Raw genomic sequence first — 71464 nt, forward strand, 5'->3', positions numbered from 1 at the left:
TGAGGCAGTTTAAAGAAGCTCTGGAAGGATTCAGCATGGTCAGAAATTCATCATTTGTTATCTAGAGATAACTTTTAAATGTCTGAAGGTACCAAGAATCTTTGGCGTGCAAATATCCAGAGTCATTATTAATAATTTTCATCATTTCACACTTTGGATGGATCAGAATATTTGATTATGAGACGATGATGGTTCCAACCAAACTTAACCATACTTCCTTTTTGTTGCAATTGTCTATAAAACTTTTCCTTTGCTGCATTTTCTAAAAATAGCGGTGTTTTATCCCCAACAAACTCTGCTAAATCAATCACAATTTTCCCCTCAGATTTATTTCTTCACTTTCTTTGAGAGAAAAAGACAGAAGAGCGTCTAAATTTCGAAAGGTCAGCTAATTTACCGTCTTGGTCTTTTGGGCTGGGACATTCTATGAGATGTCACCCCAGAAAATAGCCCAATCCATCAAATATGGAAGTTTATTTTATTCCATGTAGTATGTCATAGTGAAAGACAATCTTGTTTTAGGATATAAGACTAGTCCTCTGCTAATTCATCAATATCTAACCTTTCAGTAGACGTGCCGCTCCCTGAAGTCTGAAGTCACTCCTGCAGGTCATGAAGTTCAGCGTTCGTCTCTCTGCAAAGTCGTGCTGAAGTGATCTAACAGACACCACTTCCACCTGATATTAACATGCAGTCTGTATCCTCTTACATTATCTGAATAATGACATCTGATTTGCAGTTACACCTCCTCATTGTGATTCTGCACACATCATGACCGGAACTCAATTTGCAAATTAGGAACGCAGAGCTGGCGGAGTTGTCAACAAACGTCAGTGGAAGTGATGCAGGATACTCTGTAGGGAGCGCTACGATATGCACGGCGAGGGTAATGTGACCGCTGAAGGCATTCCAATGCCACCACATGAACTTAATGTAACATCAGAAGGTTATCAATGCAACTGGAGAAGAGTACCACCGAGCTAGGTTACATTTTTGTCTCTAAGTTTTGCTTGAGAAGTCTAGACGAGGCGCAGTAAGGTTATCTTCAGATGTCATCTACACCTGGCTGGAATCCACCTGCTGATGTGCATTAGCATGCATGTTTCAATCCAGATAAGATCCAGATTCTGTTTGCATGTTAACCTTCTGAACCCCAACAAACTGTTTCAGTGTTTTTGCCCTTTTTACATTTTACTCACTGTGGCCTTTGTTCTTCACTGCAATATGAGTCCTGCAGCTTTTTGGAATCAGCACAATCATGGCTAGAAGTGCAAATAACTCGATGTTTTTTGTTCAGACTAACACAGTTATAATGACAGAAATCCTAAAAAAAAAAAAAAAAAAAAATGCAAGTTGAATTTCTCTGATGGAAAATTTCAATTTTCCAAGTGTCAGTGTCAGGAATACTGGAAAAGAAAAAATATTAGGTCTCTCCTGTCCTCTCCTCTCTGCTCTGTGTAAACAGCCTCTCCTGTCCTCTCCTCTCTGCTCTGTGTAAACAGATTTTCAGTGAATATTTGTCACGTGACCGTTGGTCTCAGCAGAATCAATCATATCTTCACAGTGGCCCTCATTTATCAAAGAAGCATACGTCCTCTAAGTCTGTGCTCCAAATGTAAAATATTCAGTGAACTTGTTTGAGTTTATAACTATAAGTACTTTTATTTCATAAACCTCGTATTTCTGTAATATGTCTATTTCGCTCCTGTTGTTATTTGTAACGGTGCATGTGGCTAATAAAGTTGACTTTCGGGGGGGGGGTCCTCTTTTTGGCTGTATTGTGCCCTTTGGTGTCTTAAACTCTGGAGGCGAGCCTTCTGAATCGGGTATATATTAGGGCATGGTATTTAAATGACGCTTGTTTTGAGCCGCCACATTTATCAACAGCTGATCATTCTCACGCTGTGATTAGAGAGATACGATCGATATTTTTAACATGATCTGGTTAGTGCTAGACAGCTTAAAATTTTTTCCCCGGCAAAGAAAAGCTTTTTCTAATCAAACGTTTGTAACCTATGATCTATTTAAGGACTGTCGGAACATTTGAATTCCATTGATAATGCATGTTTTTAAAGTTATTTCAAACAGTGTATTTTTGGTGATTTTCTTTTAAGAGAAACATTTTTGCAGGAGGGTTGGTGGGGTTCAGAGGGTTAATCAGGTGTAAGTGGAGTCATAGTGACAATCTGGAAAGATATAAATGTTGTGTTGTCTGATCCTGGTATTAATTGAACATTTATATGCAAAGAGTGAATCAGAGGTAAATCTTTTAAAACCTGTACAGCTCTTGTTGCCTGTTTGAAATGGCATTTTCTTTTCAGTGCTGCTTAAAGCTCTGTGTCTTCTTGTCTTTCTGTCTTTGTGTTGTGAAGCTCGTTACTTGCCACTCTTTCCAATCAATGTCTGAGCTGTATCAAAGCAGAGCAGAAATCTTCTTTAACCCATCTCCGTCTTTCTTCTCTCCTGGACGGCTGGAGTGGATTTAACCTCTGAAATCAATGTGGGATCAGTGGGATTCCCCCGGTCAGTGTGTTTCACCAGGAGAGCAGGTGTCCTTTTTGTGTTTTCTGTTCTCTGCGTTTAAAGCCGACTTTTATCTGCTCTGCAGCTTTAACGCCTCATCAAATGGGACCCTCTCTGTCTTAATGTTTCTGGGGGTTTTCCTGTGTTGCAGAGCAGATCACAGAGCAGATCCTTTGTAGAAAACCTGCTGCACAGATATAGTTTGACTGATTGATTGTCAGGAGTTGTGTCATGCAGCAACCAATCAGTATTCAGCTCTGGATCTGACCTGTCAGCACACGCTCAGTTGATCCGCCTACATGAACGCTCGGAGATACTGAGGCGTGTTGGGTGGATTTGGGATCCTCCTGTGTGTGCATATGTGTGTGTTTTTGTTGTGTGTGTGGGAGTATGGAGTAAGTGCACTGTTGTGCTTCTTACAATGGGTCATAAATTCAGGAGACACCCCCTCAGGCCTCGCTCTCACCCACACTTATTATACGCACATACACATGCATGCACGTGTCCAAATGCATGCACACACACACACACACACACACACACACGCACGCACGCACCGGATGACCTTCGAAAGAAAGGGTTCAGGCTGCAGATGTCTGCTTGTTGGAGGTGGTGAATATGTGTTTGTGTGTTGACCCCAGCACACATACTGCAAACACACACACTTTCACCTCCCGTAACCCCAACTAACCTTGCTGACACACACTCGCACAAAAGCCGCCCACCCCACAAAGCTGCCGGGGCTCCGTGCTCTTTTCTGCTTCCTGATTGGGTCAGTAGATCCCAACAGGATTCTGGTTGAAGGATCAACTCTTTTGTTTGGATCTCACATCTATGACTTTGAGTCGTTTATTTTTTAGACCTCATTTGCCAGTCGCTTAATTGAGCCGGTACGCTCCACCGCCTCATTTTTATACGGTCAAACTGAAGCCGTCACCGTGAGTTTAATTGCTAAAATTTCAATCAAAATAAATGTCCAAACCATTGACCTTATGAATGAATATATAGATTTATAATAAAGTTGCAACAATTGATTTCTTTGTCATTTTGGTTGAGATGAAACATATAAACTATTGGATGTATCAACGCTCAAATATTGTTCTCCTCAGAATGAATTGCAGTAACTTCATTGGTCCCGAGCACCAACATCAGATCAACACTTCAACAAGTCTAATAATTTAGTTGATGACCAAATTTCTGCAAAACTAACAACATTCCCATCAGCCTCAGCTGTACATTGTGTTTAGTTCTGAATAGCAAGTGTTAGCATGCTAACACGCGAAACTAAGATGATGAAACATGATAAAAGAAAAGTTTCTTTCGAACATATTGACATTAAATTTCAGTTTAAAGCCTGCTGTAGCAAAGTGAAGCCTCGCAGATCTACTGGCTTCACTGTAGATCATAAAAGATCTGACAATAGAAAAAAGGGACACAGAAATATAGATTTGATGGATTATTGTTTTGAACATAAAACAAACTACTTAAAGTGGTATTTTCTCAGCTGAAAAAATATATTTTCCAATGCAACATTTCAGAAATACAGAGACAATCTCTTTTTCCTTTTCCATACCATACATACATGCATACATACAGTACATCTATACGAATGCATGCGATTTTTCCCTTTCTTTTCTTTCTCATTATTCTTTCTCTCCCTCATACAAAGACACTTACACACACACACACACATACACGTGTGAAGAGATACTCATCTCTCACATAAGAGCACTCATAAATACTACATCAGAGATACCCACGTACACGTGTTGCCTATAAATATGCAGAGCATTGCTGCAGGGGGAATACGCCAGGTCACAGTGCAAGTGATAGTGTGGGATAGATATCAGTGTGTGTGTGTGTGTGTGTGTACTGATACCCATTGGTGAACTATTATCTCGTGTTATTGCCACAAGGCAAACAATCTCTGCCACTATCAATAAACACAACATGTACTGTACAAACTGTAGTTCAGAATCATTAATGTTTTATTTCATAAAACCAGAAAAGAAAAAGAAAAAGGCGTGCCGATCAATCTACCACTTCCTGTTAGTGACACTTCAAATTATCATTCATTTGTAAGTGTCAAAAACATATGGTTCACATATATAATGTATATTTTTGGCTCCTTTTTTTTTTTTAGATTATAGAGTGTTGCTGCTAGAACAGTATTTATTCTTATCTTCTTTGAGGTGGAATAATGCGACACATACCAAATAGTTTGATCCTCTGTTTTTCAGATGATCCTCTGTTAAGTTTCAATGTGCATTTTTTTCACAATACATTTTGTTCATACTAACAGATTAACTTAAAATATGCAGTTTAGTTTGAAAAGTAACAGTTAGAACCACTGCAGGTAAAAGATTAATTTAATTCTAACCATTTCTTGACGTAGCACATCATACCCAGATGTGCCGACCCGATTCCAAAAAGTGCGTGCAGAATACATCTAATTTACAAAGAGTATATCTTTGCAATTCACAAAAGCTTCCCAGTTTGAGCATTAGCTATCTTGTGTATATTAAAATTCCATTCTGTTTCATTACAATTTCACATTATCCCAACTTCTTTTGGAATAATGGCCTCAACCTTATGTACCCAGGACCTCTAAGGCACTGAGGAAGCAAAATATTTTCAGTCTGATTTGGTCTGTCAGGGTCTTGTAGTTGCAGATTGAGAGTTTTAAATAAAAATGAGTGTGCAGCTGCTTGTTAAATGGTGGCGTGCTGTGCTGTTGTTGTTCTCTCTTCATTATAGGGTCTCTAGATAAGATCTGATTACCCTCCAGTCTTTTTGAATTGGGTCCTCTGTTCTTCTTTCTCTGTATCAAGACAAACTTCAGTATTTTGTTGCAGCAGTTGTGTAGTAGCGTTAATGTGGCCTGGATTATACATACAAAAATCCCAATCACAAAATTCCAAGGTGTTCTTTCAGCGACAAAAGGAACAGATTTTGGTGAGAATATCTTGGAAACACCAGGATCTTAATTCCTGGTATGCGTTCCCAAGTAAACCTTAATCCTCAAACGTGTAGTTATTAAAACTCAGATTGAAACTCTTATTGCAAAAACCCCCAAAACTTTACTAAATACCAACAAGCCTGATATCTGAGCCCTGTAATTGTCAAACATTGCACCAGCGCAGTGTTCATTAGTGCTGCTGCATATTTCCACACACTTTGGACAACCAGTGTGAGCTGCAGTGGGTGATTATGCGGCTGTGTTTTGAACCGGCGGCAGGTTTGCCTTTGTTAGCCGTCAGTCCTCCGGGGGTTAATGACCTAGAATCCGTCATCTTCTTATCCTCGCCGAGATGAAAAGAGACATTGTTTACATACATCTGCCTTCAAAGGGGAAGGCGCCCAAATTAGAAGCAGCAAGTCAAACAGTATGCAGATGAGGCAGCTGAATGGGGTGAATAGACGACTCCCGACTGGAGGCACGCACGCCTTCAGCCTCCTCGCCAGTCGTGTCCTGTGGGTGAGGATGGAGGGTGGGGGAGGGGGGGGGGGGAGCTGAGGCAGGTGCTGTCCCCCCCCTGCAGAGCTCCTCTATTGTGGTTCCTCTCTAAAAAAAGGACAGCTGTTGTGTCTCGCACCCCCTCCAGTGTTGGCTGTCATGTGTGTGCTGGCATGTGTGTGTCTGGATGATTATCAGAGTGTGTGTTTTATAAAGTTCATGTTTGGTTTCAACAGGCTGTTAAAGAACGGAGCGGCAATCGTTTTCGCTCTCAGCTGTTTGGTGTTCAGGATCTCTCGTCTGGAATGATTGATAAGAGTTTTAGGCCTCACTTTGTCTCTTCACTGAATACTTTCATCTGTTTCCACTCAACTACCCCATTTATTTCCTTGAACTTAATGAATTTTTGGCCTGTCGTCACCGCTGTTCAGCTGTCTTTTTTTTACTTAATTGTAAATTCAGTTTATTTCAGAGGAGCTACGGAGCAATTAGTAATGTCAATGCATCGGTTAAACTGCAGCGTTAGACTGAAACCAATGATAACCACGAGTTATCAAGGCAATCTAATGAAGGGGAGGCTGTGGCTCAGTTGGTAGAGCGGACGTCCAATGTTCGGAGGGTCGGTGGTTCGATCCCTGACCATGGCAGTCTACATGTCGAAGTATCCTTGAGCAAGATACTGAACCCCAAATTGCCGATGCTGCGTTCATCTGTGTATGAATGAATTCCCAATGGTGGCAGGTGGCACCGTTTAGGGTAGCCTCTGCCACCAGTATGAATGTGTGTGTGAATGTGCGCAGTCTGTAGTGTAAATCACTTTGAGTGGTCGCAAAGCGAATAGAAAAGCTCTATATAAGTGCAGGTCCATTTACCAAGCTTGACTCTATTGATGTGAGTTTATCCTGTATAAACTAAACACAGTACTTACTTAACCTTCACTCCTTCAGCTTTGTTAGGATTATATTACTACAGACAGCTTTACTAACATCCCAACATCAAGCAAGTGCAATAACACAAGTCATAGCAAGCTAGCTAATATTACTAATTAGTCCAAGAAGTCCAGCTCAGTGTCTGTATTTCAGCTTTTTAAGTTTATGTTTTATAACTATGTAGCTGCGCTGCTAATTACATAGTTTGAAAGCTGAACAGACTACAGGGCACGGAGTAGGAAAAAGAGGCAACATTCTCCCTATAACAAGTCAGTGTAGCATCAAAATAATTTGGAGGCTTTTCATTATTTTAAGGTAATATATTTGCATAATGTTGCTTTAATTGTGCATTATTTTTGGTGTGTTGTACTTTTAAATCTCCAACTAATTTCATAATCGAAAACTTCCCAGAAAGATAGATTAATGTCCAAAGATACATCTTTTTGACTTCTCAGCTGCTACGAGAGCTGTTTCACTACTTTGGTTAGCTACTCCACTTCTGGTTCATGTTGCATTTTGTAACTATCAACAGTCAGAAATCAAGTGATTCTATGCTTTGCAAAGAGTTTACAGTATATACAGCAGACTCTGAGCCACATTTGCTTTGGATTTGGAATCCACCTGATGAATCTAAGTCCAAATTCACTTTTCTTTTTTCTCTGTTTTAGTGTCCACCAACTCCTGAGGAAAAATATTTTGACATAAAACACAACCTATGAGCTAAAAGAGGCTAAAAAGCTTACTAATGCTGCAGAGTTGAGGCAAATTATCTGTGGGGTTGTCACAATAATCAAAGCCTTTCACATTACACATTCATTTGATCCATTGCCTTTATGAAAACATTGATTAGTGTTGCTTAAGTAGTCATTGACTTTGCCCAATCTGTCTCTTCCGTCTCAACCTGCTCCCCCCCCCCAAAACCTCATTATACCTTCCTCTGTTACTTTATCTCATCTCTCCCTCTCTCTCTCCCTTCACCCAGCTCCTCTTTAAAAAGCTTTGGGGGTAACAAGCGTGTCCGGGGTTAAGATGAGCCCCCAGTGGGCCGACAGTCTGCCCCTTTGTCTCCTCCCAGAGCCCAGATGCCTCCGTTCGCCCCTCCGGTTTGTCGGAATGACCACATCGGCATCAGTGGAATGGCACCAGGAATTCTTTTGTGCTCGCCCTGTTTAGCCTCCCCCATGCTGGCAGCCACCGTCCCCACCCCTCCACCCTGCTAATTTAATCAGCTCAGAGTAGAAAAACACACAGCCTCGGTAAGAACGTCATTGTTTGTCCTGAATGTGGACAGGCAGCTGATGGGGTAATGGTTACATGTCTGTGGGAATGTGTCTGTGCTGTGACACTCTTATTTGGTATGAGTGAAAAAAAACTTTTAGACATTTTAGACATGCTCAGTTACAAACCATGACCACATGAATTCACTCATAACTTTTTACTTATTGCTATTTCCGTTCAGGTGAATGTCAGTTTAAAGCCCAAACACGCCAAAAGTGATTCTTTTTGTGATTTGTAAGGCCTATATGAGATAAAGTTTGTTAGTTATTGTTAGCTTTAGCTACTGGCTGAGTAGCTGACTTGCTATTTAGCTTTTGTACCAACGACCTCAGAGATTTTCCATCATTCCTTGTCTTTCTTGTCCTTATTTCTAACTATCTAGTTTCTCTCACTATCTCATGTTTGGATATGATTTGGCTCCAACATTCTCATTCCTAACTCATCAGATACTTGGTTAGCTCCCCTTGGTGTTCGATATGGACGATCTATGTTCCCTTCTACTGTTAGTGTTAGACGTGTCAGGGAAGTCAGTTTCTACTCCTTATATGCATAGTGGCTTTACTAAGATGGTGTTTAAGCAACTAAACTACTTGATTAAGGTTGGGAAGACAGAACAAGACCGGCGTTAAAGGCAAATACTCCTGTACTGAACCACTGAACGCATTGAAGTTGGAGATGTAGTTGAAATAGAACGTGAAAACAACCTGAAACAACATTTTCTCCCACATAACGGCAATGATAGTAGGTTCAATTCAAAAGCATACATTAGATGCCTTCGATCAAGAAGATTTTTGGATATTTCACTGGGTAAGTGAAAGCTTTGATCCTGGTTGGAGCATCAGGAGAGTTATTAGGATTCATGATAGTCTGTACAACATTTCAGGGCAATCTAGTCGTTGGTATATTAGAATGACTGATATAACCATTTGGTTATATCAGTCAGCATCAACAGAGCTATGATGCTAGCCCGGGTAAATAAAAAAAATAAATAAAAGACATAGAAATATCAGAGTTTAACAGTGGTTTTCCTGATTTTTAGGATTTCACTTTCCAGAATCGGCTCCTTCACCTCTGATTAAGTTGATTTTAAGCTGTATCACAATGAAAGATAGACTTTATTCTGTATGTGTTTACAGACAGCGCTACAACAACAGGGATTTGAAAGCCTTAGTCTCGGTACCAAGAGGGAATTTATTGCATTAATTTGATTAAGACAGTATTAAATGTCAATTGCCATTACCGTCATGGTTCATTACATTATTATGACTTTATTACATTAACAGCTGTAACAAAGCTTTACAGTCACTCTACATGAGAGTGCGAGCTAAAAGCCTGTAATATATCAGTACTCGGGCAATTATGATAGCATATTGTTATATAAAAATCCTTCACGTTTCCATCTCTAAATTACAACGTAAATCACCCTGGCAGTGCAGCGCCGTGTTGAACGTGCAGATGAAAGCTGTCATTTTCAGGACTTCAGCACTGACTTCATCTGTCACAACACCATCCGCCTTCCAGCCACACAGCCACGCCAGCCTCCATCCAGCGCCGTCCCTCATGATCGTCCCTGACAGCCTGATGGTTGATGTGTAAGCGAGCTTATATCTCAACAATAGCTTTTAAAAAGGCCTCACACGCAGCCAGACAACAGAACAAACTGACAAGTGTGTGTATCAGAGCAGGTTGCTCTTTTTTCTGATGAATTGATTTTGGCCAGACGTCAGCCTTCACCACGTGAAGTGATGAATGGGTGATTAATGTGGCCGGGATACGGAGCAAATCAATTTCTGGTGACCCGCCTTGTAGCGCTGACCCAGAAGGCAAGGCGCGTGGGAGTGTGTGTTAGCGGGGTGAAGGGGAGGGCAGGGGCCCACCGGGGGCCGCACCTGCATTATAGTGCCATTTACATTTTTATCGTTTATTGTTTTTATTGATTGAACGGGAGGTGCAGGGTCAGGGTCTGTTTAAGTCACAAAACCACAGAATGAACCGTAGAAACCTTTTTCATTTTCTCCTCCCACACTCTCTTTGGAGCGATCCTGACTCCACCACATATTAACATCCAGGCGTCTCTGCACCTGAAAACTGTGTGTGTGTGTGTGTGTGTGTGTGTGTGTGTGTGTGAGCCTGTGTGAATGCTCTCCTGATAAGAGGTCACAGTGGCTGGTTTGCTGTACAACATGTCCTTACTTTGTCACTTTTGTATTAAATATGCTCAATTTGCAACTTCATAAAGTTATCACATAAATGTACAGGAGAAAAAAAGTACACCATTTCCCTCTAAGATTCAGTGGAGAAAAGATATATATGTACAATTACCTCAAAATTGTAGTTTTGGTCTATTTTGGCTGTTTTTTAAGTCCTTTTCATTCTGCCTGTATATACCACTTAATAATATTTACCATGCCATGTTGGTATTGTTTTTTTCAGCAAAACAGCCTATATAACCTATGAAATTATTTTTTTCTTTTTTGTCTTACTGCATCATCATTTTGAACAAAAAAACAACAACAACACAAAAAACCCCATAAAATCTGATTTCGAAAATGATGGTTTTCTTTACTTTCAGAACACAATCAAAGAGGTAAAATAAGGAGAACATCTAGTTCTTTATTTTTATACTAAATATATTTGACCTTATCTCCGGTTTTACTTGGCTTATCATCATCAAACAAAAACTGGCGTGGAGTTTGAAACCAGAACTTTAGAGGGAATCTGGCAGCAGGAAACACGCTGCTGAAGCTTTTACGTCATGAAGAAGACATGTGATTAGATCATGCTGGCGTGAAGGGGATTTCAGTACTTTGGTACATGTACTTAGTTACATTCCACCACTGGCTATCAGACACAAGGCAGTGCATTGCCAGAAGACGATGCACTTTGCTGTGTTGAGCCAGGATTAACTTTTCACAACCCTGAGTTTACTCCTTTATTTACTTTATGTCTGACTCTCTTGACCTCTGTGTCAACATCCACTCTGCACCAGCACAGAGCTCTCTAACAAGGAGGCACTTTGTTGGCTCAGTCTGGTTTATATTGTTCATGTTATTCTACATTCAGCTTTCCTTTCATTCCTTTGATTTCTTCCATCATTGTTGTTGTTGTTGTTGGTAATGTGACATTCCTGCACAGCCTTTTTCAGTTAAATAGTAGGACTCAGACTGATATTTGTTTCTTATTATGTGTAGAACATTATGGACAATTTTTATTTGGCTGAAAATTTCAGGTTTTAGAAAGCAGATTTTAATGGTTCTGGTTGTCTGAAAATGCAGACTTGACTTCACTGAAGCTTTTACCTCCCCCCCTTTTATTAACTACCATCAAGGTGCCTTTGAGCAAGGTGCTTAACCCCCCACTGCCTCAGTGCATCTGCTCACTGGTCAACAGTACATGACTTTGGCTGCACTGGGCACGTCCCAGATGTAGGTGTTTGTGTATAAATGACTCTAATGAGCAACAACTTCACAGAAACCATCACAGCTGCAGGCTGAACATACTGAAGCCACTTTGTGTGTACTCTCAGTTTGACTCATGGGGAGTTATTACTTTTAAGTAAGTTATTAATGCACAGCGGTATGAACCCAAAAACAGATTTTGCTGTTATTTTATTGCAGAAAATGGATCAAAAGAACGCCGAAATACCTGCATTAGGATGCCAACGTGTAAAAAGTCAGAATTCGTGCTTTGCCAGGTCTCTCTGCAAGACAGAAAACTAACTATTTTTAAAATGCTTGTTTTTTGAATAGAGTTTGGTTTGATCAGAGCTGCATGGAGGAGGTTCTCAACACTTATAGGCTTTCACAACACAATTTCTCGCTTGAGTTGAAAAACAAAATGTTGCAGATGTTGTGCATTTGCATTGTACACATTTCAGCATTTATTTTGTATGTAATCACACTGTGAAACATTCACATCATTCCTGGCATGAACACACCAAAACATCTTTAGTCTCTGTCACCAACATCGACACATTGCACGAGTCATTTAGCTATTCCACTGTTGAAATGAATCATCAAATGTCTTTACAGTGCAGCCTATTTTTAGAAACTTCACTTGTTCCTTTGTTAGCCCTGGTAGCTGTATTACTCTGCCTGTCCTGTCAGGACTCAGATTCAAACACTTCCTCCGTGTGTCCTCTCTTTCCACTCTGCTGCTCCCGCTGACACAAACCAAGAGAAATCTGCGCCGTGGGAGACGATTAATGGGGTTCAGGTGCTGTTCACTGTCTCTTTGTCTCCCCTTTGACTCATGACCAGAACTCCGCCCCGCCTGTTCTCCACACGGGAACAATATGGACATGAACTGCTTCATCAGAATCACTTTTATTTTTCAAGGTCAGAAAATGTAAAATAATTCATCTCTGAATATTTCTCTGCAGCATGAATCTGTGCAGCCTGAGTTCAGCCCTGATAAATGATGAGGAGATTATCTCCTGTGAATCTGCAGGTGAGATTTAAATCACCCAGTCTACTGGAAAGAAGAAAATATGTAAAATTAGTATTCTGTCCATATCAGTTCATTTGTTACATTTCCAGGCTCTTCTCATTCACTGTTGTAGTCATACCCATCAAAAGTCATGCACTATAATTCATAGTGACAAAGAGTGACAAAGTCCGCGCAGGGAGAAGGTCGGGGTGGATGGACAGATGTGAAACCAACAGTCAAGTTGTCATATTACCTGACACAGATTTGTCTGCAGGAATATTTTGTCGCTTTTCTGGTCACCTTACGACAGACAGATTTTTGTTTGTTTTTTTGATGACAGGACATTAATCTAATATAGGTTTTGTGAACCCACATATGGAGCAGTATTGGTGGCCTTTTATAGCATCAGTGTTAATTTGGCAAACCAAACAAACTGGCATCTGCTCTTTCGCAAGTGGTGATAATTATTTCAAAACAAAATTAAAAATGTAAGCAGTTAAGCTGACTTGGAAGAAGCCTGTCTTGTGGGAAAAAATGTTATTAAATTGAAATTAAAGAGTTTTACAATAACAATGCAAAAATAATCTTGGATTAGGCCAATTTGCTGCCAGTCGGATCACTTGGACATAAAACTTTTCTGGTTGAATTATTTCATGTTATTTTGATGGTGAAAATATAAATCTATAACATTGTTACATTTTCCAGGAAAGTCCTGTGTTTCAGTGTTGAGGAACATCACAGTTTTTAAAACGATAAAAAATATTTCTGGAACCAGTGCCTACACCCTATTTTCCCAATATATCTTGAAATAAGATGCAGTTTGCTGAACTAGAGTCAATAAATTGTTTTAAGATCTTTTTAAATGGTTAATTTGTATTTAAAACAACTTGACTGGCAGATTTTATCACATGCTCCTAGTAAAAGTAAAAAAAAATGTACGAGTCAATAATGAACAAAACAAATTATGAAATGGATATTTTGGCAGCTCTCTATTTCTACTCCTTTTCTGTCCTCTCCTCTCCCACCTTCACCTCTACCTCTCTCCTGGAGTCTTGCTTTAATATCTCTCTATTCACCAACCAGTCCCTCTCCTTCTCCCTCTCTCTCTTTCTCCCGCTTCCTCTCCCGCTGTCCTCCATCATAAATTCAAGAAGATTAATATTTCATCTGCCACTTCACAGCGCTCTCCGGCAGGTTTGGGGGGAAGGAGGAGGAAGTAAGGGGGGGGTACCTCGTTGGTCACATGGTGTCATGTGCAGACCCAGTCATCACTCACATGTTTTATTATGCTAACAACATAAGAGAGGACATTCTGCTCTCTCATTATGCTTATACAAACTCTCACAGCCCTAAAGCATACTGTGAAAAATCATTAAATCCATGATTGAGCCTAATTAAATGAGTGGAAAACGTAACAAATGCAGATACTTCAAAGTGTAGTGCATGATACAATTAAGTACTTAATATCATTTTATGCTGTGTGATATATAAAATGCAAAGAGGACCCAGGTGTGAGCCCTGTTCAACTCCTGTGGGAGACTTTGACTGCATTTATCACAACTAAATTTCAGTCAGGAATCATTTAAGTGGCTTTACAAGTAGGCCGTTTTGATCCTTTTGTGATTTTATCCCATAGAGAGGAAAAGCTCAGGAAAAGGGATCCTTATACAACAGTTTGTATGATATCTTATTTAAAGTTAAAAAAAAGTTTTGCGGTTTGTCCTTCAATTGTCCAGCAACACATGCAATAACTGCGCTGCAGAAGTTCCTGCAGTCTAAAGCTTTTTAGCCAGCAAAACTAAAACAATTGGTTAAAATAAGCCAGTATGTAGCGTAACTCACATCCAAAGCAATAATTAAGTGTGCAACATACGTAACCAACTTAAGTTCAAATAAGGTAATGCCTTTTGTTTGATCTATGCTTCCACCCTGACCCGGACATTGTCTCCCTTAATACTACATTAGCTGATGTCCTCCTTACATGCAGCCCTGCATGTTTTGGCTCATGATTGCTTGGGTTATATATAAATTATAGTCCCATTACTTTTCATAGATATAAGTACAAACCGTGAGTGAGAACGCCTGCCTGGTATTGTGCACACTGACTCAGCAAGCAGGTTTCTATCCAAATTTAGCTCAAAATAAACAAAAAAGCACCATCCACTACTGTTGTGTCACAATAAACAGTTGGTGGTGCTAATTCTCTAGTTGGATTAACATGTTGGTACACTGGAATTAGGTATTAAAAGAGCTCTAGGCAAACAGTAAATAAAAGAAAATGATGCAGAGGAAATATGGTCTGTAATGCACTAAACACAAGACACATATTTATTTGCTATTACTTTCAATTGTAGCTGTTGTGCAAGTAATATAGATACATGAGAAAACCAAATGCTCTTCTGTTTGTGTTCGTAGCATCACCCGAGGTGCACACAGCTCGGTAAATTTCACTAGCTTCTCCAAGAACTGCATCTAGATGACTACCAGTACGGCGCTACTTCAGCCTTATAAACCCAAAATGAACAGATTTTTTTGCAATAAATGGATCAAAAGCATGCTGAAATAACTACATGGGGATGCAGATTACAGTCTTGTGCCAAAGCTATGAGCTAAATTAGCCTGAAAAGCTCCTTAGATCTGCAGAGTTGTTGATCATTCTTTGTGGAGCTCATTTGATTAATTGCTATACTAAAAATAATGATAAGTGGAGCTTGAAGGACCACTTCAACCTTTAGCGCATGTAAAAACATAATGGCTTACAGAGTGGACTGCCTGTATCTAGTCTTTTCTTTTTTATATATACCGGTAGTGATTATAGAAATGACTCCCGCTGCTCACATGTGAGGAGCCAAAGAGGAGCGGATTATTCTGTGTAATTGAGTTAACCTGGAACATGAGAGTGAGGTGTTGTGTTGAAGATGGAGAGACGAGGAGGTGGAAGAGGGGGAGGGATTGTGAAAGGCTACATTAAGGTTTTTTGTACCCCAGAGAATGAATGGGAGAGTCAGTCTCTCCCCTTTGAGACAACAACAAAGGAGGAAAGAGTCACTTATTCCATCATTAAGAAGCCGGCGTGTTCCTGACTGAGTGGCCTCTGATGGGCCAAGAGTCAACTCCGCACTGATATTATTTCATAATAATGTTGGCCTGTAATTACGTTTTCAGCCCTGTCCAAACATTAACACGCATTATGTTTGGTTGCGATGGAAACGTGGATTCCAGGAGTCACATTAACAGTTACATCACAGTGTTCATATTTTTATTTCTTTAATAGCACAGCGGTCTCATAATTAGCAAGCAGTGATAAACGGCAGGCTTCATGGTGGTTATGTGCCAGAGGAGGGAGGAGAAACTGGATTCACAAAATATTTTATCTTTGCACAGGGAGGACTCTTAAAGCACTTCCTAGTGTTTGCTGGTAAATGAACTGGGAACATTATAAGCTCAGGGAAAGGGCGGGGTTGGCCCTGTTGATATTCATGATGTCATGTTTCACAAAACTGTGATTGGTTGTCTTAGGGATTGGGCTGTTTGGGTTTAGAGTAATATTGGCTGCTGACTAGTCAAGTACATGTGCAGATAATTGTATATATTTTATAAATAAGTGATGGGCTACATGGTTGCGAGCTTTGCGAGTGAATCCGGTTTGCGGCTCTTCTGTGGGGGGTCTGCATGTTCTCCCATGTAAGTGTGGGTTCTCTTCGGGTCCTCTGGCTTCATCCCACAGTTGGTTTAAGTGGCTACTCTGAATTGCCCGTAGGAGTGAATGAGAGTGTGAATGGTTGTCTGTCTCAATGTTTACACTTGGTTTTTAAATGTGTCTTGGGCAATTGGATCACCAGTAGTCAGCCCTAAATTCAAGTGTAAACACGGTCCAAGATGCATTGTAAACAGCTCAGTCAGACCACTTGCTGAGGTGGTCTAGAACACATTTGACCACATACTTTGTAGTGTAAACACTGATGTGCCAATGGTGGAAAAAATAGAGATGAGTACTGATGTATGTGATGATGTCTAATACATGAGCAGAAGACTCAGTCCAATGTCAGCTGGGATCGGATCGGCTCTTCAGCAAAAGTTTGGATCAGCGGTAAAGGAGAATGAATGAATGAATGAATGGCTGAGGGATGGACTTGATTTGATCCCTGATCCAGTCGAGGTCCTGACACAGCTGCTGGTCGTGAAGGTGGAAGGAGGTGGAAGTGGAACAATAAGGTCAACAGAAAGTTAATGTACATATAGTGTTTAGATTAAGATTAGATTCCCTTATTAGTTCAACCTCTGCATTCAACCCATAGACTGTATATAAATAATGGACGTAGTCACCGTGACGAGTTCAGCGTTACGCCTGGATTCCACTGGATGCGTAACGGCTGCAGATCCGTTGTCGGAGCCGTTACGCACCCATTATAATCAATGTGTGAGATTCCACCGACTGCAGATCCGCTGCGTAATGAGTCCGACAACGCAGGGCCATCCGACAGCCCTCGCAACACTTGCGCAGAGCTTCTATTTTTGTCGGACGACGGAGCACTACGCATAAATTCATCACAGAGCAGATCGTTCAGGACAGGAAGTCTTGCACAGACACAAAATAAAACACCGGTATATTTTCAAAATAAAATACCTCGGGTTCGCTAACGAGGTCGGCCGGCTCGTTAACAAGTCGGCCGACCTCGTTAGCGCTCGTTAAGACGGAGTCGCTGGATTTGTCTCCAGTCATTAACGAGGAGATGTTGATTATCTTCCAGTTATATCAATTGATTAGGCGTGAATTCGCGAGATCTCGTGCGTCCTCGGGACTCTGCTGTCCGCAACAGCTCCGACACAGACGGATCCGGTGGGTGTTGACGGACTGCGTAGATACGCAGCCGTTGCGGACAGACCCCTGTCGGAGTCGTTACGCATCCAGTGGAATCCAGGCGTTACACTCGTCGCCATCTTGCGTCGCCATCTTGTTTCCGATACGCGGAGCAGACCATATTTGGACTGTGGAGGAGGAGAGGGATCTGATCACTGACTACAGCCTCTCTACACCTCAACCTGACTGAGAGAAGCTGCTGCTAATTCATATTAGCATTAATTGGAGCATTAACTGGGATGTTAGTTTTGGCTAGCAAAAAAACAAAAACAAAATGTATCTTTCTTACCTCAGAAAACTGAGCAGCGACTCCTTGGAGTGTCTGTTAGTCCAACCAAACTCTCAACAAGACATTTTTACTGAACATTCAAATAAACTGTCATCAAGTGAAAATACAGTGAAAGGGTCAAAGTTAGGAGACCAAATCGGTAAACGTCCTCTTTTCTATCTATATAACGTTATATATAACTTTATTGACACGTTGCCGTGGATACGCATTGCTCTGCTTCTCTCCTGGTGACGGCTCGCCTTGTCAGTGACCTGTCAATCAAAGCTAGAAACGCCCCAAATCATACGATTCTTTATCTTCTATTTTCTTCTAAATGGGGCCATTATTAGAACTATTGACATCAAATTGTCTTGAAGATTATTTTTTACTAGCTATTGAGACCATATTGTTGTCCTGAAAAAAATTTCTGAGGTAATAAATCAAGTCAGAAGTTTTCAAATTTTGCACTGAAATGAATGGGCAGATTTTTTTTGCAGCCAAACTTAGCACCCCCTGCTGGAATTTTTGGTGGATTGCAGGCTTAAGGCACTTCCTGGTTGGCCTCCATGCTCAGACACGGAGATTGCCACCTTATTCAACCCATCCGTTTTTGACACCCCAGTGAACATACCATGCTTAGGAGCAGTGTTTATGTATATGTAACAATTATGGTTAGTTTGGGTGTGGTCTTGAGAACTTTTTATAATAATAGATTTCTGCAAATGCATGTGTAGGTAATTTATTCTAGTCTAAAGTAAAATGTCTATGCCTAATGTTGTTTTTTTTTAGGAATTAAAGTTTTAGTTTCGGTGATTTATATCGAACTGAACTGAAGTCTGACATTTGCACATTAAGGGGGCAGGTTTGGGGGTTGTCAGGTTGGATGGTAATAGTCCTTGTTATAGTAACTGTCTGAGAGATTTGTCCTGGATAATTTCTGACCATGACGCCCTTTTTTCATATTCATAAGCCTTTTCAGAACTCATTTCATGAGACAAAACCCTGAAGACATGTAGTTTTATGACATGATTTGCCCTAGAAACATTCAATTTAACAAAAACTTAGCATTATCAAAAATGATTATCCATCTACATCCTTACCAGAACTAATATCCCAAATCAAACCCACATAAAGTTTTTCTTGTAAGCAAAAAATAATAAACTGTGACAAATTGCACTCCGTAATGTTATCAGCAAAGTTGAAATATAGTTCATTATTTATAAATAAGTCCTCTATACCTCTCAGTGTGTGAATAATTGTGAGGAGAAGCAGGGACACAGTTGACTTGGACGACTTCTCAGAACAGTGATGGTCACTCGGCGCCATCCAGTGGCCGAAAGAACTCACTGCATCCTCATTGGTCAGAGTAAACTAATCAGTGTTTTTGTTTCTCTGACTTCAGATTATATATAACTTTTTTTTTTTACACTTTCTGACAAATTATTCAACTTAAAATTGTTTTTTTTCACATAAACTTTCCCCCTTTCTTCAATGACTTTTTGTCTTTCAGATGTCTTTCTCTCTCTACATGCAACCATCCCTTTCTTTTTTCTTCCTTTTTTCCACCTCTCCCTCTTCCGCCACTTTAGTTGCTCTCTTCCCATTTTGTTTCCTTACTCCTTTCTTTCCTTTCCTTCTCTTTACTTCCCCTCACTCTAAATCTCCAGGCTCTTCGTCTTTGTTCCTCTCCATCTTTACTCCCTCCTCCAAATTTGTCTCTCCTTTTCTGTTTCTACTTGACCTTCCCAGCCTCCTGCTCCTCCTCCTCCTCTTCCTCCTCCTCCTCCTCTCTCAGTGTGTGTATATATCAGAAGCACTCAAGCACCTCCTCGGGCTGCAGAAAGACCAATTAATTAAAAACACTAATAACCCTTTCTCTGCTAGGAGAGAGAGCATTTTCCTTCTCATACATTATTAATGCGGCTCTGTATGATCATATGCAGGTAGTGTGTGTGTGTGTGTGTGTGTCATTCCTAGTTTAACAAGTGCTACTCTGAACATATGTGTGTGTGTGTGTGTGTGTGTGTGTGTGATAGTGCTCATTAAGAGCTTACCGGCTGAGAGAGAGTGAGTGAGACGGGCTGGGGGTATATGTGGTTCATGTCATTTGCATTGTAAGCGCTGGTGTGTGTGTGTGTGTGTGTGTGTGTGTGTGTGTGTTAGCTCATTTGCAGCCCTTGTTAAGTGGCGGCTGAGTGGACCCCGGGGCCACGTTGAGGAAGACAAATCAAGTTAAGAGGTTAATGAAAAGGTTTTGTGATCATGATCTTTTCCCTACAGTGTTTATATATTAAAAAAAGAGAATTGCTGATACAAATATCAAAACAGTGTTTTTGTTCGCAACATAGCAAATGCATGATCGAAAATAGAATCATAGAAATCAGATGCTGGTGTCTACAACTCCTCAGTCCAGAAAGCAACAACAACAAAAAAACAAGCAGTAGAATTACAGGACTTAATGGCATTAAAATTGATCATTTAAGGGAAAAAACTTGTATCAGTCATCAAAGCTAATATCAAAATAGTAAAAGTACCAGTGGAAATAATAAAAGTAATGATGACTGAATTTCATTTAACTGCATGAAGCTGTATGCTCTCACATCACTGTCATGACTTTAATAGTTATTGTTAGTTTTATGATATAAACCTGTAGTTTTCCTCCTATAACAAGTCAAAATGTTTGCTGTGAAAAAGAGCTATTTACCAAAGATTGTAGTGTGCTGCTGCATGTCTCAGACTGACCTCTTTAGTTGTATCTGTGTAACTTTTATTCTCTGAGCTGCTGTAGACTCTCATTTAAAAACAAAGAAGACGTTATAAAAAGCTTAAAGTCTCCATTACCTGCAGGGTGGCAGTATACAACTACCTGCACTCTGCTCCCTGTTACACGTGTCTAATGCCAAAGGTATGTCACATAACCAGATTGAGGACTGATAAAAGAAAAAGTCACCAATGAGCAGAAAGAAGAGGCGGAGCAACAGCAGGATCTTCAGTCACACTGCTGACAGGAAACTGAAACTTACTGCAGTAAAAGCTTCGGGAAGCTGCAGCTGAGACTCGTCTTGCTGGTTCTGTTGAAAGATTAATTACAGCCAACTAAATTCTCTGGACCTTTCTAAACTACACAGCAGTCTCTGCACACAGGTGAGTGAAGCTGATAATATCTAGTGTGTTTAAACAAGCAGCATTAACACAGACGTGAGCTGTGCTCAGACAGGAAGAGCCTCTTCTGGAGCTCAGAAACAAAACTTTTCAGATAGATTTTACCTTAATTGTGATGTAGATATATATACAGAATCATGATTGATTTTTTCAAACACATTACCAAGAATTCTGTAACTCTAGATTTGCTTTCTCACACTTTCACTTCTGTTGTTATTGTGTCGCTCCAGTATGTCTGCTGCCGGCGCTTCACTCTCTGAAGATCAGTTTCTGTGCTCCATCTGTCTCGATGTGTTCACTGATCCAGTCAGCACTCCATGTGGACACAACTTCTGCAAGAAGTGCATCACTAAACACTGGAATGTTAGTGTCCAGTGTCAATGTCCCAACTGTAAAAAGATGTTCTCCACCAGACCAGAGCTGCAGGTCAATACTTTTGTCTCTGAGATGGTTGCTCACTTCAGACAGTCAGCTCAACAGAGAGCCAGCAGCAGCAGCTCAGAGCTACAAGCTGCTGGACCAGGAGAAGTTCCCTGTGACGTCTGCACTGGAACCAAACTGAAGGCCCTGAAGTCCTGCATGGTGTGTCTGCTCTCCTACTGTGAGACTCACCTGGAGCTTCATCTGACAGCTTCACGTCTGAAAAGACATCAGCTGATCGACCCTGTGGAGAACCTGGAAGGCAGGATGTGCATGAAGCACGATAAACCTCTGGAGCTGTTCTGTCAGACTGACCAGATGTGTGTCTGCATGCTGTGCACTGTTTTAGAACACAAGACTCATGATGTTGTTCCTCTCAAGGAAGAATATGAGAGAAAGATGGCAGAGCTGGGGAAGACAGAGGCTGAAATTGAGCAGATGATCCAGGAGAGACGATCAAAGATTCAAGAGTTCAGACGGTCAGTCGAGGTCAGCCGGGACAATGCAGACAGAGAGATAACAGCGAGTTTCCATGTCTTCACCAAACTCAAAAAGGCCCTTGAGAGAAACCATGCTGAAGTTATTGGGACTACTAAAGAAAAGCACAAAACAACAGAGAAACGGGCAAGAGGTTTCATCAAAGAGCTGGAAGAGGAAATCTCTGAGCTGAAGAAGAGAAGTGCTGAGCTGGAGCAGCTGTCACACTCAGAAGACCACCTTAACCTCGTCCAAAACTGTCCATCCCTGAATGCACCTCTACCCACCAAGAACTGGACAAAGGTCAGAGTCTGTCCACCTTCATATGAAGGGACTGTGAGAGCAGCTGTTGCTCAGTCAGTGAAGATGCTCCAACATGAGATGAAGAAGCTTCCCGCAGAGACTGAGCTGAAGACGGTCCAGCAGTATGCAGTGGACGTCACACTGGATCCTGAGACAGCATGTCCCCAACTCATCCTGTCTGAAGATGGGAAACAAGTGAGTTATGGTCTTGTAATGATGAACGTCCCAGACAACCCAAAGAGATATGCTAATGGTCTCTGTGTTTTAGGCAGGCAGCCGTTTTCTTCAGGTAGATTTTACTTTGAGGTTCAGGTTAAAGGGAAGACTGGTTGGGCTTTAGGAGTTGCCAGAGAGTCAGTCAATCGTAAGAGAGTAATCTCTTTTAGCACTCAGTATGGTTACTGGACTTTATGGATGATGAATGAAAATGCATACAGTATTTATACTGAGAACTTTGTTGATCTCTCTCTGATGTCTCAGCCTGAGAAGGTGGGTGTGTTTGTAGATTATGAGGAGGGTCTGGTCTCCTTTTATGATGCTGATGCTGGAAGTCTTATCTACACCTATACTGGCTGCTGCTTCAATGGAAAACTCCTCCCAGCCTTCCTTCCCTGTTCTCAGAGAGATTGTTATATCCCTCTGATCATCTGTCCTGTTGACCACACTGAGTAGATTAACCACTGATTGTTGTGGAAGGAGACAGTTTTTAATGTAAAAAATGTGCAAAACCTAATGGCAAAGTCAGGCAACTAGTATCAGTGACATTTTTGAGACGTTAAAATTGGTATCAATACGGATATCAGATTTTTATTAAGATTTTATGATCACGTATATATCAAAAAAAAAAAAGAAGGTTGGCCAAATACAAAATAAAATTTTATTCTTCTCAACCCTCTGTACACAAGTAGTTTCAGAACGTTTTTCTTGCTATTTTTTTTTTTTTTTCATTTTACTCACTGTGGCTTTGTATTTCACTGCACTATTAAAATATATGTAACATATATGAGTCCTGCAGCTCTATGGAATCAGCACAATCATGGCTAGAAGTGGAAACAACTCAAAAATGTTTTTTTGTACAGAATAACAGTTACAATGACATAAATCGTTAAAAAAAAAAAAAGCACAAGTTGAATTCCTCTGATAAATTTTTTTTTTCATAAATTGGAATAAACTTTTCCAAGTTCCCACAGGTGTCACAGGTATTGAAAAAACAAACAAAAAAATCTGTCTCCACATATTATAAATACTATACTATACAACTATTTGCATTTTTACAACCTGTACTTCCAGCCTCTCCTGTCAAAGTCAAATTTATTTAAATAGCGCATTTACAGACGGCTGAGCATGAAAGTGCAATAAATACAGAATTGGCAAAGGTGAAAGAAACAATAACAAAAAAACCCAAAACAAAATGAAATTTAAAATAAATCAAAAGAATAAGGGATAATTTTTAAAAGCACTGTGGGATAACTAGGGGACACTTTTCCCTAGCACTTGCCGGAGGAAAACTTTAATTGAAGGCAAGAGAAAAGTGGTGGGTTTTTAAGTGAGATTTAAAAACATTTTGGGACTTCCCTGCACGGATGTGGAGGGGGAGGCAGTCCCAGAGTCTGGGGGCTGCTACTGAAAAGGCCCTGTTGCCCCTTGTTTTTAATCTGGACCTGGGCACCTCCAACAGCAGCTGGTCAGCTGACCGTAGAGCTCTGGAGGGGGTGTGGTGGTGCAGAAGGTCAGACAGGTATGTAGGGGCCAGACCATGGAGGGATTTGTAAACAGTTAGAAGAAGTTTATGGTCAATGCGGTGACGGATGGGGAGCCAGTGGAGCGATGGAGGACCGGGGTGATGTGATCATGTTTTTTAGTGCAGGTGAGGAGTCGGGTGGCTGAGTTCTGGACCAACTGCAGGCGGCGAAGCTGCAATTGATCCGTGCTGGTGTAGAGAGAGTTACAGTAGTCCAGTTGTGATGTGATGAAGGCATGAATAGCTCTCTCCAGGTCACTCTGAGGCAGGTAGGCTTTAGTCTTGGTTAGTGTTCTCAGGTAGAAAAAGCTTCTCCTTACTACTGCACTAACCTGCTGCTCTGTGTAAACAGCCTCTCCTGTCCTCTCCTCTCTGCTCTGTGTAAACAGCCTCTCCTGTCCTCTCCTCTCTGCTCTGTGTAAACAGCCTCTCCTGTCCTCTCCTCTCTGCTCTGTGTAAACAGCCTCTCCTGTCCTCTCCCCTCTGCTCTGTGTAAACAGCCTCTCCTGTCCTCTCCCCTCTGCTCTGTGTAAACAGCCTCTCCTGTCCTCTCCCCTCTGCTCTGTGTAAACAGCCTCTCCTGTCCTCTCCTCTCTGCTCTGTGTAAACAGCCTCTCCTGTCCTCTCCTCTCTGCTCTGTGTAAACAGCCTCTCCTGTCCTCTCCTCTCTGCTCTGTGTAAATGGCCTCTCCTGTCCTCTCCTCTCTGCTCTGTGTAAACAGATTCTCAGTGAATATTTGTCACGTGACCGTTGGTCTCAGCAGAATCAATCATGTCTTCACAGTGTCTCTGAGGAGAATTTAATGTTTTTAACAGGATCTGGTTAGTGCAAACGCTTTATTTTAAATGACACATGGAGAATAAAGAATATTCTGACACAAATATCAACATTGAACATGAATCTTCGTTTTGGTTGTTGGTTGTGTTTCTTTTCCTGACAGAAAGGTTGACAGAGTTTCTTTCTACGATAAACTGTATATTTTTAAGAAAGCGTACTCTTCAAACCCAACAAAGGATTGTTGGGGTTCAGAGGGTTAAATGTCGACCTCAGAGTCACAGATCTAACTTTGATCATTTTTTAACTTTCATCTAGTGGAGTTATATTGTTTAAAATACTTGGTATGTCAGTCGATTTCTCAGTTGTTTATTTTGTTTATTTTTCTTTCATTTTTCTTATTTGTCTCTCTACCAAATTACATGATGTGTTAAGCTCCTTATTTCAACATTTTAAATAGCTTGTACATCATATATTTATTAATTCTGATCAGTTTTATTGTGTAAAACAAAAGCAACAAATCTGAACAAAGGTAATAATCACATCTGTTATGTACTAGGAAGATAATGTGTGGGAGTTCATCGAAATCGGGAATAAATATTGTACAGTGTTATTTTAATATTAAAATATATTTCCTGTCTGACATCAATAAAGAATTATTTTAAAAATAAGATTCTTCAGGGGTTTTTTTTGTCACACAAAATGCATGATTAAAAGTACCATTACTGTCACAGCTCACTGGAACGTGGTTAAAATTGAATCTTTGTTAATTTTATGATATAAACCTGTAGTTTTCCTCCTATAACAAGTCAAAATGTTTGCTGTGAAAAAGAGCTATTTACCAAAGATTGTAGTGTGCTGCTGCATGTCTCAGACTGACCTCTTTAGTTGTATTTGTGTAACTTTTGTTCTCTGAGCTGCTGTAGACTCTCATTTAAAAACAAAGAAGACGTTATAAAGAGCAAAAAGTCTCCATTACCTGCAGGGTGGCAGTATACAACTACCTGCACTCTGCTCCCTGTTACATGTGTCTAATGCCAAAGGTATGTCACAATAACCAGACTGAGGAACGAAAAAAAAGAAAAAGTCACCAATGAGCAGAAAGAAGAGGCGGAGCAACAGCAAGAGCTTCAGTCACACTGCTGACAGGAAACTGAAACTTACTGCAGTAAAAGCTTCGGGAAGCTGCAGCTGAGACTCGTCTTGCTGGTTCTGTTGAAAGATTAATTACAGCCAACTAAATTCTCTGGACCTTTCTAAACTACACAGCAGTCTCTGCACACAGGTGAGTGAAGCTGATAATATCTAGTGTGTTTAAACAAGCAGCATTAACACAGACGTGAGCTGTGCTCAGACAGGAAGAGCCTCTTCTGGAGCTCAGAAACAAAACTTTTCAGATCGATTTTACCTTAATTGTGATGTAGATATATATACAGAATCATGATTGATTTTTTCAAACACATTACCAAGAATTCTGTAACTCTAGATTTGTTTTCTCACACTTTCACTTCTGTTGTTATTGTGTCGCTCCAGTATGTCTGCTGCCGGCGCTTCACTCTCTGAAGATCAGTTTCTGTGCTCCATCTGTCTCGATGTGTTCACTGATCCAGTCAGCACTCCATGTGGACACAACTTCTGCAAGAAGTGCATCACTAAACACTGGGATGTTAGTGTCCAGTGTCAATGTCCCAACTGTAAAAAGATGTTCTCCACCAGACCAGAGCTGCAGGTCAATACTTTTGTCTCTGAGATGGTCGCTCACTTCAGACAGTCAGCTCAACAGAGAGCCAGCAGCAGCAGCTCAGAGCTACAAGCTGCTGGACCAGGAGAAGTTCCCTGTGACGTCTGCACTGGAACCAAACTGAAGGCCCTGAAGTCCTGCATGGTGTGTCTGCTCTCCTACTGTGAGACTCACCTGGAGCCTCATCTGACAGCTTCACGTCTGAAAAGACATCAGCTGATCGACCCTGTGGAGAACCTGGAAGGCAGGATGTGCATGAAGCACGATAAACCTCTGGAGCTGTTCTGTCAGACTGACCAGACGTGTGTCTGCATGCTGTGCATTGTTTTAGAACACAAGACACACGATTTTGTTCCTCTCAAGGAAGAATATGAGAGAAAGATGGCAGAGCTGGGGAAGACAGAGGCTGAAATTGAGCAGATGATCCAGGAGAGACGATCAAAGATTCAAGAGTTCAGACGGTCAGTCGAGGTCAGCCGGGACAATGCAGACAGAGAGATAGCAGCCAGCATCCAGGTCTTCACCAAACTGAAGGAGGCCATTGAGAGAAACCAGGCTGAAGTTATTGAAACGACTGAAGAAAAGCACAAAACAACAGAGAAACAGGCTGAAGGTTTCATCAAAGAGCTGGAAGAGGAAATCTCTGAGCTGAAGAGGAGAAGTGCTGAGCTGGAGCAGCTGTCACACTCAGAAGACCACCTTAACCTCGTCCAAAACTGTCCATCCCTGAATGCACCTCTACCCACCAAGAACTGGACAGAGGTCAGAGTCTGTCCACCTTCATATGAAGGGACTGTGAGAGCAGCTGTTGCTCAGTCAGTGAAGATGCTCCAACACGAGATGAAGAAGCTCACTAAGACTGAGCTGAAGACGGTCCAGCAGTATGCAGTGGACGTCACACTGGATCCTGAGACAGCATATCCAGAACTCATCCTGTCTGAAGATGGGAAACAAGTGAGTTATGGTGTTGTAAAGAAGAACGTCCCAGACAACCCAAAGAGATATTCAAATGGTCTCTGTGTTTTAGGGAAGGAGATGTTTTCTTCAGGTAGATTTTACTTTGAGGTTCAGGTTAAAGGGAAGACTGATTGGGCTTTAGGAGTTGCCAGAGAGTCAGTCAATCGTAAGGGAGTAATCACTTTTAGCACTCAGTATGGTTACTGGACTTTATGGCTGAGGAATGAAAATGCATACAGTATTCGTACTGAGAACTTTGTCTCTCTCTCTCTGAAGTCTCGGCCTGAGAAGGTGGGTGTGTTTGTAGATTATGAGGAGGGTCTGGTCTCCTTTTATGACGCTGATGCTGGAAGTCTTATCTACACCTATACTGGCTGCTGCTTCAATGGAAAACTCCTCCCAGCCTTCCTTCCCTTTTCTCATAGAGATGGTAAAATCCCTCTGATCATCTGTCCTGTTGACCACACTGAGTAGATGAACCACTGATTGTTGTGGAAGGAGACAGTTTTTAATGTAAAAAATGTGCAAAACCTAATGGCAAAGTCAGGCAACTAGTATCAGTGACATTTTTGAGATGTTAAAATTGGTATCAATACGGATATCAGATTTTTATTAAGATTTTATGATCTCGTATATATCAACAAAAAAAAGAAGAAGGTTGGCCGAATACAAAATAAAATTTTATACTTCTCAACATACTGTACACAAGTAGTTTCAGAACGTTTTTCTTGCTATTTTTTTTTCCATTTTACTCACTGTGGCTTTGTATTTCACTGCACTATTAAAATATATGTAACATATATGAGTCCTGCAGCTCTATGGAATCAGCACAATCATGGCTAGAAGTGGAAACAACTCAAAAATGTTTTTTGTGCAGAATAACAGTTACAATGACATAAATAGTTAAATAAAAAAGAAAAAGCACAAGTTAAATTCCTCTGATAATTTTATTTTTTCATAAATTGAAATAAACTTTTCCAAGTTCCCACAGGTGTCACAGGTATTGAAAAAACAAAAACAAAATATGTCTCCACATATTATAAATACTATACTATACAACTATTTGCATTTTTACAACCTGTACTTCCAGCCTCTCCTGTCAAAGTTAAATTTATTTAAATAGCGCATTTACAGACGGCTGAGCCGCACCAAAGTGCTTCACATAAAAGTGCAATAAAATACAGAATTGACAAAGGTGAAAGAAACAAAAACAAAAAAACCCAAAACAAAATTCAATTTAAAATAAATTAAAAGAAGAAGGGATAATTTTTAAAAGCACTGTGGGATAACTAGGGGACACTATTCCCTAGCACTTGCTGGAGGAAAACTTTAATTGAAGGCAAGAGAAAAGTGGTGGGTTTTTAAGTGAGATTTAAAAACATTTTGGGACTTCCCTGCACGGATGTGGAGGGGGAGGCAGTCCCAGAGTCTGGGGGCTGCTACTGAAAAGGCCCTGTTGCCCCTTGTCTTTAGTCTGGACCTGGGCACCTCCAACAGCAGCTGGTCAGCTGACCGTAGAGCTCTGGAGGGGGTGTGGTGGTGCAGAAGGTCAGACAGGTATGTAGGGGCCAGACCATGGAGGGATTTGTAAACAGTTAGAAGAAGTTTATAGTCAATGCGGTGACGGATGGGGAGCCAGTGGAGCGATGGAGGACCGGGGTGATGTGATCATGTTTTTTAGTGCAGGTGAGGAGTCGGGTGGCTGAGTTCTGGACCAACTGCAGGCGGCGAAGCTGCAATTGATCCATGCTGGTGTAGAGAGAGTTACAGTAGTCCAGTTGTGATGTGATGAAGGCATGGATAGCTCTCTCCAGGTCACTCTGAGGCAGGGAGGCTTTAGTCTTGGTTAGTATTCTCAGGTGGAAAAAGCTTCTCCTTACTACTGCACTAACCTGCTGCTCTGTGTAAACAGCCTCTCCTGTCCTCTCCTCTCTGCTCTGTGTAAACAGCCTCTCCTGTCCTCTCCTCTCTGCTCTGTGTAAACAGCCTCTCCTGTCCTCTCCCCTCTGCTCTGTGTAAACAGCCTCTCCTGTCCTCTCCTCTCTGCTCTGTGTAAACAGTCTCTCCTGTCCTCTCTTCTCTGCTCTGTGTAAACAGCCTCTCCTGTCCTCTCCTCTCTGCTCTGTGTAAACAGCATCTCCTGTCCTCTCCTCTCTGCTCTGTGTAAACAGCCTCTCCTGTCCTCTCCCCTCTGCTCTGTGTAAACAGCCTCTCCTGTCCTCTCCTCTCTGCTCTGTGTAAACAGCCTCTCCTGTCCTCTCCTCTCTGCTCTGTGTAAACAGCCTCTCCTGTCCTCTCCTCTCTGCTCTGTGTAAACAGCCTCTCCCGTCCTCTCCTCTCTGCTCTGTGTAAACAGCCTCTCCTGTCCTCTCCTCTCTGCTCTGTGTAAACAGATTCTCAGTGAATATTTAATTTAATATTTAATGTTTTTAACAGGATCTGGTTAGTGCAGACGCTTTATTTTCAATGACACATGGAGAATAAAGAGATTCTGACACAAATATCAACATTGAACATGAATCTTCGTTTTGGTTGTTGGTTGTGTTTCTTTTCCTGACAGAAAGGTTGACAGAGTTTCTTTCTATGATAAACTGTATATTTTTAAGAAAGCGTACTCTTCAAACCCAACAAAGGATTGTTGGGGTTCAGAGGGTTAAATGTCGGCCTCAGAGTCACAGATCTAACTTTGATCATTTTTTAACTTTCATCTAGTGGAGTTATATTGTTTAAAATACTTGGTATGTCAGTCGATTTCTCAGTTGTTTATTTTGTTGATTTTTCTTTCATTTTTCTTATTTGTCTCTCTACCAAATTACATGATGTGTTAAGCTCATTATTTCAACATTTTAAGTAGCTTGTACATCATATATTTTTTAAATTCTGATCAGTTTTATTGTGTAAAACAAAAGCAACAAATCTGAACAAAGGTAATAATCACATCTGTTATGTACTAGGAAGATAATGTGTGGGAGTTCATCGAAATCTGGAATAAATATTGTACAGTGTTATTTTAATATTAAAATATATTTCCTGTCTGACATCAGTAAATAATTATTTTAAAAATAAGATTCTTCAGGGGGTTTTTTTGTCACACAAAATGCACGATAAAAAGTACCATCACTGTCACAGCTCACTGGAACGTGGATAAAATTGAATATTTGTTAGTTTTATGATATAAACCTGTAGTTTTCCTCCTATAACAAGTCAAAATGTTTGCTGTGAAAAAGAGCTATTTACCAAAGATTGTAGTGTGCTGCTGCATGTCTCAGACTGACCTCTTTAGTTGTATTTGTGTAACTTTTATTCTCTGAGCTGCTGTAGACTCTCATTTAAAAACAAAGAAGACGTTATAAAAAGCAAAAAGTCTCCATTACCTGCAGGGTGGCAGTATACAACTACCTGCACTCTGCTCCCTGTTACATGTGTCTAATGCCAAAGGTATGTCACAATAACCAGACTGAGGAATGAAAAAAAGAAAAAGTCACCAATGAGCAGAAAGAAGAGGCGGAGCAACAGCAAGAGCTTCAGTCACACTGCTGACAGGAAACTGAAACTTACTGCAGTAAAAGCTTCGGGAAGCTGCAGCTGAGACTCGTCTTGCTGGTTCTGTTGAAAGATCAATTACAGCCAACTAAATTCTCTGGACCTTTCTAAACTACACAGCAGTCTCTGCACACAGGTGAGTGAAGCTGGTAATATCTAGTGTGTTTAAACAAGCAGCATTAACACAGACGTGAGCTGTGCTCAGACAGGAAGAGCCTCTTCTGGAGCTCAGAAACAAAACTTTTCAGATCGATTTTACCTTAATTGTGATGTAGATATATATACAAAATCATGATTGATTTTTTCAAACACATAATGAAGAATTCTGTAACTCTAGATTTGCTTTCTCACACTTTCACTTCTGTTGTTATTGTGTCACTCCAGTATGTCTGCTGCCGGCGCTTCACTCTCTGAAGATCAGTTTCTGTGCTCCATCTGTCTCGATGTGTTCACTGATCCAGTCAGCACTCCATGTGGACACAACTTCTGCAAGAAGTGCATCACTAAACACTGGGATGTTAGTGTCCAGTGTCAATGTCCCAACTGTAAAAAGATGTTCTCCACCAGACCAGAGCTGCAGGTCAATACTTTTGTCTCTGAGATGGTTGCTCACTTCAGACAGTCAGCTCAACAGAGAGCCAGCAGCAGCAGCTCAGAGCTACAAGCTGCTGGACCAGGAGAAGTTCCCTGTGACGTCTGCACTGGAACCAAACTGAAGGCCCTGAAGTCCTGCCTGGTGTGTCTGCTCTCCTACTGTGAGACTCACCTGGAGCCTCATCTGACAGCTTCACGTCTGAAAAGACATCAGCTGATCGACCCTGTGGAGAACCTGGAAGGCAGGATGTGCATGAAGCACGATAAACCTCTGGAGCTGTTCTGTCAGACTGACCAGACATGTGTCTGCATGCTGTGCACTGTTTTAGAACACAAAACTCATGATGTTGTTCCTCTCAAGGAAGAATATGAGAGAAAGATGGCAGAGCTGGGGAAGACAGAGGCTAAAATTGAGCAGATGATCCAGGAGAGACGATCAAAGATTCAAGAGTTCAGACGGTCAGTCGAGGTCAGCCGGGACAATGCAGACAGAGAGATAGCAGCCAGCATCCAGGTCTTCACCAAACTGAAGGAGGCCATTGAGAGGAACCATGCTGAAGTCATTGAAACGACTGAAGAAAAGCACAAAACAACAGAGAAACAGGCTGAAGGTTTCATCAAAGAGCTGGAAGAGGAAATCTCTGAGCTGAAGAAGAGAAGTGCTGAGCTGGAGCAGCTGTCACACTCAGAAGACCACCTTAACCTCGTCCAAAACTGTCCATCCCTGAATGCACCTCTACCCACCAAGAACTGGACAGAGGTCAGAGTCTGTCCACCTTCATATGAAGGGACTGTGAGAGCAGCTGTTGCTCAGTCAGTGAAGATGCTCCAACATGAGATGAAGAAGCTTCCCACAGAGACTGAGCTGAAGACGGTCCAGCAGTATGCAGTGGACGTCACACTGGATCCTGAGACAGCATGTCCCCAACTCATCCTGTCTGAAGATGGGAAACAAGTGAGTTATGGTGTTGCAAAGAAGAACGTCCCAGACAACCCAAAGAGATATTCAAGTGGTCTCTGTGTTTTAGGGAAGGAGATGTTTTCTTCAGGTAGATTTTACTTTGAGGTTCAGGTTAAAGGGAAGACTGATTGGGCTTTAGGAGTTGCCAGAGAGTCAGTCAATCGTAAGGGACTAATCTCTTTTAACACTCAGTATGGTTACTGGACTTTATGGTTGAAGAATGAAAATGTTTATCATGCTAATACTGTGCCCCGTGTTGCTCTCTCTCTGAAGTCTCAGCCTGAGAAGGTGGGTGTGTTTGTAGATTATGAGGAGGGTCTGGTCTCCTTTTATGATGCTGATGCTGGAAGTCTTATCTACACCTATACAGGCTGCTGCTTCAATGGAAAACTCCTCCCAGCCTTCCTTCCCTTGTCTCAGACAGGTGGTAAAATCCCTCTGATCATCTGTCCTGTTGACCACACTGAGTAGATGAACCATTGACTGTTGTAGAAGGAGACAGTATTTAATGTAAAAAATGTGCTATACCTAATGCTAAAGTCAGGCAACTCATATCAATAACATTTTTCAGACATAAAAACGTGTATTTTATACAGATATCTGATTTTTGTTAAGACTTTATGATCACTTGATATATCACAAGTGGATTCAGAAAGTAGAAGGTTGGACAAATACTAAGGAAAAATGTATTCTTCTTAACCCTTTGTACACAAGTTGTTTCAGGGCGATTTTAGGTTTTTTCATTTTACTCACTGTGTTCTTGTGTTTCACTGCAATATTTAAATTTATACAACATATATAAGTCCTGCAGCCCTATGGAATCAGCACAATCATGGCTTGAAGTAGGAAAAACTCAAACATGTCATTGTGCAGAAAAATGCAGTTTTAATGACAGAAATCATAAATTAAAAAAAAAAAAAAAAAGCACAAGTTGAATTTCTCTAATAAATTATTTTTCATAAATTGGAATAAACTTTTCCAAGTGCCCAGAGGTGTCACAGATATTGAAATAACAAAAAATTGTGTCTCCACATACTATAAATACTATACTATACAACTATTTGCATTTTCTAACCTCTACTACCAGCCTTTCCTGTCCTCTCCTCTCTGCTCTGTGTAAACAGCCTTTCCTGTCCTCTCCTCTCTGCTCTGTGTAAACAGATTCTCAGTGAATATTTGTCACGTGACCGTTGGTCTCAGCAGAATCAATCATGTCTTCACAGTGTCTCTGAGGAACAGAATTTAATGTTTTTAACAGGATCTGGTTAGTGCAAACACTTTATTTTAAATGACACATGGAGAATAAAGAGATTCTGACACAAATATCAACATTGAACATGAATCTTCGTTTTGGTTGTTGGTTGTGTTTCTTTTCCTGACAGAAAGGTTGACAAAGTTTCTTTCTACGATAAACTGTATATTTTTAAGAAAGCGTACTCTTCAAACCCAACAAAGGATTGTTGGGGTTCAAAGGGTTAAATGTCGGCCTCAGAGTCACAGATCTAACTTTGATCATGTTTTTACTTTCATCTAATGGAGTTATATTGTTTAAAATACTTGGTATGTCAGTCGATTTCTCAGTTGTTGATTTTTCTTCATTTTTCATATTTGTCTCTCTACCAAATTACATGATGTGTTAAGCTCCTTATTTCAACATTTTAAATAGCTTGTACATCATATATTTTTTAATTCTGATCAGTTTTATTGTGTAAAACAAAAGCAACAAATCTGAACAAAGGTAATAATCACATCTGTTATGTACTAGGAAGATAATGTGTAGGAGTTCATCGAAATCTGGAATAAATATTGTACAGTGTTATTTTAATATTAAAATATATTTCCTGTCTGACATCAATAAATAATTATTTTAAAAATAAGATTCTTCAGGGTTTTTTTTTTATCACACAAAATGCACGATTAAAAGTACCATCACTGTCACAGCTCACTGGAACGAGGAAAACATTTAACCTTTGTTAACTTTATGATATAAACCTGTAGTTTTCCTCCTATAACAAGTCAAAATGTTTGCTGTGAAAAATAGCTATTAATCAAAGATTGTAGTGTGCTGCTGCACACAACAACTATTTGTGTAACTTTTGTTCTCTGAGCTGCTGTAGACTCTCATTTAAAAACAAAGAAGACGTTATAAAAACCTTTGATGGGTCCATTCGGAGCTCACCTTCCGAAACGATGAAGCTGAGAAAGGAGGTAGAGGTGGCATGAAACTCACATTTCTCGGCTTTGACGAACAACTTGTTCTCCAGCAGGCACTGCAGCACAGTGCGGACATGAATCTGGTGTTCCTGGAGAGATTGAAAGTAAATCAGGATATCATCCAGGTAAACAAACACAAACCGGCCAAGCATGTCACGAAGCACATCATTCACTAAGGCCTGGAAGACTGCTGGGGCGTTGGTCAAGCCAAAAGGCATTACTAAATACTCAAAATGACCTAATGGGGTGTTGAAAGCAGTCTTCCATTCATCACCCTCACTTATGCGCAGCAGATGGTATGCATTGCGCAGGTCTAGGGTGGTGAAGACGGTGGCGCCTTGGAGAGGAACAAAAGCAGAGTCAATGAGAGGCAGGGGATATTTGTTCTTGACTGTGATGTTGTTAAGTCCTCTGAAGTCAATACAAGGTCTCAGTGTGCCATCTTTCTTGCCCACAAAAAAAAATCCTGCACCTACCGGGGAGGACGGCGGGCGGATGATCCTGGCCGCCAGAGACTCCTGTATGTAACTCTCCATTACTTGCTGTTCTGGACGGGAGAGGTTATACAGTTTGCTACTGGGAAGAGGAGCTCCAGGCAGAAGCTCAATAGCACAGTCATAGGGCCGGTGGGGGGGGGAGAGAAAGAGCCTGTTCTTTGCTGAAGACTGGGGCCAGGTCATGATAGGCTTCGGGGACAGATGACAGATCTACAGGTTCAATTACAGGCGGGGGGTCAAATGTGGAGGTTAGAGCAGAGCGAAGACAGTGAGAGTGACAGTAAGGACTCCAAGAGCGCACTTTACCTGTGGCCCAATCAAAGTGAGGGTTATGGAGCCTTAACCAGGGAAACCCTAAGATCAGGGGAACATGAGGGGAGTCAATAACAAAAAAAGTGATTACCTCCTGGTGATTACCGGACAGCTGTACAGACACAGGAGCTGTCTAGTGGTTGATAGTGGACAGTAGCATACCATTAAGGGCTTTGGTTTCCAGTGGAACATCAAGGGGCTCTGTCAACTGCTGGCAAACGGCACTGTCAATAAGGCTTACATCAGCCCCTGAGTCAAGTAGCGCGATGAGGGGAAGGGACTGTCCCCGCCACAGGAGGGCAGCATCGAGCAGGGGCCGGTCTGGGGGAGAAGGGCTGACTACACGGCTCGACAGTATTTCTCCCACTACTGACGAGCCGGACCTTTTGCCGGACGGATGGGACAAGTAGCAATAAAGTGACCATCTTGGCCACAGTACAGACAGGACTGAGCCCGAATCCTGCGGGCTTTCTCCTCGGGGGACAGGTAGATGCCATCTATTTGCATCGGCTCAGGCTCGGGACTCCTCGGCTTCTCTTGGTGATCCTCGCGAGGGCTCAGCACATCTCGGCCGGGGCCGTGGAAGGTTCGCTGCTGAGAGCGAAAATTGGAGGAAGCAGCTGGCTCGGAACGCCACAGGTCTAGTTGGTCACTCACTTTGATGGCTGCTTGTATGGCCTCGTCCAACGTAGTGTGTTCCCACCTGAGTGCAATCTCCCTGCCGACATCATAGTTGAGCCCGTTCAGGAAAGTGGTGATGAGTGCTGAGTCGTTCCACCCCGACTCCACTGCAGCACTTTGGAAATGGCTCACAAACTCCCGGACAGACAGGCGTCCTTGGCGGATCCTGGAAAGCTGCAGACCGGCTTGCTGACCCCGCATAGGATGGTCATACACCCGCTTGAGCTCCCCAGCAAAGGCATCAGCGGACATGGCGAGAGGGGAGTTCTGCTCGAAGAGGGTGTTGTAAAAACTCAGCGGGGGACCCTCCAACAGGTTAACAAGGTAAGCCACCTTAGCCGCTTCACTGGCAAAACGGAGGGGTTGAGCATTGAAACTCAAGTGGCACTGTGTGAGAAATTGACGACATGTATTGGGATCACCTGAGTATTTTGCTGGAGGGGGAATATGGGGTTTGGGACCGGCTGGGGTATTGACTAGAGCTGGTCGGGCTGCTGGAGGTTGTTCATCTGGCGGCGGAATGATGGGGACAGGGGCAGCATTCAGCCGATCGGTGAGGGCAGCCAGGGCAGCGGAGATCTGAGTCAGTTGGGTTGTGACTTCCCGCATCTGGGGCCTGTATCGAGATGCCCCAGATACGCTCCCTGGATGTCAATTGTCTTCTTGAGTGCCTCCGGCTCTGCAGAGTCCATAGTGGCTGGATTATACTGTCAGGGCCGGGTTTGGTGGACTCAGGAGCAGGGAAAGAGGGCAGAGGCAGTGGTCAGGTAACAAGAGTGTTTATTGTAAATGGTAAGGTGGGAAGATTGGCGTCGGCAGATAGAGGTGGGTAGGAAGCTAGGCAGGGAAGGGGATCAGGCTGGAGGTGCAGGCAGGCGTCCGGGCGGAGGATGTTGCTGGGGTGCAAAAAGGGAAAAAGGGTTAGGTCTCAAAAGGCAGGGCAAAAAACAGGAATACAGGTCAGGTAATGTGATGATCTGATGAGCAGCAGCTGAGAGGCCCCGGCTCCAGCACAGCAGTCTCCCATCAGCAATCAGGCTTGCACACACAAGCTGTATCCCAATGTCAAGGATCCTTCCTTGGTAGGATCCTTCCTTCGGAGTCGGGTCCTCCGGAGGCGAGGCAAGAGTCCTTCCTTTCCCTGGTGTAACGTACAAATGGGACAGTCTTCAGAGTGTGCAGCTGTGCGTCATTGCGTAACTGGACGTCCTGCTTAAATTCAGCGTCGCTCTCAGCCTTTTGGCTAAGATCAAGTGTAGTATCTGTTCTTATCAGTTTAATAAAAATAAATAAATACATAAATAAATAAATAAATTCAGCGCCGCAATTTCAAAATCAGTTCACCAAATGGATGTGTCTTTTGCATCAGCACTCTGACACATATTTGTAAAAATGGAAGAAGATGCTTTAAGGTTGAATCTCCACGATTTAGCAAGTAAAAGCCACAAAGTGGATTAAACCTGAATATTTAACTGATCCTGGCTGAATTTGGCCACTACTTAGTTTCATAAAAGCAGCGTAGCATAATTCATCATGGAAATATGTTCTGTGATTTTTTTATTTTACAGTACAGTACAATAACAGTTATTTATAAATAACAATAACGGATAATAGTGGACTAAATGAGAGCAAACACCTCACATAACATTTTTCAGTCTTTCACAGTTTTAATTGCTGTCAACATGCTTTCCACTAGGACATGGAGCAGCCAGCCAGTGTTTTTTTTCCATAAAAGCCCAAATTTGGTGGCCTCCCACAGATCTAATTCCACTATTCCATCATATACACTGAACTTCATCATTGCCTATTTTAAGATTTATTTTAAAGGAGAATAAGGGTTCTTGTATATTTTATTTAAGGCATCTTATTTTGACAGTCTTTTTGTAAATTCTGTGGTCAATTCTGTTAACACACTGCACTCTTCTTTTGAAAGCGGCATGTGTTTAGCGACAGGAAGTTATTCAAAACACTAAGTCACAATTTAGTGTGATTAAAACGACTTTAACTGTTAGCTAATGTTAGCTCGCGGCTAACGAACGGCATATGCAACAGTGTATTTTGACCTCTGACCGCCCGGTAGGGTGGCCATTTCCTTCACATCAAAAAGGAGGACACTTTGCGGACAAGCAAGCAGATATTTGTTTGGTATGATCCGGTTTTAAGCAGAGTTGTACTCCGATAAGCTTGATGCTTGTCAGTGCTAGCATGTCTCTCAATAGCTGCTTTGCCTTAATCACCACATGGCTCATTTGAATATTCTAATGAGCCATGTGTTGATAGTTCACCACATGAAAATGGTCGTGTCCCCCTACCCGTAGATATATACAAGAAAGGTGTTTATATATATATATATATATATATATATAAATATATATATATATATATATATATATATATATATATATATATATATATATATATATATATATATATGTGTGTATATATATGTATATATACATATATATATATATATATATATATATATATGTATATATATATATGACCCTACCGCCCGGACAGGTTGATTGGATTTAATTCAGCGCGCACACACACGCAGACAGTAGCTGTGTCCCAATGTCAAGGAAGGATGCTCAAACGGCTGGATTTGAAGGATGCCACGTCATCGACATCCGCCGAAGGACTGTCCCAATGTCGAGGATGCTCCGGAGGACAGAGTCCTTCTTTTGCCCAAATTCCAAGGATGCATGTGTGTATCGTCCGTGCGCTCCCATTACCCATAAAGCATTGCGCACACCGGTCTACCGGGAGATTTAAAAATAGCGAGTGTAGAAACAGCGACGCAGGCGGCGCAATATGCATTTAAATATATAAGTATTTTCAGTTTACACTGAATGTTGTTACATAACTTACAAAACGTGTGTTTAAAGTCAAGCAAAAACATATACATAAACAAATGCCAGAATATTAAGCTAAAGATAATAAACGTCATCTTGATACATTGCCGGTTAAGTTAATTAATGCTCTCTAATTAATCTCAGTCGCTAAAGTTATTGTTAATTAATTTATATGCGTCCGATGATGATGTACTATGTGCAACTATGCCATTCAGAAAGTTATACATTTCTTTATTGTGTTTACAGGGACCGAAAGTCCGCTATTATCCGTTATTGTTATTTATAAATAACTGCTATTGTACTGTACTGTAAAATAAAAAATGAAAAATCACAGAATATATTTCCATGATGAATTATGCTCCGCTGCTTTTATGAAACTAAGTAGCGGCCAAATTCAGCCAGGATCAGTTAAATATTCAGGTTTAATCCACTTTGTGGCTTTTACTTGCTAAATCGTGGAGATTCAACCTTAAAGCATCTTCTTCCATTTTTACAAATATGTGTCAGAGTGCTGATACCAGAGTCACATCCATGTGGTGAACTGATTTTGAAATTACGGCGCTGAATTTATTTTTGTATTTATTTATTTTTATTAAACTGATAAGAACAGATACTAGAGGCCGAGAGCGGCGCTGAATTTAAGCAGGACGTCCAATTATGCAATGACGCACAGCTGCACACTCTGAAGACTGTCCCATTTGTGCGTTACACCAGGGAAAGGAAGGACTCTGGCCTCGCCTCCGGAGGACCCGACTCTGAAGGAAGGATCCTACCAAGGAAGGATCCTTGACATTGGGATACAGCTTGTGAGACACGGAGCGAGGCCGTGGCCCTACTACTCGCTATATAGACCGTGAACAAGCTTGAACGCTCCCTTTTACGTTGATGTCCTAAGAGGGTCAGACAGGATTTGATGCGCTCGTTGATGACTCAAAACAAGTTGAAAATAACTTTGTGTGTTGTTGTGCTCACACAGTGCGAGTATCATTAGTGGTGCATTGATATTAATGATCATGTGAAATTTCACAGCGGCGCACGTAATTCATTCATTCAGCAGCGGTGCACGGGTTTTTTTTTAAACAGAAGGTGAAATGTCCGTACTATTTTTTCTCTTAGGCGGGAGGCAAAAATGCTTGGGCGCCGCACCTAAGCCGTATAATGGCAGGGGAAACCCTGATGTCTAATGCCAAAGGTATGTCACATAACCAGACTGAGGACTTAAAAAAGAAAAAGTCACCAATGAGCAGAAAGAAGAGGCGGAGCAACAGCAAGAGCTTCAGTCACACTGCTGACAGGAAACTGAAACTTACTGCAGTAAAAGCTTCGGGAAGCTGCAGCTGAGACTCGTCTTGCTGGTTCTGTTGAAAGATCAATTACAGCCAACTAAATTCTCTGGACCTTTCTAAACTACACAGCAGTCTCTGCACACAGGTGAGTGAAGCTGATAATATCTAGTGTGTTTAAACAAGCAGCATTAACACAGACGTGAGCTGTGCTGGAAGAGCCTCTTCTGGAGGTCAGACAACAAAACTTTTCAGATAGATTTTACCTTATGTTTGAGGTAGATATATAATATAAAATTGCCTATTATAATTGTAGTCATCATACTTTGATATTCAAAACACATAACCAATAATTCTGTAACTCTAGATTTACTTTCTCACTCAGTGAGAAAAAAATGGCAGAGCTGGGGAAGACAGAGGCTAAAATTGAGCAGATGATCCAGGAGAGACGATCAAAGATTCAAGAGTTCAGACGTTCAGTCGAGGTCAGCCGGGACAATGCAGACAGAGAGATAACAGCCAGCATCCAGGTCTTCACCAAACTGAAGGAGGCCGTTGAGAGAAACCAGGCTGAAGTCATTGAAACGACTGAAGAAAAGCACAAAACAACAGAGAAACAGGCTGAAGGTTTCATCAAAGAGCTGGAAGAGGAAATCTCTGAGCTGAAGAAGAGAAGTGCTGAGCTGGAGCAGCTGTCACACTCAGAAGACCACCTTAACCTCGTCCAAAACTGTCCATCCCTGAATGCACCTCTACCCACCAAGAACTGGACAGAGGTCAGAGTCTGTCCACCTTCATATGAAGGGACTGGGAGAGCAGCTTTTGCTCAGTCAATGGAGATGCTCCAACATGAGATGAAGGAGCTGCCCACAGAGAGGGAGCTGAAGATATTCCAGCAGTATGCAGTGGACGTCACACTGGATCCTGAGACAGCACATCGTCAACTCATCCTGTCTGAAGATGGGAAACAAGTGCATTGTGGTCTTGAACGTAGGAACGTCCCAGACAATCCAAAAAGATTTTCTGATCGTATCTGTGTTTTAGGGAAGGAGATGTTTTCTTCAGGTAGATTTTACTTTGAGGTTCAGGTTAAAGGGAAGACCGATTGGGTTTTAGGAGTTGCCAGAGAGTCAGTCGATCGTAAGAAGGTATTCTCTTTTAATCCTCGGAGTGGTTACTGGAGAATAGGTTTGAGGAATGCAAATGTTTATTGTGCTTTTACTGAGTCCCAGTTCACTCTCTCTCTGAAGTCTCGGCCTGAGAAGGTGGGTGTGTTTGTCGATTATGAGGAGGGTCTGGTCTCCTTTTATGATCCTGATGCTGGAAGTCTTATCTACAGCTATACTGGCTGCTACTTCCGTAGAAACATCCTCCCATTCTTCTTTCCTGCTGTTGATCAAAATGGTACTAACTCTGCCCCTCTGATCATCTGTCCTGTTGACCACTGAGCAGCTAACCATTGAAAATGGTTTGATTATAGATAGATTGATGAAATGGATGGATAGATGTACTTTGGTAAAAAAAATAATAATAATAATAATGAAGTAAAGTTTATTCATAAATATACTCCTCGCAGTCACAGACCTAGCTGGATTACTTATTATTTTAATCTCATGGAGTCATGTTGTGTGATATACTTTGAATGTAAGATGATTTCTTGGTGTTTTTTTTATATTTTTTTTACATTTGTCTATAATCATCTTATTATCATCTTCTCTGGTTTGGTTAAAATCTTAATTAAAATCATACAACATGAGAATTTAGCTTGTACATTTTAAAATACAATGCAATGCACCTTAACCTCGTCCAAAACTGTCCATCCCTGAATGCACCTCTACCCACCAAGAACTGGACAGAGGTCAGAGTCTGTCCACCTTCATATGAAGGGACTGTGAGAGCAGCTGTTGCTCAGTCAGTGAAGATGCTCCAAAACATGATGAAGAAGCTTCCTAAAAAGACTGACATGAAGACGGTCCAGCAGTATGCAGTAGACGTCACACTCAATCCTGAGACAGCACATCTCCAACTTAACCTTTCTGGAGATGGGAAACAAGTGCATTGTGGTCTTGTAATGAAGACCACCCCAGACAACCCAAAGAGATATTCAAATGGTCTCTGTGTTTTAGGGAAGGAGAGGTTTTCTTCAGGTAGATTTTACTTTGAGGTTCAGGTTAAAGGGAAGACTGGTTGGGTTTTAGGAGTTGCCAGAGAGTCAGTCACCAGCAAAGGCTGGATCTCTGTTAGCACTCAGAATGGTTACTGGACTTTAAGGTTGATGAATGAAAATGCATACAGTGCTAATACTGAGATCCCTGTTGCTATCTCTCTTAAGTCTCGGCCCGAGAAGATGGGGGTCTTTGTAGATTATGAGGAGGGTCTGGTCTCCTTTTATGACGCTGATGCTGGAAGTCTTATGTACATCTTTACTGGCTGCTGCTTCACCGAGAAACTCCTCCCATTCTTCTCTCCAGGTTTTAATTACAATGGTAAAAATTCTGCCCCTCTGATCATCTGTCCTGTTGACCACTGAGCAGCTAACCATTGATGACGGTTTTTAAACAGAGTTTTCAAATATCACAAACGTGTGTCATATATTTATATCTGATCTTTAGTCTGATAGCTATATATACATTACACATGGATTAGTGGGTTCAGGAAATGGATGGATAGATGTATTTAGTAAAAAAAGAGAGAGAGAGAGAGAGAGAGAGATTTGTTCATAAATGTAGGCCTCACAGTCACAGGCCGAGCTTGGATAATTTATCATTTTCATCTCATTGAGTTATAATGTTTGATATTATTGGAATGTAAGTTGATGTTTGGTGGTTGTTTTTTTTTTTTTTTTACATTTGTAATTTACATTTGTGATGTTATCTTCTCTGATTTGGTGAAAGTTCTAATTAAACTCATACACCAGGTGAATTTAGCTTGAACATTTTGAAATACGATGTACACCTTTTTCATTTTTTTTATTCTGATCAGTTTTATCGTGTAAAAGAAGGGCAACAACCTGAAACTGAAAGATAATAATCACATTTGTTATGTAAAAGCAAGAAGTTGTGTGGGAGTTCATAGAAATCTGGAATAAATGTTGTACACTGTTATTTTAATATTAAGATATATTTTCCTGTTTGGACAGCAATAAAGAATCCTTTTAAAAATAAGATTCTTCAGTTTTTTATTTGTCACACAAAAGACACGATTAAAAGTACCATCACTGTCACTGGAACGTGGATAAAATAGAATCTTTGTTAACTTTATGATATAAACCTGAAGTTTTCCTCCTATAACAAGTCAAAATGTTTGCTGTGAAAAAGAGCTATTTACCAAAGATTGTAGTGTGCTGCTGCATGTCTCAGACTGACCTCTTTAGTTGTATTTGTGTAACTTTTGTTCTCTGAGCTGCTGTAGACTCTCATTTAAAAACAAAGAAGACATTATAAAAAGCAAAAAGTCTCCATTACCTGCAGGGTGGCAGTATAATGCTCCCTGTTTCTAATGCCAAATGTATGTCACAATAACCAGACTGAGGAATGAAAAAAAGAAAAAGTCACAATGAGCAGAAAGAAGAGGCGGAGCAACAGCAAGAGCTTCAGTCACACTGCTGACAGGAAACTGAAACTTACTGCAGTAAAAGCTTCGGGAAGCTGCAGCTGAGACTCGTCTTGCTGTTTCTGTTGAAAGATCAATTACAGCCAACTAAATTCTCTGGACCTTTCTAAACTACACAGCAGTCTCTGCACACAGGTGAGTGAAGCTGATAATATCTAGTGTGTTTAAACAAGCAGCATTAACACAGACGTGAGCTGTGCTCAGACAGGAAGAGCCTCTTCTGGAGCTCAGAAACAAAACTTTTCAGATAGATTTTACCTTAATTGTGATGTAGATATATATACATAATCATGATTGATTTTTCTTCAAACACATAATGAAGAATTCTGTAACTCTAGATTTGCTTTCTCACACTTTCACTTCTGTTGTTATTGTGTCGCTCCAGTATGTCTGCTGCCGGCGCTTCACTCTCTGAAGATCAGTTTCTGTGCTCCATCTGTCTCGATGTGTTCACTGATCCAGTCAGCACTCCATGTGGACACAACTTCTGCAAGAAGTGCATCACTAAACACTGGGATGTTAGTGTCCAGTGTCAATGTCCCAACTGTAAAAAGATGTTCTCCACCAGACCAGAGCTGCAGGTCAATACTTTTGTCTCTGAGATGGTCGCTCACTTCAGACAGTCAGCTCAACAGAGAGCCAGCAGCAGCAGCTCAGAGCTACAAGCTGCTGGACCAGGAGAAGTTCCCTGTGACGTCTGCACTGGAACCAAACTGAAGGCTCTGAAGTCCTGCATGGTGTGTCTGCTCTCCTACTGTGAGACTCACCTGGAGCCTCATCTGACAGCTTCACGTCTGAAAAGGCATCAGCTGATCGACCCTGTGGAGAACCTGGAAGGCAGGATGTGCATGAAGCACGATAAACCTCTGGAGCTGTTCTGTCAGACTGACCAGACGTGTGTCTGCATGCTGTGCACTGTTTTAGAACACAAGACTCATGATGTTGTTCCTCTCAAGGAAGAATATGAGAGAAAGATGGCAGAGCTGGGGAAGACAGAGGCTGAAATTGAGCAGATGATCCACAAGAGACGATCAAAGATCCAAGAGTTCAGACGGTCAGTCGAGGTCAGCCGGGACAATGCAGACAGAGAGATAGCAGCCAGCATCCATGTCTTCACCAAACTGAAGGAGGCCATTGAGAGAAACCAGGCTGAAGTTATTGAAACGACTGAAGAAAAGCACAAAACAACAGAGAAACGGGCTGAAGGTTTCATCAAAGAGCTGGAAGAGGAAATCTCTGAGCTGAAGAAGAGAAGTGCTGAGCTGGAGCAGCTGTCACACTCAGAAGACCACCTTAACCTCGTCCAAAACTGTCCATCCCTGAATGCACCTCTACCCACCAAGAACTGGACAAAGGTCAGAGTCTGTCCACCTTCATATGAAGGGACTGTGAGAGCAGCTGTTGCTCAGTCAGTGAAGATGCTCCAACATGAGATGAAGAAGCTTCCCACAGAGACTGAGCTGAAGACGGTCCAGCAGTATGCAGTGGACGTCACACTTGATCCTGAGACAGCACATCCTAAACTCATCCTGTCTGAAGATGGGAAACAAGTGAGTTATGGTGTTGTAAAGAAGAACGTCCCAGACAACCCAAAGAGATATTCAAGTGTTCTCTGTGTTTTAGGGAAGGAGATGTTTTCTTCAGGTAGATTTTACTTTGAGGTTCAGGTTAAAGGGAAGACTGATTGGGCTTTAGGAGTTGCCAGAGAGTCAGTCAATCGTAAGGGAGGAATCTATTTTAGCGCTCAGTATGGTTACTGGACTTTATGGTTGAGGAATGAAAATGCATACAGTATTTATACTGAGAACTTTGTCTCTCTCTCTCTGAAGTCTCAGCCTGAGAAGGTGGGTGTGTTTGTAGATTATGAGGAGGGTCTGGTCTCCTTTTATGACGCTGATGCTGGAAGTCTTATCTACACCTATACTGGCTGCTGCTTCAATGGAAAACTCCTCCCAGCCTTCCTTCCCTTTACTCAGAGAGATGGTAGTATCCCTCTGATCATCTGTCCTGTTGACCACACTGAGTAGATGAACCACTGATTGTTGTGGAAGGAGACAGATTTTAATGTCAAAAATGTGCAAAACCTAATGGCAAAGTCAGGCAACTAGTATCAGTGACATTTTTGAGACGTTAAATCAATACGGATATCAGATTTTTATTAAGATTTTATGATCTCGTATATATCAAAAAAAAAAAAGAAGGTTGGCCGAATACAAAATAAAATTTTATTCTTCTCAACCCTCTGTACACAAGTAGTTTCAGCACGTTTTTCTTGCTATTTTTTTTTCCATTTTACTCACTGTGGCTTTGTATTTCACTGCACTATTAAAATATATGTAACATATATGAGTCCTGCAGCTCTATGGAATCAGCACAATCATGGCTAGAAGTGGAATCAACTCAAAAATGTTTTTTGCGCAGAATAACAGTTACAATGACATAAATAGTTAAAAAAAGAAAAAGCACAAGTTGAATTCCTCTGATAATTTTATTTTTTCATAAATTGGAATGAACTTTTCCAAGTTCCCACAGGTGTCACAGGTATTGAAAAAAACAAACAAAAAAAATCTGTCTCCACAATTTATAAATACTATACTATACAACTATTTGCATTTTTACAACCTGTACTTCCAGCCTCTCCTGTCAAAGTCAAATTTATTTAAATATCGCATTTACAGACGGCTGAGCCGCACCAAAGTGCTTCACATAAAGTGCAATAAAATACAGAATTGGCAAAGGTGAAAGAAACAAAAACAAAAAAACCCAAAACAAAATTAAATTTAAAATAAATTAAAAGAAGAAGGGATCATTTTTAAAAGCACTGTGGGATAACTAGGGGACACTATTCCCTAGCACTTGCTGGAGGAAAACTTTAATTGAAGGCAAGAGAAAAGTGGTGGGTTTTTAAGTGAGATTTAAAAACATTTTGGGACTTCCCTGCACGGATGTGGAGGGGGAGGCAGTCCCAGAGTCTGGGGGCTGCTACTGAAAAGGCCCTGTTGCCCCTTGTTTTTAATCTGGACCTGGGCACCTCCAACAGCAGCTGGTCAGCTGACCGTAGAGCTCTGGAGGGGGTGTGGTGGTACAGAAGGTCAGACAGGTATGTAGGGGCCAGACCATGGAGGGATTTGTAAACAGTTAGAAGAAGTTTATAGTCAATGCGGTGACGGATGGGGAGCCAGTGGAGCGATGGAGGACCGGGGTGATGTGATCATGTTTTTTAGTGCAGGTGAGGAGTCGGGTGGCTGAGTTCTGGACCAACTGCAGGCGGCGAAGCTGCAATTGATCCATGCTGGTGTAGAGAGAGTTACAGTAGTCCAGTTGTGATGTGATGAAGGCATGGATAGCTCTCTCCAGGTCACTCTGAGGCAGGTAGGCTTTAGTCTTGGTTAGTGTTCTCAGGTGGAAAAAGTTTCTCCTTACTACTGCACTAACCTGCTGCTCTGTGTAAACAGCCTCTCCTGTCCTCTCCCCTCTGCTCTGTGTAAACAGCCTCTCCTGTCCTCTCCCCTCTGCTCTGTGTAAACAGCCTCTCCTGTCCTCTCCTCTCTGCTCTGTGTAAACAGTCTCTCCTGTCCTCTCTTCTCTGCTCTGTGTAAACAGCCTCTCCTGTCCTCTCCTCTCTGCTCTGTGTAAACAGCATCTCCTGTCCTCTCCTCTCTGCTCTGTGTAAACAGCCTCTCCTGTCCTCTCCCCTCTGCTCTGTGTAAACAGCCTCTCCTGTCCTCTCCTCTCTGCTCTGTGTAAACAGCCTCTCCTGTCCTCTCCTCTCTGCTCTGTGTAAACAGCCTCTCCTGTCCTCTCCCCTCTGCTCTGTGTAAACAGATTTTCAGTGAATATTTGTCACGTGACCGTTGGTCTCAGCAGAATCAATCATGTCTTCACAGTGTCTCTGAGGAGCAGAATTAAATGTTTTTAACAGGATCTGGTTAGTGCAAACACTTTATTTTAAATGACACATGGAGAATAAAGAGATTCTGACACAAATATCAACATTGAACATGAATCTTCGTTTCGGTTGTTGGTTGTGTTTCTTTTCCTGACAGAAAGGTTGACAGAGTTTCTTTCTATGATAAACTGTATATTTTTAAGAAAGCGTACTCTTCAAACCCAACAAAGGATTGTTGGGGTTCAGAGGGTTAAATGTCGGCCTTAGAGTCACAGATCTAACTTTGATCATTTTTTAACTTTCATCTAGTGGAGTTATATTGTTTAAAATACTTGGTATGTCAGTCGATTTCTCATTTGTTTATTTTGTTGATTTTTCTTCATTTTTCTTGTTTGTATCTCTACCAAATTACATGATGTGTTAAGCTCCTTATTTCAACATTTTAAATAGCTTGTACATCACATATATTTTTTAATTCTGATCAGTTTTATTGTGTAAAACAAAAGCAACAAATCTGAACAAAGATAATAATCACATCTGTTATGTACTAGGAAGATAATGTGTGGGAGTTCATCGAAATCTGGAATAAATATTGTACAGTGTTATTTTAATATTAAAATATATTTCCTGTCTGACATCAATAAAGAATTATTTTAAAAATAAGATTCTTCAGGGGGTTTTTTTGTCACACAAAATGCACGATTAAAAGTACCATCACTGTCACAGCTCACTGGAACGTGGATAAAATTGAATCTTTGTTAACTTTATGATATAAACCTGTAGTTTTCCTCCTATAACAAGTCAAAATGTTTGCTGTGAAAAAGAGCTATTTACCAAAGATTGTAGTGTGCTGCTGCATGTCTCAGACTGACCTCTTTAGTTGTATTTGTGTAACTTTTGTTCTCTGAGCTGCTGTAGACTCTCATTTAAAAACAAAGAAGATGTTATAAAAAGCAAAAAGTCTCCATTAGCTGCAGGGTGGCAGTATACAACTACCTGCACTCTGCTCCCTGTTACACGTGTCTAATGCCAAAGGTATGTCACAATAACCAGACTGAGGACTGATAAAAGAAAAAGTCACCAATGAGCAGAAAGAAGAGGCGGAGCAACAGCAAGAGCTTCAGTCACACTGCTGACAGGAAACTGAAACTTACTGCAGTAAAAGCTTCGGGAAGCTGCAGCTGAGACTCGTCTTGCTGTTTCTGTTGAAAGATTAATTACAGCCAACTAAATTCTCTGGACCTTTCTAAACTACACAGCAGTCTCTGCACACAGGTGAGTGAAGCTGATAATATCTAGTGTGTTTAAACAAGCAGCATTAACACAGACGTGAGCTGTGCTCAGACAGGAAGAGCCTCTTCTGGAGCTCAGAAACAAAACTTCAGATCGATTTTACCTTAATTGTGATGTAGATATATATACAGAATCATGATTGATTTTTTCAAACACATTACCAAGAATTCTGTAACTCTAGATTTGCTTTCTCACACTTTCACTTCTGTTGTTATTGTGTCGCTCCAGTATGTCTGCTGCCGGCGCTTCACTCTCTGAAGATCAGTTTCTGTGCTCCATCTGTCTCGATGTGTTCACTGATCCAGTCAGCACTCCATGTGGACACAACTTCTGCAAGAAGTGCATCACTAAACACTGGGATGTTAGTGTCCGGAGTCAATGTCCCAACTGTAAAAAGATGTTCTCCACCAGACCAGAGCTGCAGGTCAATACTTTAGTCTCTGAGATGGTTGCTCACTTCAGACAGTCAGCTCAACAGAGAGCCAGCAGCAGCAGCTCAGAGCTACAAGCTGCTGGACCAGGAGAAGTTCCCTGTGACGTCTGCACTGGAACCAAACTGAAGGCTCTGAAGTCCTGCCTGGTGTGTCTGGCCTCCTACTGCGAGACTCACCTGGAGCCTCATCTGACAGCTTCACGTCTGAAAAGACATCAGCTGATCGACCCTGTGGAGAACCTGGAAGGCAGGATGTGCATGAAGCACGATAAACCTCTGGAGCTGTTCTGTCAGACTGACCAGACGTGTGTCTGCATGCTGTGCACTGTTTTAGAACACAAGACACACGATTTTGTTCCTCTCAAGGAAGAATATGAGAGAAAGATGGCAGAGCTGGGGAAGACAGAGGCTGAAATTGAGCAGATGATCCAGGAGAGACGATCAAAGATTCAAGAGTTCAAACGTTCAGTCGAGGTCAGCCGGGACAATGCAGACAGAGAGATAGCAGCCAGCATCCATGTCTTCACCAAACTGAAGGAGGCCATTGAGAGAAACCAGGCTGAAGTCATTGAAACGACTGAAGAAAAGCACAAAACAACAGAGAAACAGGCTGAAGGTTTCATCAAAGAGCTGGAAGAGGAAATCTCTGAGCTGAAGAAGAGAAGTGCTGAGCTGGAGCAGCTGTCACACTCAGAAGACCACCTTAACCTCGTCCAAAACTGTCCATCCCTGAATGCACCTCTACCCACCAAGAACTGGACAGAGGTCAGAGTCTGTCCACCTTCATATGAAGGGACTGTGAGAGCAGCTGTTGCTCAGTCAGTGAAGATGCTCCAACATGAGATGAAGAAGCTGCTCACAGAGACTGAGCTGAAGACGGTCCAGCAGTATGCAGTGGACGTCACACTGGATCCTGAGACAGCATGTCCCCAACTCATCCTGTCTGAAGATGGGAAACAAGTGAGTTATGGTATTGTAATGATGAACGTCCCAGACAACCCAAAGAGATATGCTAATGTTCTCTGTGTTTTAGGGAAGGAGATGTTTTCTTCAGGTAGATTTTACTTTGAGGTTCAGGTTAAAGGGAAGACTGATTGGGTTTTAGGAGTTGCCAGAGAGTCAGTCAATCGTAAGAGAGTAATCTCTTTTAGCACTCAGTATGGTTACTGGACTTTATGGTTGATGAATGAAAATGCATACAGTATTTATACTGAGAACTTTGTCTCTCTCTCTCTGAAGTCTCGGCCTGAGAAGGTGGGTGTGTTTGTAGATTATGAGGAGGGTCTGGTCTCCTTTTATGATGCTGATGCTGGAAGTCTTATCTACACCTATACTGGCTGCTGCTTCACTGGAAAACTCCTCCCAGCCTTTCTTCCTGGTGTTAATCACGATGATAAAAACTCTTCCCCTCTGATCATCTGCTCTGTCCACCAGGCTCAGTAGATTAACCAAGTTTTTGAGAAGCAATCAATATTTTTCATCAAATGTTTGTCACTAGAGAGGTGTTTTCACATTCCCTTCTGCAAGCCAGACCCCTCATCTGAAAATAGATGCAGAAGCTGACAGTAATTCATGAGTCGGGCGCGAAGCTCCTTGGCTGGCACTGCTTGCACTGCTCTTTCATTGGTCAACCTAATGCAAGCAGCATTGGTGGGCAGGATGCAAGGCCAGGACCAAAATTATTCAGTGACTAAGAAAGATTAGATGTGCTTCCAGCCTCTCCAGTTTTTGCAACGGGAGATTTATTGGTTTTCAAATGTCAAAACTTCTATTTTAGATTCATATCTGATCTGTGTTTGTGATTCTATGTATCATAGGTGGATTCTGAAAAAGAAGGATAGCTTTAATTTGGTAAAAATATTGAAGACAAGTTTATAATTCTATGGTCTTCATAGTCACAGGCATGATTTAGATATTTTTTTTATTTTAATTTAGTGAGGTAATGGTAATGTTTGATAACTTGGGATGTTAGTGGATTTCTTTGTTGACTCTGTTGTCATTTTTCTTTCTACCAAAATGACATAAACTCCAATCTGGTGAAATATATAATTAAAAGCATGCTCCAAGAGAACTTGGAACCACATATAAAGATATGACAATAGTTGATTTTTCAAGGTTGGCATAAACTCTTTGTTTCAGAGTTTGTGCATTTTTTTCAAATGTGACGCAAATGTTTTAATTATTGAAACTTTTTCATTTTAAAAACATTTTTTGTACAGTTTAATAGTGCACCAAGGCTGTAACACCCGTTGCGTACAAGCAAAAAGATAGAAGACTGGAATAAATACTGTCATTTTGATATTACTATTAAGATTTCCTGTTTTCCTTTGTCACGTAACAGGCATGCTTTTTTTGTTGTCATCTCTCAGCAGCTTCCCCATCATCTCTACTTTACATTTGTGACAGAAGTAGTCAAATTATTTTCTTAATAAGAATATAAAATAAGGAATACTAATACTACTACTGTAATACTGTCTGTGATTTACTATTATATCTGATAAAGTAACTAAAGCGTTCAGACAAATGTAAAAAATAAAAAAGGTCAAAACTTACCTCTCAGATGTATAATCATAATCATTTTAATACTTTTTTTATATAGCACTTTTCTTCATAAGGTTACAAAGTGCTATCCAGAAAAAAAACAGATAAAAAACGAAAAACAGCAAAAAACTATGGAAAAAAATCCAAAAGCAGAGGTATCATACACATTAAATAGGATAAAATAAAATTTTCAAAATGGCTAAGGAGGAATAATCAAACTGCTCAGCAACAGATTAAATATTTATGAAAGCTTTCCTAAAAAAGTTTTAAAAAGGGATTTAAAAAAATGTTTAAGATGTGATGCACCCAGAGGTCATTAAATCCTTAATACATTTTGAAGAGAGGCAGTTTAATTCTTTAAAAGTGACCAATAAAATTTAAAAATTTAAACTGAATTGAAGAGGCAGCCAATTAGTTAAATTACACTACTGCTTCCATTTATAAACACTATCCGTCTCTAAAATGTGTGAAACAGCGCCCCCCTGGTAACAGCTGGTAAATGCCATCCAGCCTGTGTGGCCAAACATGGCATTGCACCCTCACCCAGGTTTGACTGAAAACAGGTGAATCCATTAAAAAACGGTTATTGTCAAACTGCAGAGAAACCGAGAATGGACAAACAAAAGTCAGCTTGTTTCCGGTGTTGGCAATTATGCTAACGTTAGCTAGCAGCAGCTCCAGAGAGGAGGACAACAAACAACACAAACAAATTAATCAGGACTTTATATCATGTGGATTTTTCATATACACCTAGAGTTAAATACCTTTTATTTTTATTTTTTGACTGTCTCTTTGTCACTTGATGTTTAACTGCAGTAGTGGAATGTAGGTACATTTACTCAAGTACTGTAGTACAGTTTTGAAGCAGACTTTTACTTTACTTAAGTATTTCCATTTTATGTAACTTTATACTCCACTACATTTTAGAGACAAATACTGTACTTTTTACTGCATTACATTCAGCTGCCAGCTGTAGTTACTTTTCAAGTGCCTGTCCAAAAAGGTTTAACATTAATTCTTTGTAAGCTGGTCTGTAGTAATCATTAGCACTGATAAGTAACTAGTTTTGTGTAACCTAATGTAAGTTAGGTCTTGTCAGCTGTTTGGTGTCTGTCAAACATACAGATATATCTGTGTATGTAATGTAATGATACTTTTTCTTGTGAACATGAACTTTCAAAAGCTGTGAATGTTTTTAATATGCTGGGCGAGGGTCTGACCTTACCTCAGCGATAAACCAGGGCCCCGGTGAGTTAGTGTTGCAGATATCTTGTCTTAAAGGACAATTTTTGAAAACTTGACCTTTTATAGAAAGTCAGAGCATCATTGATGTGGTTGGAATTGATCTGAAAGTGACCTTAAATATCTGTATGCAGAAATTGTTAAAACTAGTGCATCCAATATTTTTTTGTGATATTTCGGTGTGGACCAAAAGTGGTGGATCCACAGACTGAGTGACCTGGCCATGGTGGAGAGCAGACCTGCATCAGAGGACCACAGCGTACGGGACAGGATTTGGAAGTGGAGGAGATCAGCGAGGTATGGAGGGATTTGTAGCTCAGGAGGAGGAGTTTGTAATTGATATGCGACTTGATTGGGACCCGGTGAAGGTGGATGAAGGTGGGGGTGATGGTCTGCCAGGGCCTGGACCAGGAGAGAACGCTGGGGGCAGAGTTCTGGATATGGGTGGTTGACGTGAAAAGTGAAAAACAGAGTAATTCAAAAAATACATGTCAAATGACATACAATTATATTCCCTTATATGTGAATAATTCAAAACGGAATGTGTTCATTTCTAATTCTTCATATATTTAGCATATTATTAACTTTTTGGTGTGGTAGTCCTAAAATGTGTCCACCGGTGCAACAAAATAAAGAATGTCATTATTTAATTCAGAGAATGTTGGACAGATAAGATAGATAAGCCCAAGGCATATTAGTTATGAATATTTTTTATCAATTTACATTATTTTCAATGATCAATCAATGTAAATTGATAAAAATATTCAGATCAATACTTAAACTGCGTTGTACCAAAGGACTACCTTAAGACGACCAGTTCCAACACTGCACGGAAATAGTAATATTATGAAAATATTTGAGACAGAAGTGATCTTGTGTGCAGTCCTCCTGCTCCAGAGATTCTTCTGTCCTTCCTGGTTCTGGAAGGACCCCTCTCAGTAATGGGGTGGTCACATTAATGCCTGTTTTATATCTACATAATGGCGTTGCTCCAGGAGGACACCAGTTTTGCGGACAAAATGTAATGTGTCATAATAACTCTACATAGGGACCTTAACACTTATATCCTCTAGATTCATTAAGTAAACACTCGTATGACATGCATTCAAGTATTTTAATGTATTTAGATTAATTTTTCATTAAATTACAGTTGTTTTAAGATAAGTAATGCTACCTAGGACAGTTGCACCGGTGGACAAATGTCATGTTCAAAACAGAATATTTGCATAGTTGAAGAACGATACTCATTGTTTGCAGATGGATTAGATGTAGAAGAATGAACTGCATATTAAAACATTCATTTTAATGAAATATTGTCAAATTTTAGTAATATTTGTCACTGGGAACACAAAAATTGAGCGTCACGTCAACCACCCATATACTGGAGCCTGTTCAGGGATTTAGTTGGAACCCATGACAGGACTCAGTTGAAGTAGTCTAGGTGGGAGGTGATGAAGGCATGTATGAGGGTCTCAGCCACAGAATCATGGAGTGAGGGATGGAGTCTGGAAATGTTTTTCAAATGGAAAGACAGCAGTTTTTATGACAGATTTGATGTGGCATTGAAAGGAGAGGGTGGAGTCCAGAATGACACCCAGGTTTACCTCCAACCCTCCGGAGCAGTGCCTAGAGGGCCACAACCAGGAACTCAGCCTTATTACTGTTAAAATGTAATGAGAATAAGTATGTCCCTAATGGAGTGATTACACTGCTTACAGGCTGCAGTGAGCTACGTCTTCCTCTCCCTCTCTTCACTCCTCTTATCGCTCTTCAAAGAGAGAAAATGTTCGCTTAATGTTGAATTTCCCCCCAAAGACTACAAACTGTGATTCAGGAGGACGCTGAGGGGCCCTGAAGGAGGCTTGTCTCGTCTCCTTTCCACTCCTGAGTCAGACTAATCCAATATGACTATACACGCTAATTAGATCATTCAAGTGTCTGCCACCCTGTCTGCAGCCCTCTAATGCATCACCAATACATGCTGCAACTGTGAAGGAGAACTCTGTGACGAGGCGGGAGACGGAGGAGATGACTGGTTCCTTTGATAGGCCTCAGGAGCTGCAGAAGAAGAAGTTTCCTGGAATTAGATATTGCGAGGACGAGGATCAGAGTCACATGATGGCTGAGAGTTTTTAAGTGTCTGTAGCAGGTTTCCAGCTCTGAAGTGCGGTCCTGGCCTTGTGTGAGAAGATCTCATGTCAGGATGAGATTCACTGATCTGTCATTTCATATTTCACTTTAAATATCCAGGAGGTACTTCTGCAAAGTGTGCATGCTCTTCCTTCTGCACTGATCTGCTGATAAAGGTGTGATTGATGTGTGTGTTTAACCTTTAACACACAGTTTCCCCACTTCTTCCCTAAGATTGGACAAACCATATATATTAGTATTACAAATATTGTTTTGTATATTTTTTTCCCAAATTCAGGCATATTTGGAATCTTCTTAGACATTTGAATTTAAATAAATAAATAAACTTGTGTTGGTTTTGACAGTGTCTGGTTGCACAGCAGTTAAAGTGGTGAAATGTCACTGGTTATTTTTAAATTGACATTTGGAGAGAGAGATTTTATTGATGCAGCATTTTGATTGGCACTCGGTTCATTTGGATCTAGGGCTGTACTGTATATCTTTTTTTTTTTTTTTTTTTTTTACTTTGAAGCTTCTGTTGAGGTTTTTAAAATCAACTTTGAATGCATTTTATGATGTTGTCACCCGAAAATACAAATTCTTGAACATAATCCTCAATTTGAATAAATTCCGTCATCAGATTGAATGAGGTTATAGAATTCATGTTGCATGGTTAAACCCTGTTAATGCAGGTGGGAACATCAATTTGTGTGCAGCAATCGGGAGCGCAAACAGTTTTGTGCCTGCAGTGAAAATATTTTAAACAGCAACAAATATGGATTTGTGCAGAAGATTTAAAAAAAAAATCATAATTTTAAAAACAATCTAATAAAAGTATAATACAATAATAAAAAATAATAAATTAAGACTAAGATCAACATTGCTTTTGATATTCTCCATAACAATCTGTGCGCTGGAATTATAAAGTTGAAATACTAAAATGGAAATACTCGAATAAAATACAATTATCTGAAAATGAAACAGCAGTATCTCTGTGCTGCTGCCAGCAGGGGGCGATGCTGTCTAGGATAAGGCTCTCAGATCACATGGAGCTGATTTACTTCATTCAGCCTGTGTGTATCCATCCATGGCAAACACACACACACACACACACACACACACACACACACTGCTTGCTTGTTGTCAGGTATCAGGTGTCAAACTACCAACCACACACACTTGAGGGAGTGTCGCCACAACACCTGAGAAGCTGAGAAACCCCCTCAGAGCTCCGAGAGAGCAGGACGGAATAAACTTTACATGTATTGGCCTTTAAAACAAACATATTCACAATAATAATAACAACAATGATCATATGAGGAATGTTAATCCAGTGTGTATCAGAGAAAGTAGAATAAAAGGAGATTTTTCTATGTTTTGAAGAAACCTCAGATTAATCGATTTATTTTGCATGATTCAGTTGTTCACCTCATTCAGTTTTACATTTATGTTTATGTTGTTATTCAACATGTCAGTGAGTGATGGTGGACTCTGTCGTTTTCTTTCTGTTTTATTTATCTTTCTGCTCTGTTCAGTTGACTACCTGATTCTTTTTTTGTCAATCGTTTACAACTCACTGTTGCTGCTGCCGGAGATGTCAATCATTTTACTGTTCCCCACAGGATTTTTACCAGATAAACACTCATTAGGGCTGGGGTGTGTGCTGTTTATACATTTGTTTTACTGCTAGTTTTTGCCTCAGCACCAAGCTGTCTTTGGTTGGTTTGGATGTGCTTTCTGCATTTTGCAACACGTGTCTCAGCAGAATATATATATATGGACATGACCTTGATAACTTTTACTCAACTCGATGAGTCTCTGTCATAATCATTGTTTCAGGCCTGCTGTTGACAGATTAATCGTTTCTGCTCTATGTGTATTGTCCCTTTTACTGAGAATAGCTTTTTTGAAACACAAATGAAGCAAAAACTGAGTTGGTTTGTTACATATGAAGTCAGTTACAACATCTGCACTGTAAAAAAAAAAAAATCGTTAAAAAACAAACAGTTGATAATCTCACACTTACCGTCAAATAATAGTAAACAATCATCAGTTTTCACACAAATAATTTCTTTAATGTTAGGGAGATAATATACAGTACATATCCATATTTAATAATATGTATATATATATATATATATATATATATACACATTATACAGGGTAAAGTAAAACAAAACTTAGTTATTCTACACATACACACATAAATATATATATATATATATATATATATATATATATATATATATATGTAGAATAACTAAGTTTTGTTTTACTTTACCCTGTATAATAATACAATACATTTCTGGAAAATATCTTCCTCCATTAAACTTTAGGGCTTTTTATTCTGCTTTTTGGACAATTGCACAATTCATTGAGGTTGTCATGATATCAAAATTTAAAACTGTGATATAATACTAGTATTAAAAAATGATACTTGATATCTCTTTTGATGCCGCAGCATTTAAAAATTATATTTTTAGTTTTTTTAGTTAATTTTCTTCCCTTGTGTTTTCTCTTTGTAGCTTTGTTTTTTATTTTTAATATTATAAGTATTGAATCTTCTGATAACCTCACAAATTATTTAAAATGTCTTGTAAATAGATAAGTAAATAACTGACTGTTTTAGTTTAGTTTTTCTGTTATTGATGTGTGTGTGTGTGTGTGTGTGTGTGTGTGTGTGTGTGTGTGAGATAACCTGATGGTATGTATTGGAGTATTTATGGTCCAACAGTTTTCACCTGACGACCACATGAAAAAAGCAGAATTTCCGTTCCTTTGTAAAAAATAAATAAAATAAAAGGCCAGCAGAGTTAATCTGGCCCTCTCAGGCCTACCTGCTGTCGCCGGGCGAACGCTACAGCGCCCGTACTGATTGGCTATCGGCCTGCGGCTCCATTGTTGCGGCCGTGCCTCTGTTGTCTCATACCTCAACAGCTGTAATGAGAGAGGGGAGGAAGGGAGGTGGGGGAGGCCTTTCTTTCTCCTCCTGTAGGGAAGCTGTTGAGCTTAATGTTTAATAAGCCACTGGACACAGAAGGAAACCTGATCCTCTCCGGAGAGGCCGGCGTGTGTGTGTGTTTGTGTTTGTGTACGTGTGTGTGTGTGTGTGTGTGTGCCCTCTCCGTGCATTTGTTGTGCGAGTATCCAAGCGTGCTGCATTATTCTCTGGTCAATGTGTGAATCAGATGCTCTGTGTTGATTGGGCTCTGTTGTAATCGACTCTTTATTCAACTCAGGGCCGGCTAGTGTTTCTCCTCCTGACAAAACACAAGACGCCTTTCTCCTCACGTCTTTTCAAGCTTTTTATTAAAGGGACACGTCACCACAAAATCAAAAATACACATTTGTTCTCTCACCTGTAGTGCATCAGTGTAGATTGTTTTGGTGTGAGTTGCAGAGTGTTGGAGTGTTGGAAAAATACTTTTGTAACATTCAACAGCATGTCTCTTTCCAGAAGTCATGACGTAGTTAGTCACAATAATCCACAGACTTGTTGTGAGCAGTTTCATGTACAAACTCTTTCTACCAAACTATATGTACTGCCCTCGCAGTGCTTATTCAAAGCTAGACAGTCAGATAACGGTGTAGAGAAGTCCTCCAAGAAACCACAAGGCTTGACTTTTCTTGTCTTTTAATGAAGTCTCTATTTTCTCACATCTTTGAAAACTGGCTGCGTGTTTCTTTGGATGTCATGAGAAACACTACGCTGAGTGTCAGATGTTTCACGTTTTGTTCCATGTGTCACCACAACTGCAGGTTCCAAAGGCTGTTCCTGTGTGAACATCTCAAAGTGTTGTTGGACGTACTCACTAGTTCGTTGAACTGTACTGACGGGCTCTTCTTCAACATCTGGAAGCTGGCTGAGCTCCCCGCTTTCAACCTCTGCCTCCTGAAAGGCTGTAGCCTTCAGCTTCTTTGACACTGTAGGGGATGGAGATCGGCGTCGGAGCTAGCCTTTTGCTTCAGCAGGTTTGCTTCCATTTCAGCTTTCTGTTTCATCATCTCAGCCTCTCGTTCAGCGAAGGCCATTTCAGCCTTTGCAGCTTTCGCCTTAGGCCTTTGTGGCTAAAGACGATGTTGATGAGCGTCTAGTGGATGCTTTGGATAGCTGGGTCTTCTCATCGCGTGCTTGATGAGTCACCTTCTTCTTTGTTGCTTGAGCTGCAACCTAGCTGTGTAGCAGTATATTCTTTGAGATAATATTTTCCAGAGCGTAGACTCATGTTTGCTGAATACTGTGTTTTTGGTGCTTGAGCCCGCCGTGTAATATCTTTTTACTGTAGAGGCAGAACACTATACCTGGTAACCATATTGCACAAGGACACATGAATCTACGTAAACATTAATGTAAACACCCAAACATTAACCCTCTGAATTATATAAATATATGCTGTTTATCATAGAACTAAACTGGCATCAACAGCAGAGGTTGAACTTCCCAAAAGTTCTTTAACGTATCAAAGGTAAAATAAGTAACCAAAACAAAGCTTAAAATGTTGATATTTGTATCACAATCTCTTTATTCTACATGTGTCATTTAAAATAAAGTGTTTGCACTAACCAGATCCTGTTAAAAACATTCAATTGTGCTCCTCAGAGACACTGTGAAGACATGATTGATGAACGGTCACGTGACAAATATTCACTGAAAATCTGTTTACACAGAGCCAAGAGGAGAGGACAGGAGAGGCTGGAAACATGACAATACTTCAATATGTAGAATATGTTTTTCCAACATTTGTGGGCACTTGGAAAAGTGTTGTATACATAAATTCAATTTTATTCCAATAAAAAAAAAAAATAATTTATCAAATTCAACTCTTTCTTTTCTTATGATTTATGTCGTAATAATTCTGATATTCTGCACACATTGTTGAGTTCCCCGTCTTCTAGCCCTGATTGTGCTGATTCCATAAAGGTGCAGGACTTATAGATTGCAGGTAAAAACAAAGCAGCAGTGAGCAAAATGTAAAAAGAGCAAATAACGCCCTGAAACTGCTTGTTGGGGCTCAGAGGGTTAAATTAAATAGCTGTATGTGAAAGCTACAGAAGCAGGAAATAGTCACTTAGCCTCCTTCACTTGTTTATGTTTAACAGCGCATATATACATGCAGTGCAACATGATCTCACAGAAATCCGTGAAATAGCCACGGATTTGGCTTAACTCAAAATCCATGGAATAGCCACGGAATCGGTCAAATTTCCGTGAAACTGACACGGATTTCGCTAAAATGCAAGTTAATGACAGTCATATCCCGTGGCTATTCCAACATACAAAGTGATTATGTACATTCACTGAGTGAATATTTAGAAAATAAAACATATATTTCTCGCTAGAAATGTGATCAAAATCCATTTTTATGCAGAAACAAAGTCAAAATATTGATTTTTTCACTAAAAATGAGAGAACTGTCCGCCATGTTTTTTGTTCTGACCGCTGGGACCTTGAAAGTCACGTGACTTGGAACAAACCAATAGGAACAAATATCAATGGGATGGCCACGGGAAAGGACTGTCATTAACTTGCATTGTAGCAAAATCCGTGTCAGTTTCACGGAAATTTGAGCGATTCCGTGGCAATTCCACAGATTTTGAGTTAAGCGAAATCCGTGGCTATTTCACGGATTTCTGTGAGACCAGGTTCCAAAGTGTGTATCTGGATATCTTCTCTGAGTTAGAAAATATGCAACAAATGCACATTAATGGGATGTGAATGTGGAGGTGTTGTGACCTCACTGTGATCAAATGACTTCTGTACAGTTTGACAACAAGTAGAAAGATCTACTGACTCTGCTACTAATTATTAATTATTGTTAATTGTCTCGTATCCAGCTGAGGTTTAATTAATTCACATTCATTCACATTAAGGTGACTGTTGATCAGTAAGTTCTTCCTGGCATCTTGATGGACACAAACATGTTGTTATTGCAACTTCAAGGTGACATTTTTTTATATGCAGTAATTAAAATGTGTTGTAATGCTGGTGGCTTGCATGTAGTACCCATAGACTGTATGGTAGTACCGTATAATGATATCATATATACATCACATATGATTTAAAATGGCCTTTTCATAGCTTCTTCAGTAAAACTTTTTTTGTTTTTGTTTTTTTTGTTTTTTGTGTCTTTTTTTGAGTTTTTGAAGAGATCATTTTTTTTCCGGCTGGGAAAAAGTCTGAATGAGTGTAAGTTCCCAGCAGCTGCAGGATGACTCATCGTGTTAATTGTTCGTTCACCACAACAACGTTGCACCTTTTCCTTTATATCTCACTGAGGCATTTTTATTGTTTCGTCCCCAACAACCGTCTCACTCCAGTTGAAAGACATCAGCTTCCTCTCTCTCCTGTCGCAGGAGGAAGTTTAGTTGCCATCCTTCATTTATCCCCTGAGTAATTTCCTTTGCATTCTTCTTCATCTCCTTTTATTTGCTTGTGTCAAAAGTGGCTGCTTACAAGTTTTTATTCTGCTCCAATAAAGTTTCTCAGCCTTTCATTAGCTTCGGCTAAATGTCACACTGCTGTTAGTTGAATACAGCTCTAGTATACTAGTAATATTTTAAGTTTTAAGTGTTTATATTGACTCATTTGTGTGAAACCGCCCATTAAAAAAGCAAATGATTGGCTTAAATTGTCCACTTTTTAAGCCGTTTTGAGTGGAGTCTGACCGATATGTGGTTTTTGAGACCAATACCAAGTTTAGAGGGGCAAAATTCATCAATAACCAACCCAGTGAATGTTATAGCTGGAATGAAAACAGACTATTCTATGTGAATTGTGCACTTGTGAATGAGTTTGACCCTGCAAATGTACTCAGAAAGCTTCTTTCTTAAACAAATCCATTTATTAAAGAATGTTTAACACTATTATCCATTATACCTGCACTGTATTGTCAACCAGTTCTAGAAATTACAATAAAATAATCTAAAAAAAGCTAAAACACACCTCAGTACTTTATGTTTAGTGTCATTTGCAGACCATTTATTAAAGAATAATAATTTTAAAAATGGCCAACACCATTTATAAATCACCTCAAGCTTAAATCTTGGCATTATATATTATGTTAAAAAAAAATGATATCGGAAACTGAAAAGAAGTTAGATCTGAGTTTCTTAAGTTTTAATAATTTCCTCAGCTGGAATGATTATTTGTTTTTTATTTGTATATTTAAAAGGCTGTTATAAAGGTTGGTATCAACCATCAGTGTCAATGTCGCAACTGTACTAAACCTAAAATAGAGCCGGGATGAGTTTTGGGTTATATCTTCACTGGGAAAAAAACAATCAGATGATTGTTTCTTCTGTGAGGTACGGAAGCCCTGAACCGCAAGTGAAGAAATTTTTTTTTGAGATGTTATCTTGTTATTTCGAGATCATATCTCGTTATTTCAAGATAATATCTCATCTTATTTCGAGATAATACACATATGTAAAAAAAAAAAAAGAATTAAACAAAAAAAATCTTCCAAAATGTTTTTTTTCTTCAGATATTATCTCATTATTTCGAGATAATATCTCGTAATTACGAGATAATATCTCGTTATTTCGAGATAACACACCTATGTAAAAAAAAAAATTTTTAAATTATTATTATTTTTTTTTACATAGGTGTGTTATCTCGAAATAACGAGATATTATCTCGAAATAACGAGATATGATCTCGAAATAACAAGATAACATCTCAAAAAAAAATTTCTTCACTTGCGGTTCAGGGCTTCCGTAGTGAGGTATGGTTGGAAGTTAAAAAAACAACAAGGTCTCCAACCTAAAGGACAGAATAGACCGCTTGTCAGCACCACCCATAGACTCGTATGAACGTTCGGCGGCTCACGGTACTAAAAACAGCTCACACGTCATACAAACACGTACGGTTCATGGTTGTAAAAAAGCTGCAGTTTCTTTGAGTTCAGGCTACAAAACCACTGACCTAGGTTTAGGAAAAAAAACGTCCTGGTTAGGCATTATAAAAGACAGTTTAAAGGGTAAATACGTTTACGTAAATGCTGGAAGTGAAGTAGTTACGAGGGTGACGTGAGCCATGAAGTTGTTTCCTTCTGTTTGCACACGGGACACAAAGTTGTTTTCCTGGTTAAAGTCTGCCGTTTGTTCAACTCATCTATCTCCCCTCACTCCCCTCTTCAAATGTGGCATCCACCATTTAATCTCCGCCTAACCATCACTCACTACTACTACATCAGAAAGGTCTAAAGCATAAATATGAGTTGTATTTTGCTGCCTGTACAAACGATTTATATTGAGGTTTTTGAGGGGAGACCAGTCTGGTATCTCAGGTTTTTCCATAAACCAATTCAGATGATTTCCACATAATGTCATTTTTCCATTTTAGAAAACAACTGACTTGGGCGTCCCGGTGGCTCACACCGGTAGAGCGCTAACCATGTATGCCGTGTGCTGCGGCGGAGCCGGGTTCGAGTCCGGCCTGAGCTCCCTTTGCCGCATGTCTTCCCCTCTATCACCCCCTTTCTATCTCTCACTATCAATAAAGCAACAAAATGCCAAAAAAATAATCTTTAAAAAAAGAAAACAACTGACCTAGGTTTAGGGCAATAAACTTTCTGGTTAGGTGTTATAAAAGCAACATGGTCTCACAGGAATCCGTGAAATAGCTACGGGTTTGCTTAACTCAAAATCCGTGGAATAGCCACGGAATCACTCAAATTTCCGTGAAACTGACACGGATTTCGCTACAATGCAAGTTAATGACAGTCATATCCCGTGGCTATTCCAACATACAAAGTGATTATGTACATTCACTGAGTGAATATTTAGAAAATAAAACATATATTTCTCGCTAGAAATGTGATCAAAATCCATTTTTATGCAGAAACAAAGTCAAAATATTGATTTTTTTCACTAAAAATGAGAGAACTGTCCGCCATGTTTTTTGTTCTGACCGCTGGGACCTTGAAAGTCACGTGACTTGGAACAAACCAATAGGAAAAAATATCCATGGAATAGCCACGGGATATGACTGTCATTAACTTGCATTGTAGCGAAATCCGTGTCAGTTTCACGGAAATTTGAATGATTCCGTGGCTATTCCACGGATTTTGAGTTAAGCGAATCCGTGGCTATTTCACGGATTTCTGTGAGACCAGGTTCTATAAAAGATAGTTTAAGACACAGAAGTTACTTTAAAATAGTGTTCTGAAAGGGTTAGCTGCTGCCCTGAGTGTGACATCCAACACTTCATTCATCCACATCAATGTCAATCATTACTGCTACGTCAGCATGATGATGTCGTATTTTACTGCCTGTACAGATGCCCTATATTGTCATTTTTGACGGTAGATCAGTCTACAGAGATGAATGTAAATGTCACAGAAATGTAGTGAAGGTGAAGTGACAGCAGACACCTCACACACACTGTGAACTCCACAGCTGTGTGCAGCCGAGCAGCTGGACGCACACTGAGGCTACAGTTGTAGGCACCGGCCAGCTAAGCGTTCATATCAACCACATGGTGTTTGACTGGCGGTAATAATGCAGCTTTTACCCATCAACGGTCACACTGAATGGCTATTCTGCTGAGGTCACGTGTCCCCTGTTGGCTGAAGCTGCTGGCCTGCCTCCTGTCCTGGGACGCGGCTAGAGTTACGGGGCAGCTAAAGCCTCTGATCTATTATTCATCTACTCATGTCAGATATTACAGGGGAACAGGGTGACGTGGGGAGGGGGGAGGGGGGAGTGGCATGCACTGCTGCACCACAGGGTCAGGAAGTGGACACAAACACACTGGCAGCCAGGCAGGGACTGTAGGGCTCTGTCCCGTGTGATGCATCTGTCACGGTGTCCCCAAAAACACTGCGTCCCTCTTCTACAGATGTCCCATCTGTTTCCCTGTTGTTGCTCTCTGCACTGTAAAAAAATTATCTTGTAAATTAACAGTAGAATACTGGCAGCAGGGTTGCCAGCATTCGACTGTTAATTGTCCAGTTCCCTTACTGTTATTTTACTTTACAGTATGTGACTTTGATAAAACCACATACTGAATTACAGAACAATCCTGTATCTCCTTGATTTGACAGTAAAATAATGATACTGCTGATACTAAAATAATGATCCATGTCTCCTCTAGAAATACAGTAGCTTTCCGTATTTTCTCAGCGTCTCTGCTGTTGATTCTACCACAACTCCCAGAATGCAATGCTATTTACGGTATATTACAGTATTTTATGGGAAACGGCAAACTACCTATATTGCCCAGGATGCATTGTTTTCTGCAGTATAATACCTTTTTAATGGAAAACAGTATGTTACTGTTATAATTTGGCTGTTTCCTCACAGCAATTTGTTACAGTGTGTGCAGACTTCAAGACTGTAAACCTCACTGTAAGTTCATTAAAAACCTATCCCAGAATGCTTTATAAGCAGAACTTAAACATATGAAAGTCAAGTGTTGTTTCTTGTTTTGGCTCAGAGGCCGGTCACTTACAGTACATTCACTCTAACTGGTTGGGATAGGAGTGTGTTTCTGCAGGTCTCAGGTCTGTGTGTCAATATTTCTAACACCTGAATGGATGTGAGTGGCCTCTGTATGTATGTGGTGCACCATCATCATCTCAGGGGGAAAAATTGAAAAGCGAACTGTGAGCTGTGAGTGCAGGAAAAATGATGTGCAGGGTGTTGATGCCACTGTGAGAGTTAATTATCCTGCTTTTATTCACACGCATTAGGTTTTGGTCCTTTCTGACCCTTGAAGATTTCTACACAGCATTCACAAAAGTGTCTCGGGCTCCAAAGTGATTACAACGAAATGTGTGACAAAACGTATCGCCTGCAGAGTTGCCAGAAAGACTTGAGACATTGAAGTATATTTATATGCGTCTCTTGGAGTGTGATGTTACACTCTGAATGTAACACCTCTGAACTGTTATGCAGCTCTTAGTTGTGTTTGATAAAGTTTCACTGGACTGTGAAGGCATTGTGTTGTTTTGTGGCAATAAAATGCTAAGTGGCTTAAAATCTAGTTTAATGCCATTAATATTTCAATTGATTGTTATCATGACGCCTTCTGGCACATTTAAAAGCAGCTGATATCAGTACCCGTGTTGACAGCACAAATTCCAATGAATATTTACAGTGTCCCCACACATAGACTTTACTTAGACTTTACACATCATCACACATTTCATCTATCAATATATTATATCGATTCACGACCGCCAAGTATTGAGATTTAGCATTCTAATGGCCGGCTGGCTAGAAGATCTAAGGAATCAATCGGCACCATGTGTCAGGTTATCTTGTCGGGTAGGTGTCGAAATAACGCTGCAAAGTTCGGATTTTTTTACGTTTCATTCAGAAAAAATTTCAGAGCAGTGAAGTTAAGAGTTTTTGAAAGTTTGATAAAATGTTGCAGTTGTTGTCGTCCATACATGTTTGATATCAGTTCAGTTCAGTTTGACTGAATACTTTGTTGGTCAGTCTGTGGGTTTGACTCTCATTGTGGAGAAATAAAAAGACTGAAGTGAGATGAATAGACTGAGAATTTTCTCTTATTTGACAAAACAATTCTTGACTGAATTTAATTCTGTGGACACAAAATGCAGTTAAACTGTTGAATTGCAATATATTGTATCACAATACTCACCATATCGCAAAACGCTTAAAATCACAAGAAGATCGTATTGAGACTCAAGTATCAGGATAAAATCATATTGTGGGGCTTCTGCTGATTCACACCTCTAGTACTCAATGCCCTGTATTGTGGTTTTTGAGGGGAGACCAGTCTGGTATCTCAGGTTTATTCTCAAGTTATTCCATAAACCAATACAGATCATTTCCATGTAATGCCGTTTTTTTCTCTCTGATTTGGTGATTCGAGCCTCTTTCCACAGTAGACTGGAGAATAGTGCTTGTGTCACATATTTAGCAGTGGGCCCAGTAACGTGCCGGGCTGTGCACCATCCAGGCGTCCCCCTGTGTTCCCAGTGAGACCTGGAATTAGCGGAGTGCCCGTTGCTGGTGTGATCCATTACTCTGTGGAGGAGGGGGAGGAAAGACGGTTCTGAACAGGGTGAAAAAAAAAAAAAAAGTTAAAACCTGACCCTGTCCCTGCACACAAAGCCTCGGGGTATGTGAGGGGTATGGGAGCAATAATAGCCCTGCCTAAAAATAAAAGGGGCAAAATGACAGTGGAGGATACCGTTACAAAGAGCTCCAGTGGACAAATAGGAGGGCCAGTGCTTTGAAGAGTTTCTCACAAAAGGCGGACCACACACTCCCCTCCCCACCTCCGCCGCCCGCCCCGCTCTCCCTCCGATCAGGTTCCCATTATCGGCGAGGCCACACGGTGGAGAGGGCAGGAGGGGTTTGAAATGCCTGTCAGAAGCCGCTCGCCTGTGTCCGGCCTGCACAGCTCATGCGAGACATGCCGGCACACACACACATACACACACACACACACACACACACACACACACAGCCTGACAAACACAAACAAACACACGCATGCCAGCCTAATAATACTTTATCGTAGTACACTTCGTATCCTTTCATTGACAGTATTTATTCCCTAATCCATTCTGACCCTGACAACTATTCCACTAGTGCTGGGATGCAACTAACTACATTTACCCTGGTATAATGGCTAATTAAGTACAATTTTGTACTTTACTTGAGTATTTCCATTTTATGTACTTTATACTTTTTCTTTTTACTTACTTGCACTATATTCAGCTGCCAGCTTTAGTTACTTTTCAGGTGGAGATTTAACATAAAAAAACATGATACATTTTAAGTGACTGGACATTATATATTTTTTAATAAACCTCATATCTGTATATTAAGTAGTTAAAAGGAGCCCTGCCTTTACTAAATCAAAATGCTGCTTACATAAATGCATCAATGCAAATAATCCAATAATATATGTAAGACATATAAAACAATTTGAGTGGGTCCATTCTGCATAACAAGTACTTTTACTTTTGATATTTTAAGTACATTTTGATGTTGATATTTTTTTACTTCAGTAAGTTTTGAACTCAGGATGTTTACTTGTAGTGGAGTAATTTCACAGTGTGGTATCGGTACTTTTACTGAAGTAAGAGACTTTTTCCACCACTGACTATATTAATGCAGACTCACAGTGGGTCAAAGATTTCTTTCTGTCTGTTTGGTTCTGACTGAAATAAATCAAAAAATATTAGATCAATTGTCATTGAATTATATACAGACTCACATTGTCACAATATTAGAATTTTAAACTTTTGATTCAATATACTCACACACATTAAAAAAACCCCAAAAAAGACAGATCCACAATATCTCTCGATATGATTGCTGAAAAGAATGAGAGTTTAAGCCCCACTACACAGGTTGATTTTTTCTCTTTTTTTATTAGCAACCTGTAGAAACCGTTGACCACATGAAATGAGTATCTGGTACAGATGATATGCTTTTTGCAATTGTAAATAGAGATTACTCTTTTGTTCAAAAACCCTGATCTAAAGTTCAATTCTGTGTCTGTTCTCTAAGTCATTTTCCAATAAATATTAAATATAGCAGCTTTCGATTATAATTTCAGGATATTTTTCCATTTATGTTCCACCTTCTTCCAGTTTCAGCTACACTTTAACTCCCCCATTCCAAATACAGATAGTTGAGTAGGTTGAACAGATACAGATACAGTGTACCCTCTCATCACCAACAACCTGCACTCAGAGCGGGTTCAAGAAAAGGTCACAGCACGTAGCAGCACATCTGGAATAATGTGTTGCTACGTGGTTTCCTTGCCTGTTTCCTTGCCTGATTCTTCCTTTTGATGTTATTATTGCTTTTAGTATTCTATCTTGGGTTAAAAATCACATTATAGATCTTTTATTTTAATAGCTTCAGTATTTTCGATGCTATAAAATGTATAAATTGAGCATGCGGTGTACAAAAACGTCAATACTATTGACAACCTCCTGACAGACATTCATATTTCTCAGATTAGGAATCTTACTGACTTTGATCCTCTGACTTCTCCTGTAACGTCCCCTGATGTTTTGACTGTTGACATGTTTTGTCGACATTTATCGATGGATGTCAGTAAACCTCACGATGAATTGTTACAACTCCAATTCCCAAAACGTTGTGATGCTGTGTAGGGATGGGAAAAATTAATCAATGATCGGTTAATGGTCGTTAAGAATTTGATCGGTCACATGGAATTTTTGATTGATCTGTGTATTTTTTTAATTTATCTCTGACTGTGTATCAGAACTCACTGAACTGAAACACGGCTGAGCGTTCAGTTCTGCGGCCGTACGTCAATAAGCCAATGAGCTGAGGATTAAGTTGGATAAAGCTACAGTTTGCAAACTGAAAGTTGCAATAACAATTATAAAACACACAGAAATATTAATGCGAGTGTTAATTTGAGCAAAACTAGCTTATTGTATCAAACCGTGCTAGCATGAATTACTACGTTTAATTTTTATCCAAAACTAATTTAAACACAAAACACACTTAAATATGCAGATTACTGTGAAAACTAACCTCGTGCCTCTTCGGGGGCTAAAACATAAAACACTGAACTCCTTGACGTCATCTTTACAGAATCACCTCAGGTGATTTAGTTTTATGATTGACAGTATCAAGTCTCTTTGTCCTTTCAAAATAAAAGCATCTGTTATTGTTACGCCTATAACATAACATATCATAACAGTTATCAAAACAGGCTTTTGCATAGTACTGTATATATGTCTTTTATTTTGCCCATGTGTGCATCGATTAATTGATTAATTGATTGTTAACGTTATAGATAATTGAGTTGGCAGGTTTCGCCCATCCCTAATGCTGTGTAAAACGTAAATAAAATTAATGCATCAAATTCAGAGAATATATGTTAACAAAAAGCAAACGCTTCTGACTTTGAGCTGTATATATCTTGTCTTTACACTATATTCAATTAAATCAAATCATTTGAAAATCATTGCATTCTGTTTTGACCTGCCTATGACACTCAGAACAAGCTGGGGGTCATTAAAATCACTTGGCATCATCTTTAGTTGACCACGCATGTATGTACAAAAATCATGGCAATATCTGTTATGGAGATATTTTAGTCCCCTAGCAACATCAATGTGTCCTCATATGGTGGACTGGTCTGAACTTTCCACTCTTGTGTGGACATTTTGGTCATCATGAGTCTGTCACACAGTTTCTGAGAAGTTTCAAACCTTTGTGTGCTCCATTTAGACTCCAGAAAAGCCAAATCAACTAGAAGTGAGCGGACTGTGAGAGCAGCTGCAGATGGTTTTTACAGTCAGCTCCAGTGTGGGCTGGAGTTCTCAGTGTTTAAAGTGAGTTGTCATTCACAGGAAGGTAAACCGAACAAACTGAAACAATATTTTCCTGTGATTGAACACTTCACTGCTCATTGTATTCTCTAATGTGGTAAACCACACCCACTTCACCCATTTAGCAGCTCAGAAAGATTAAATAAACCATAAAATGCTTTTCATGCTCAAAGACAGAGACTGACTGACTGTGTGTGTGTGTGTGTGTGTGTGTGTGTGTGTGTGTGCATCTATAAGGGGCCCAAGTGTTGGACTATACGTCCACATGTCCAGGCATGTCCTCGGCTCTCTGTGTCCCACAGTTGGCCTCTATAATTATGATCTCACAGGGTAATGGTCCTGTGCTCGACCTTCCAACACCAACAACTTTTTCTCGCTCAGCCGTTTCAGTTTGTTTGCGCCAAAAACAGCAATTTATTATTTTTTTTTTAATTTATTATTATTTGAGTTCAACGACTGGAAGTGATGGATATTACATTTTCCATGTCAGATTTCTTCCTCATGAGTTCTATTTGAAGGCAACCTTATCAAAAACATACTCATAACTAATATTCATTGTGAATTGGCCATTCTTGCTTTGGTCATTTTGTGTTATACATCTGTAAAGTTGGACTCTGGAAAGTCTGGAAATGGTAATTACAATTAATTATGCAACATATGACATGAATCCACACTGACAAGTTGTTTGGTGTCAGTTGATGACGAGCCTATGAAGACTCTAACTGTGTTTCCATTCAGCAAATTTTTAGCAAACTTTTC

General features: G+C 40.4%; 6 protein-coding genes and 1 pseudogene across 6 annotated transcripts; all 7 read left to right on the forward strand.

Moving 5' to 3' along the window:
* The first annotated feature begins 20756 nt into the window (after window positions 1-20756).
* Window positions 20757-22929, forward strand: LOC131988646 (E3 ubiquitin-protein ligase TRIM21-like). The gene is made up of 2 exons (XM_059353810.1): window positions 20757-20888; window positions 21137-22929. Exon 2 carries the CDS (start codon window positions 21138-21140, stop codon window positions 22776-22778), a length of 1641 nt encoding a protein of 546 aa, XP_059209793.1. The 5' UTR covers window positions 20757-20888; window position 21137; the 3' UTR covers window positions 22779-22929.
* A 2846-nt stretch (window positions 22930-25775) lies between these two features.
* Window positions 25776-27911, forward strand: LOC131988616 (E3 ubiquitin-protein ligase TRIM21-like). The gene is made up of 2 exons (XM_059353766.1): window positions 25776-25907; window positions 26156-27911. Exon 2 carries the CDS (start codon window positions 26157-26159, stop codon window positions 27792-27794), a length of 1638 nt encoding a protein of 545 aa, XP_059209749.1. The 5' UTR covers window positions 25776-25907; window position 26156; the 3' UTR covers window positions 27795-27911.
* A 2951-nt stretch (window positions 27912-30862) lies between these two features.
* On the forward strand, window positions 30863-33458 carry LOC131987780 (E3 ubiquitin-protein ligase TRIM21-like). Its single transcript, XM_059352643.1, has 2 exons — window positions 30863-30999; window positions 31248-33458. The coding sequence occupies exon 2, from the start codon at window positions 31249-31251 to the stop codon at window positions 32887-32889; it is 1641 nt and encodes a 546-aa protein (XP_059208626.1). The 5' UTR covers window positions 30863-30999; window position 31248; the 3' UTR covers window positions 32890-33458.
* A 3888-nt stretch (window positions 33459-37346) lies between these two features.
* On the forward strand, window positions 37347-37454 carry LOC131988854 (U2 spliceosomal RNA; annotated as a pseudogene).
* Window positions 37455-40655: 3201 nt separating this feature from the next.
* LOC131987775 (E3 ubiquitin-protein ligase TRIM39-like) lies at window positions 40656-41708 on the forward strand. The gene has a single exon (XM_059352637.1). It carries the CDS (start codon window positions 40656-40658, stop codon window positions 41706-41708), a length of 1053 nt encoding a protein of 350 aa, XP_059208620.1.
* Window positions 41709-43875: 2167 nt separating this feature from the next.
* On the forward strand, window positions 43876-46259 carry LOC131988529 (zinc finger protein RFP-like). The gene is made up of 2 exons (XM_059353662.1): window positions 43876-44007; window positions 44258-46259. Exon 2 carries the CDS (start codon window positions 44259-44261, stop codon window positions 45897-45899), a length of 1641 nt encoding a protein of 546 aa, XP_059209645.1. The 5' UTR covers window positions 43876-44007; window position 44258; the 3' UTR covers window positions 45900-46259.
* Window positions 46260-48918: 2659 nt separating this feature from the next.
* LOC131988412 (E3 ubiquitin-protein ligase TRIM21-like) lies at window positions 48919-51791 on the forward strand. The gene is made up of 2 exons (XM_059353518.1): window positions 48919-49036; window positions 49283-51791. Exon 2 carries the CDS (start codon window positions 49284-49286, stop codon window positions 50928-50930), a length of 1647 nt encoding a protein of 548 aa, XP_059209501.1. The 5' UTR covers window positions 48919-49036; window position 49283; the 3' UTR covers window positions 50931-51791.
* Window positions 51792-71464: the final 19673 nt, after the last annotated feature.

This window comes from Centropristis striata, chromosome 16 (assembly GCF_030273125.1).
Source record: "Centropristis striata isolate RG_2023a ecotype Rhode Island chromosome 16, C.striata_1.0, whole genome shotgun sequence".
NCBI lineage: Eukaryota > Metazoa > Chordata > Actinopteri > Perciformes > Serranidae > Centropristis > Centropristis striata.

Bases quoted from the DNA above. Each gene is read 5' to 3' on its own strand.
- LOC131987775 (XM_059352637.1), top strand. From the start codon at position 40,656: ATGGCAGAGCTGGGGAAGACAGAGGCTAAAATTGAGCAGATGATCCAG.
- LOC131987780 (XM_059352643.1), top strand. From the start codon at position 31,249: ATGTCTGCTGCCGGCGCTTCACTCTCTGAAGATCAGTTTCTGTGCTCC.
- LOC131988412 (XM_059353518.1), top strand. From the start codon at position 49,284: ATGTCTGCTGCCGGCGCTTCACTCTCTGAAGATCAGTTTCTGTGCTCC.
- LOC131988646 (XM_059353810.1), top strand. From the start codon at position 21,138: ATGTCTGCTGCCGGCGCTTCACTCTCTGAAGATCAGTTTCTGTGCTCC.
- LOC131988529 (XM_059353662.1), top strand. From the start codon at position 44,259: ATGTCTGCTGCCGGCGCTTCACTCTCTGAAGATCAGTTTCTGTGCTCC.
- LOC131988616 (XM_059353766.1), top strand. From the start codon at position 26,157: ATGTCTGCTGCCGGCGCTTCACTCTCTGAAGATCAGTTTCTGTGCTCC.